The following is a 72,089-nucleotide window of genomic DNA, read 5'->3' as shown; positions in this document are numbered from 1 at the left end:
TTTTTGTTCATCACTTCAGGACTACTCCTCACCAGAGCATTCCTCATTGAATACATACTGCAATCTAAAATCAGTGGATTTCTTGGCACTTTAGAACCAATTACTGGATCAGATTTAATAATGTGCCAATGCTTGCAAATGAATGATCTCAGAGCATTGTCCTGGTTACTGTATGCAGTAATAAGTCTAGCTCCCCGGTTTTTGTGCTTTCTCACTCTTCTAGGAAAAAGGATGTAACCCTTTTCTTCTTGTTGACTAGATCTTGTGTGTGCGCTAGCAGTTCCCTGTTTTATGCTCTTTTGCTAACTCTAGCTATCAAGTCTCATGGTGTGGGTCTGTATGAAACTGGGTTGTTGGTTAACTGGCGTGTGAGCCCTAATCAAACAGCAAACACAATCCATGTCAGAGTGAAGTCACAAGCTAACCCCAAATTAACCAGTGCGCAAAACTCTGGCATCTTTGGACAGAGCTGTCAGGGCTCACCTGGAAGCGATGTGTAAAGTATTTGTGCAACACTTACAATAGCCCAGTCAAATCAAACACCATAAAATAATCCCACACCAGTTTAGAAAAATAGAGTCAAATGCAAGAAATAAAACAAGGCCAAGCCATTGAAAATCCAACCAGTAGAACCAAAGTTATGAATTTTAAAAGGTTTTAGTGAAATTAGCACCAAAAAGAAGAAAGTGCTAACTAGGGACATCTGGTCGCACTGCACCAGGTGAAAGTCACATTTTCTGGCTGCCTGCAATAGAGTGCAGGTCAGCAACAGGCACCAGGTTGAGTCTGCTAAAGTTTTAACTTTCCAAATGCATGTTTGTGATTGATGGGTCCTTGGGGAGTGGGAACAGTCTCACAGGAAGCTGTCAGCATAGCGTGAAGAGTAGGCCAGTGTTAGACCTGTCAGCCCTTTGGGTGGTCCCTCCTCATCATTATTTATTTTGTCCCACTTTTGCCTCAAACCCTGTTATAATTTTTCCTTTTTGGGAACCACCAGACTTTTTAGTGTTGATGCAGGGTCAGGGAGCCATTTTCCCTACCCCTGGAACTTCTGTCTGAGGGCCTGAGACACAAAATGGTGGCCACCTATTGTCACCTGTGACATCACCAGAACCTCCTGGAACATTCTAGAACCCTGTGACAGTGGGAGGCAGTTTAGAATGTTGGGAGGCCATCTCAGAGTGGCAGTTGGCATCTGACTAGAGAGGAGAAAGGACCAGTTCAGAAGGAGGTCGGAGTAAGGCAGCAGGGGTGGAAACCAGTGCTTGGAGTGGGGTCCAGAAACCCACCCTTGATGCTAGTCCCTACTGACCAAGCCCAGCCTAGAGCCCTGTGTGGGACCAAGACCAGAAAAACCATCTTAAGGACCTACATATTGTGAAGAGGCCTTAAAGAAGAAGACCAGCAAGCTCCTGACCTGTTTAGCGGTGTCCTCCTGGAGTCCTGACGTCGAGAAGCCTGGAGACCTGAGGCCTGAGGTGGAGAAGCGGCGCTGACAGAAAGCAGATGTCGTACCCGGAGCCGTCAGAGGTCGAGAGAGGGCGCCGACGGAGGTCGCGGAGAGGCACCGGAGGTCGAGTAAGGAGTCACCTGAGGCCTGAGGTGGAGAAGCGGTGCTGACAGAAAGCAGACGTCGTACCCGGAGCCGTCAGAGGTCGAGAGAGGGCGCCGACGGAGGTCGCGGAGAGGCACCGGAGGTCGAGTAAGGAGTCACCTGAGGTCGAGGTGAAGCGCGCCGGAGGTCGGGAGTGGAGATCGCACTCCGGAGTCGCCGGAGATCGAGGTGAAGCGCGCCGGAGGTCGGGAGTGGAGATCGCACTCCGGAGATGCCGGAATCTGAGGTGAAGTGCGCCGGAGGTCAGGAGTGGAGGTCGCACTCCGGAGACACCCGGAAGCGGGGAGGCCGTGACCCTGCGACGCCGGAAGGCGACATCGAGCCAGAGCAGCCCAGCAACACCGAGCCGAGGCCGCCCAGCGACATCGAGCCGAGGCCGCCCAGCGACATCGATCCGGAACAGCCCCGCGACACCGAACCGAGGCTGCCCAGCGACACCAAACCGAGGCCGCCCAGCGACATCGAACCGGAGCCGTCCAGCGACGTCGACCCGGCGCCGAGCGGAGCCGATCATCGTGAAAAGGGCAGTAAGTGGTAGAGGGGGCGCCTGAGGCCCCGTGGAGCCCTAAAAGACCATTCTAGAGGGGTGTTAGAACCAGCCTGGGAGTGCCAGGGGTGAACTGAGACTGGTGCGATGACCTCTGTGAGGGGTTGTGTATTATGGGAGAGCCAGATCCTTAGGTTACCCTTATTCTACCTCAGTTCAGGCCCAGCCTTGACCAATCTAAGTGGGACACCCCCCATGTCATCCAAATGACCACAAGCTGTACTTGGGCAAAGTGAACAAAAACTACCTCGTGACAGGGTTGTGAACTGTAATTGTCATTGATTGTGTTATTTAAGTTATTGAGGGTGCTTTATTTATTGTCTTCCACTGTATTTATTCCTGACTGTATTTATTTGCCATATGTATTTATTGCACCTATATTTATTCCGTGTTTATTTATGACCTGATCCTATTTATTGAAACCCCACTGTGGTATTATTTATTTGACCTGCTATTTTCAAGACAAGTCTTATGGTATTGTATGTATGTTTTGAAACCTGCAACTAAGAGAAAATAAGATAAAGACAAACTACTTTCTTTCATCATTTTTACGGTGTAGTGTCGTTTTTGGAACGGATGAACGCATGGTTATTGTAAGGGTGTGACGTATGCTTAACACGGTGCCTGACCCCCGACCGCTCGAGCCAAGCTACCACTGTGCTGGGAACCTGGTGACTGCTAACCCGGTTGCCCGGTTTCCAACAGCCAGGTATCACAAGTGGGCATTGTTGGAGCTTCACATTTGTAGCCCACTAGTGGTTCATGCTACAGCGCGAAGAGGCGACTGCTGGATCTGCGTATTGAATTACAGCATGAGCAGAAAGGGTTTGGTGCAAACAGGCTCATTTGCACTCGCTAAGAGCCAAAAGCTTCAATACTACTTCCTGAGCCACACCAAGTGTCCATGACCTGAGGTGCAACACTTAGAGGTCAGGACAACATAACACATGGGTCCAGGGGCTGGTTCAGGATGTTGGGCAGCCTTTCATGTCCCTGAGACTCAGATCAGGAGGCCATCAGACTAACCCTTGGAGACACTTTGATGTCCTTGGTTCAAGGGTAAGGCTACTGGTCACCCAGGCAAATGGCAGCAGGTACACACAGCAGGGCAGCAGTTGATTCAGAGCAGCAGTCCAGCAGAATGTCAGCCTTTCAGCAGCACAGCAATCCTTCTTTGTGGCATAGTATCCACCGGTCCAGAAGTGTACTGAAGAGTTTGTTTTTGATGTTCAGTATTTATACCCAGTTGTGCTATAAAAGTGGGGAGTAGTTTCGAGAGGCATGCCTTTGAAGTGCACAGGTGTCCTGCCTTCCTGACCAAGGCTCCAGATTAATCATAGGGGGTATGCCCCCTTAGTGTGGAGACATGACACAGCCTATTCAAGTGTGGCTGGGCCCAGCTCCTCCCTCATATCCGGCCATTAATGGCCCACCCAGTCACAACTAAGCTTCCTGTTGCGCATCAGTCAAGGAGGAATACACAAAGCCCAACTGGCATGTGAACAGAGACAGGCTACAGGCACTAACTGGTTAAGGCAGATAAATGCCAACTTTCTAAAAGTGGTATTTTCAAAATTGTAATCGAAAATCCAACTTCACCATACTTTAGGATCTTTCATTACAATTCCAAAGACACCAAATGCGATGGGATTTCCTGTAAAGTTTTGGAAATGGCAGATTATTAAAGGCAATAAGGTAACTCCAATATTAATCTATGTGAGAGGTGGCCCTTTTTTAGGAGTATAAAACAAATGTAAGAGTTTATCACTACCAGGATTTGTAAAACTCAAAAGTCCTACTTTTTACATATACTATACCCTGCCCTCTGGCCTCCTTAGGGTCTAACGTAGGGGGTGACTAATCTGTAATAAAAAAAAGGTTTGGGACAGGCAACCACTTTATTTTGCCATGTCAAAATGGGAGTTAAAGCTGTGCACACTGGCTCTAATGGCAGGCTTGAGACATGTTTATATGGCTACTTAAGTGGGTGGCAAAATCAGTGCTGCAGGTCCACTACTAGCATTTAATTTGCAGGTCCTGGGCACATGTAGTGCCACTTACGAGGGACCTGCAATTATATTTTATATGCCAATTCTGTATAAGCCATTTCCACCATGTTTTAAGGGGAGAGTGCGTTCACTTTAGCACTTGTCAGCAGTGATAAATTCCTAAGGCCACCCAAAAAATCATACAGCAAAAAGTGGATGATAAAGGCAAACATTTAGAGATGACCCTACAGAAAGTCCCAAGTCCAACAGGGTCCAAATTTTGAAGGCTACCTGGTGGAGTCCCAGAGGGAGTTCTTGTTCCCGAAGATGAATACTTCTGACTTGTCGGAGTTGATTTTCAGGAAATTCATCCACTTTGCTACATTGATTATGCATTTGACTTTGTTGGGTTTAGAGGTGGTGGACTGGTCAGACATTGATAATATTATTTGGGTATCATCAGCATAGGAAATGATGTGGATACCATGTACTCTGATGTGTAGATGAGCAGAGTCATATGAAAGTTGAACAGGTTTGGGCTGAGTGGTGAATCGTGGGAGGCTCCACAGACCAAGTTCTTGGTTTCCGATAAGTTCAGTGGTAGTGTGACTCTCTGTGTTCTGCCCTGGGAGCAAGGAGCATATCCAATTAAGGGCCTGTCCTTAGATGCCTTTGTCATGCAGTCCTCTGATGATTGTGGAGTGTGATACCGTTTAGAAAGCAGGTGAAAGGCCAAGCAGGATGAGGGTAGTGGTTTATCTATCATCCAGTATGGTGCAGATATTGTCCCTGGATGTGATGATTGCTGTTTCTGTGCTTGGTTACTTCAAAAACCTGACCAGGTGTTATTGAGTAGGTAGTGGAGTACAAGGTGGTCACTGATGTTGATTGTCTTCTCTATCACTTTTGCTGGGTACGATAGCAGGGAGGTGGGAGGGAAGTTAATTATCTTGCTGGGTTCTCTTTTTGAGGATAGCAGTGACTGCTGCATTTTAACAGTTTTTGGGGAAGGAGGTTGATTTGATGGAGGAGTTGATGTTGCATATGTAATGGGGCAAGGGTCAGTTGTGGCCCTGGAGTGCATTGTTTTCATGATTACTGTGGTGTCTTCCTCAGTGAGAGTATTCCAGTTGGTGAGATGAGTGTCTAGGTTGGCAGTGGGCAAGTTAGAGATGAATTATTTAGGGTTGGGTGGTTGTTCAAAGTTACAGTAGTTCTTATCAATATGATGGGTGACAGTGAGTCTGCACAGGTATTTGATCCATTGTTGGAAATTAGTGATTTCCTTATCTAGGTTGGCAGTGGTGTTGGGAGTGGCCATTTCATGTGCCAGACAGCTTCTGTTCCAGTTTTGGCTGGGCAAATTGATTCTGGTTGGTGCCTTGGCTTGAGGTGTAGATATTTAGAAGTTTATGATGGAGTGGTTGGTCCATGTGAGCGGTAAGGTGGAGTTCCATTTAATGTTGTTGTTGGTGGTGAATATTGGGTCCAGAGTGTGTCCTGGAATGTTTGTAGGATCAGTGGTGAGCTAAGAGTCTGATGTTGTACAGGTTTTAAAGAGGGTCTGTGGAGCAGGGGTATTTAGGTTCCTCTGGGTGGAAATTTAGGTCACTGAGCAGTATGAAGTCCTTGGATTTGATGGCGAGGAGAGCTATGTAGTTTGTGGTGAGGTTGCTGAAGTTGGTTTGCGGTCTGTATGCTAGGATACCATTCATAGTGAAGCTGCCATAAAGTTGGTGTCTTTGTAGATAAATGTGTGGCCGCCTCCAGGTTTGATAAGACAGTCTTTGTGTGCTATTTTACATCCTGCCAGGATGGCCATGGAGATATCTGGAGGCGACATTGCGTTCGGCTAGGTTTCCATCAGGAAGAGGAGGTTTGGTGTTCTGTTGCTGAAGAGGTCCCAGATTTTTATGTTGGAAAAGCCAATTAATTAACATAAAGTTAAATCAGTTTAGTAGTTAAATGTACAATGATAAATGTAAAACCTTGTGCAGAAAACATGTATCTAAAATGTGTTGATTAGCAGGAGGCAGTCATAAGTACCCTCATAGGCCATAGAAATGCTATGAAGCAAGTTTTCTTTAACCAGAAGTAAACCTAATATTGATGAAATATATACAACAGGAATTAGAAGCTTTACCTCAATTTGACATGCTGAGAAAAATGTTGTCATAACTGCAGAATATTCCGGTACAATAATTGTATTATTTTATATGCAACACTTTATTCTTAAATGTCATGAACTTCCTATTTTTATTATATTTCATATAAAGATTGAATAGACTAACTTGTGCATTTTGAACAATAATGCTTGATTCGTAATAAAAGGAATGCATAACCTAACAAAGAATTTTTCTGTTAGTTAATCGTTCATTGTTCTTGCAATGGAGCAAATTAAGATGTAGAAGGTCGATCTGTGTTTAAGGCTTATTGGAATCAAGTCTAATGTTTTCAGAATCTTACTATTGTCTGTAGTTAACCTTCTGATAAATAGTACAAGCTGCATGTATTGGGAGCGGAGGAGCAGAACCTGCTGATGGAAGAATGCTGCCACACTGTTGGTCCATGGAGGAAGACGCCTGCTTCAGTGATTTTGACATGATTTCTTGAATTTTATATTTGTACTTGTTCCTAGTGAACCTCAACGGCTTTCTCCCTTTTCCCTTCCCGAATTCTTGACGGTTGTAGCTACAGCTGCTGTTGTCCCCTTTTTTACTCACTTTGCTATTTGATTGGACAAATTGCTGCTGCAGTTGTATGCTGATTTTTTTCTGGATTTATTGAGGCTTGTCTGAGATTTATGAACTACTCTTTATGGGACGTTCTGTCTTTGAAGCTTTTCAATCCTCTGATCTTGCTCTTTTCTTTTAATTTGAATCTACAAAGGTACACAAAATCTAAAATTCCGATCCTGATGTTTAGAATAGAGAATTTATACCTTTATGGAACATGCTTAATGCAAATTAGCACTATGATGCATTATTCTAACCATTTCTTTGATGAGATTTCTGTAAAGTTATCTGATTTATGGACTAACTGAAAGACAGACAAAATAAAGAAAATAACTTTATTAATCTCTTAATAAGAAATAAAGGTTTTGGAAAATTCATTACAACTCTCATTGACTTAGCTAAAAACTGTTAATGATATTTAAGTTTGAGATGTCTGATTTGTTCCTTGACTCCTAAAACAACATACCAGAATAAATCACGAGAAAGAGGAAGCACCTATTAGGAAAAACACGGCTTAATCCTGCAGGCAATGGTAAATATGTGATAGTACTTTATTGATTTTCCTTAATTGGAATACTTTAGGGACGCTATCAGTTTTCTCGTACCAGAATAATGGTTATTGTTTGGAGCAAGGATCTATACATAACTGCCTAAGTTAGAATAATATACCCAAATTCTGAACACAATGCCCGGAGCTTGAGGAGCTGACAAGGTGCAGGTTTTGAAGAGAGTTGCTGATTTGGAGTTGTGAGTAATAATAGTCAGTCAGTCAAAAAAACTAAATTTGATTATCCCTAACCATAAAGTTTATTTCATAAATGGTTATATGCATTTTTTTCACTATATGAAATTTTCACTTTCCCAAATTTACCAACAATATTTGGTTTGGCGTTACCCTAAAATACTTGTCATTATATTTACATTTACATTCCTCCCTTATATAAAATCACTGATCCCCAATTTACTAAATTATTCACTATAGTTCACTAGAGTTCATAAAAAACTATCCATTTCCCAGGTTTAAGTTCCTCAGTTATTTAGCCATTACTTGAAAAAGGGTTACTGTTGCAGGTCCGTTTTTCAGAGGGGGTCACTTATCCACGAGTAGAATGTTACCCCTCTGCAAACCAATTTGATGGATGCACCTCCCATCCAGCTTATAACTACTAGCCTACAGGAACGGATGTTTAGTTCCCAGAAGACTGGTTAAAGAAGCATCTTCCTTAGGTCCATGACTATTGGGCATGTACACATCAAGTAACTTATAGATGCTGTTCTGTAGCCCCATAAACAGCAATCTGTGTCTTGCTTCTTGCCCTTCCATTTGGAAGCAGATCTTTTGAATCATGAGATCCTAGACGATACAATGTAAAACTCCTTTTTATTGCTGGATGGAAATGTACTGAGAAGAATCCTTGCGGCCTCAAGTAAGTGTCGGAATTTATCACAGTCCAAGCATGTCACTGTTTAACCAGGATGGTTTTATCTTCCAAAAGTGACAGTTTCTTTGCTGTGACATTCCTTAGCCTTGTGAATGCTTCTTTGTCCACCTTGCTGTCCTATGCCTCTTGGATTCCTAATTCAACTAATGCTTTCCCAAAATGGTCACCCCATGAATTTGATTGCTTTTGCTCCATATGTGCCTTGATCTCTACCCAAAATATGTTATTCAGCGATCCTCCTTCTGAGGCGTAGAGTTTCCAGCACAGTTTTGGGAAGGTATTGATTCTTTGGAATTTCAGATTTTGAAGTCCAAATTCCAGACAAACCTCTGTGGGAGAGGCTGCTTTGGGGAGACAGAACAATGTTTGACATACCTGAGTTTGTAGCTCGTTCATAATGTCTATTTCCTTAACATTTCATATATCCAGGCCATATTTCAGGGAGAGTAGGAGCTGTACCGCCATTACTGTCAACAAGTGGCTTGTGAAGGGCAACTCAATTTCTTTTTTAGTAGTTTGGAAGCAAAGATTAATGATTGAGCTTTAGTTTTATTGACTTTGTTTAGTCGGTTAACGGCATACGATTAATAATAGGTTGATGCGACGTCCATTGTAATTGTGTTATCTGGTGTTAAAGAGTTGAGAGAAATTGGTCTAATGTATGAACATTGTTTCTATGTGAAAATGTTAAAGGATTCAGACTTGGTGTAGTTTAATATCCTAGGATAATAAAAGATTAAGACAAGTGTAGAAGAAACTTGAAAGAGCACTCATCGATTGGTATTTGGTACTTCTTGTTTGAAGAGATTTTGTTGTGTAGAGTGTGAGGTACCATCACCTACACAAATTGAATTGGAAATACTAATACCCTGTTGTGGTTGTGTAATATTGATTGATGTTAGTAGAATCTAATTGCGCAAACAGGGGAAGCTGCATTGATTAGGGTGATTTCACACTGGTTGAGATTTCACCTACGAATTAGAATTTCTGTGTGTATGATAAAAGTAGGAAGGTGTAAAACCCTCAATATTCTGGTTGTTGAATTGCTATTGATTTCCTTTAGAAGAGCAAACAAGAGTTGATAAATCTTTTGTTTTGTTAAAGAGTTTTTGTGGGCTGTGTAAGTTTGAGAGAAATTGTAATGGAGGGTGAGCTTCTGGAATGAGCGAGATTATACATCTCAGAGTTTTGCACTGAGATTGGTTGGTTGGTGTGCTTTCATGATAGTATTGGTTGGTGACGTCAAGGTGCCACGCTGTGAAAGGTCAGAAATTTGGGAAAACATGACATTTTATAAATGATTTAAGAGTTTTGTGAGAGGAAATGTTATAGTTCAAATATGGAAAGGTGAATAGGCACCTCCTGAGGGTACGCCTGCTCATTTTATGTTAACTGAGGTGGAATTAGATATATATTTATGGCTCCATCAAAGGTGCAAGATTACTGAGCAAAAGGGTCCCTTGAGGTTTCCAAAATATGGGAGTTTTAAAATAAGAATTAAAAATTAAGGGAAAAATGATGTGAGATGAAGCAGCCACCGTCAACTACACAATTTGAAGCTTTAAATATCGAGATGGTTAAATACAATAGCAATGTACACCCTGATGCATGCACGCATACCAGGGAGAGTACCAATAAATGCAATATCGATGTACACTGTAATATATGCATGCAGTGTGATGGCAATACCAGTAAATCCAATGTTGATGTACACTGTAACTTATGCCGGCATAATGACGTCAAAATCAGTGAATAAAGCGTTGATGTACGATGAAACAACTGTTCATATAATAATGAGAATATTGGTAAATATAAAATCAATGACCACCATGTTACAGGTACACACACTCACAAACTTGTATCATTGCTATCAGATTTATCCGAGATGACCTCCTCATCAACCCCAAGGCAGAGATACATGGTCAGGCAGGCCCTGCGACACAAACCTAAGCCTACCGATTGACAGGTCACAAGCAGAGTTATACTTAGTCAAAAAAGAGATAGGTACCCGGGGAAATCCCTGATCCATCCCACAGATAGGCAATGGCGGCCCGTGCAGGTAGGAGCAGTGGGGTGGTGGGCACGGGAGGGCAGGGGTTGGTGACTAGAAGCCAACGTACATCGGGATAGTGAAGACAAAATAAAATTACTTACCTTGCGCTTGCTGCATCGCAGAGTCAAAGATGCGGCTAGCATATGGTAAGTTGTTTTTTCATTTATTTATTTATGTTCTGTACACTACCCCTTCATATGTTGACTTCTACCAACCCCGGCCCAACACGAACCGGGACTGCAGATAGGTGGTCACTCCACAAACAGGAGATTTTCCCCAATAAAACAAGTTTGGCTAAAGTCACGCATTCCCAAAATGCTACAAAGTTAGATGCCATATGTAGTTAGGACCACTCAGCTAATCAGGACATGACATACACACCTCACAAGGTGATTAATCGTTCACCACACTGAACATCTGCACACGCACACACTAGTCCACACTAGCTCTTCCAGAGGTTGAGAGCCATCTGTGTCCCCCCTACCAGATGTTTTTTCTTGTTATATTTGACTATGATGCTTTTCAAAGAATTTCAAAGTGTTTTATTGTACCCTCAAAATGTATATATGTGCAGCCTAAACTTCTGTACTCTGAGACTGTCTTCAGAAGTGCCTCTGTCAATACTCTCCTGGCCGCTGCATTTAATTAAACTAACGTGTTCCTGTTTTGCAAAATGCCTCTTGTCTTTTCATTTATATAAGCTAAAATCATATTTGAGCTGCATTTGTTTTGATGAGCCAGCAAGGAATGATTGGTTTATCCAATCCAACTGCTGTCAAAGGAAGGACCCCTGCTCAAACGGATTCCCATTAGCTCTGGGTGCAGCAAGTGGCAGAGTTCAGTGCTTTTCGCACTGATTTTCCTGCCGCTCCAGTAGAATTGTAACCCAAGCAGCAGCTCTCGCTTGCCAAATTACCGTTGGTGAGCACGAGCGAGGGTAAAACTACGCTGCACTACACAGAGTGGAGTTTTGTGTACTCTGCAAGCTCTGCGGAGTGCAGAAAACTCAACAAACTCCACAGAGTTCCCCGCCCAGGCCTAATTCAGAAATGCGCAACGAGATGGGTGAGCAGATGCCATAATTATTATTATTATTTTTTTTTTCTTTTATAGAGTTTTATATAGCACAAACTTGACCCGAATTGGGTATTAGAGTGCTTTACATAACACCAGTTGCATTACATGAGGCCACATTAATTTTTGTTATGCACAGGGAGATTCAGTAATTTGCCCAGAATCACAGTATGTTCAACGTCATTGCCGAGACTCGAACCAAGTTCCCCAGATTCGAGGTCGACCGCCCTAGCCGTTAGGCCAACTCCTCTCCTCTATAATTGATTAGAAATTCTTGTGAATCCATGGGGCTGAGATCCATCTCCAGAAAGCAGTCACAGACAAGAGACCACATCTGCTCCTGAGTCCCAGTATGTGATGTGTGGAAAATGAGTGCATAGATCACTTTTTCTTCTTCTCTAGTCATCACGCTACAGAAGGTGAAGGTAGCTACAGTTTTGTCACTTGGACCACTGGGCATGACGCAGAGGGTCTGCTTGTCACTGGTTGTGAGACAGGGACCGCTTTAACCACTGGGCTTGACAAAGATGGAACGCATAGGCTCTGGGTGTCATATACAGCCAGCATCTCAACCTTATTTTTTAGTCTCAAGGAGGTATCTTAGTGCTATTGTTTTCTTAACAGTGTTAGCATCTGAAAGAAGTAAGACGTGTTAATCGCTTGGATCACTGAGCGTCAGGCAGTTGGAATGCAAAATGCCTGGGTGTGATATAGGGTGTAATTCAGACATTAGAGAAACATTTGGACCTTGGTTAATAAGGTATAGCTTGTGTTTGGCCACATACTATTGAGATTCCTTACCTATGTGTGCTACACGAAGCATCGCTATCCTCGGGCTGGAGGCACTAGGAGGGGACTGAAGTTTTTCTGGACAAAGTAACCATGGTTTCTGTCAAATCTTTTCTCTTCTAGTCTCTTTTAGATTTTTCCATTTTCTGCATTATTGATATTGAGGTGCTATTGAAAGTTTGCAAATTGTGCTTCATGTTCAATGTTGTAATTTTATACATTTCATGAAGTAATATATATTCTTTCCATAAATCAGAATTCTATATTTGTTATTTTGCTACAAAAATTGACCACGTATTGTTCTGAACTAACCATTACACTTCATTGCAGGTTATTATTGCTTCATTGCATTTGTCATTGTCAAATTGTTAAAGGTCTGTTGATATCAATTAGATTTTTAGAGCTCGTAATCAGTAGATTGTTTCTCGTACAACTCCATCTACACTGTTTCCCCCACAATTAGAGTAGAATTTGTAATCATATAAAATCTCAAGATGATCAAAACTTTGTAAATTCTTTAAAATATGAGTACCCTAATCCATCATGGAGCCTCCACTCGACCATTTGCAAGCTAGGTTTCCCACAAAGGCCTGGAAATTAGGAAAACACTGGCACTAATGGCATCCCCATACCAAAACACACATTCACCTGGCCTGAGGAGGGAACATTCGATACCCACATACCAGAATACACCCAGACCAGACTCATGGAACAGAAGCAGGCCAGCCACGGGGTAGTTTCTATGTGCTCCAGAGACGTGAAGAGTGCTAAGTAACTCCTAGTGAAATCATAGCAAGAGAGGATGAGAAAAGGTTATCTCACCCTTTTTGCAGCCTACACTCGGAATGCATAAGGGAGGGGAGCCAGTTCAACCGGGCCTGGCCAAAAGTGGGGTAATTTATGTCAGAGTACATGACGATGGTGGAGGATTGCATCACATATGGAAAAGGTAACCCCGACTAGTATTTCCCCTGCATGCAGCAATGCCTCATAAAGTGAAAAGGAAGCAGGTAGAGAAGAGAAATGAAATGAGAGCAAATAGAAAGGAAGTGGAATGAGACCTGGTCGCCACTGAAACCCGTTCTGTGTAAAGAAATTGAGCAGTTCCTGATTAGCTTATGGGGGAAGGGGAAGAGGGGAATGGGAAAGACAGATCTTTCTTCAAAATGCCCTCACACACCCCAAGGGATGTCATGCTTCATCATATGGGCATTTTGCCCCTCGTCAGGCCGGCGCTGCAATGCCTGACGGGCTCCCAAAACCGGGGCTCTTTATCGGGGATCTTTTGAAGAAGCCGTAGGGTGCGTGTGGGTGTGAGGGCTGGGTAGTGCACTGAGTATAGGGTGAGTAAAATAGGTATAGAGCAATCCTACTGAAACCCTGCACAGTGAAAAGGCAGCACAGGTCAGAACAACTTTAGCCATGATGGCACAGAAGGCGATGACACCAATGGGGGCACTGCCATAGAGGTTCAAGAAGAAAACAGCATGTAGTAACAAGGGTTGAGGAAGTTGTACATAGAACCCTTCAAGCCCCCACTCTCTCATGTCCCATGCTGTCTGTGACACAGTGATTTGATGAAGAGTCCACAGTGACAATCCTGATAGACAACATGCCTTACAGTTTCTTGATTGACACCGGAGAAGCAGAGTACTATTCGAATGAAGGGATTGTACCCCTGTCCAGGAACACCTTCTGATTTGCCACTCTTTACCAGTGCCGTTCTCACACTTGTGGCTAACACCCCCGAGCTGCCGCGCTTTTGTATTCCACCGAGAAGGCCACTGTGATGCAGAAGCCTCATTGGAAGACCTGGTCTGCTTGGAGGCCATCGAGATATGGCCGGGGTATGGTGTACTGCTGTAGACAGACCAGGAATGTGCAATGTGGGCCTGCATCATCTTCACTGTGCCTGTCATCACTATATGTGAGATAACTGATGACCATCTGATCAGCGAATACCCATGGGTCTCGGAGATCATATTCGCTAACCCGATCCATCTTAGGGTAGAGGTATGGAGTGAGGCCCCATTACGCCTGGCAGTGCACACAAGGCAGGAACAATACTTGGCCATTGTACCACAACAACTGTGGGCCAAGAGGCCCTACGATGTAGGGGTCATTAATACTGCAGACCCAGTGACAATATCGTTGAGGGAGGGCACCCTTCTGTTGTGTGTGCATTAGTACCTGCTCTCCAAAGGAGCATATAATGGTATAGTCCCCACGATCCAGGTACTAGTAGACCAAGGCGTCCTCCACATAGGAGTCTCCCCTTGCAATACCGCGATCTGCCCAGTTCAGAAGATACAGGGAGGAAATGGGCACCCAGTTCAATACCCCCTAAATGACTTTGTGGTCCCAGAATTACCAGTGGTACCAGGCCCCTTTTGTCATATTAACTACAATACCGGCAGCAACCCACTTCTTCTCCATGATAAACATAAAGAATGTGTTCTTTCAAACAATCAATCAATCATGGCATTTGTAAAGCGCACAACATACCTGCAAGGGTCTCAAGGCGCTAGGGGGGGGAGCTGCTATTGTTCGAAGAGCCAGGTCTTGAGGAATCTTCTGAAGGTCAGAAGGTCTTCAGTCTGCCGCAGGTGAATGGGGAGGGTGTTCCATGTCTTGGCGGCGAGGTGGAAGAATGATCTGCTGCCGGCGGTCACTCTTCGGATACGGGGGGGACGGTGGCAAGGGTGCGGTCTGTGGAGCATAGCTGGTGGATGGGGGTGTGAAGGCTGAGTTGGCTGTTGAGGTACGTTGGACCGGTGTTGTGGAGTGCCTTGTGTGCGTGGGTGAGGAGTTTGAAGGTTATCCTCTTGTTGACAGGGAACCAGTGCAATTTTCTCAGGTGGGGTGTGATGTGGCTGCAGCGCGGGATGTCGAGGATCAGGCGTGCGGAGGTGTTCTGGATGCATTGAAGCCGTTTCAGGAGTTTGGCCAGGGCTCCTGCGTAGAGTGCGTTTCTGTAGTCCAGTCTACTGCTGACGAGGGCCTGGGTGACTGTCCTTCTTGTTTTGGTGGGGATCCACTTGAAGATCCTGCAAAGCATGCAGAGGGTGTTGAAGCAGGAAGAGGAGACGGCATTGACCTGCTTTGTCTTGGAAAGAGTGGAGTCGAGGATGACCCCTAGGTTGTGTGCGTGGTCGGTGGGTGTTGGGGGTGTTCCTAGTGCAGCCGGCCACCAGGAGTCGTCCCAGGCCGAGGGGGTTGATCCAAGGATGAGGACCTCCTTCTTGTCTGAGTTCAGCTTCAGTCGGCTGTTCCGCATCCAGTTGACGACAGCCTTCATTCCTTCGTGGAGGTTGGTTTTGGTGGTGTGGAGGTCCTTGGTGAGGGAGAGGATCAGCTGGGTGTCATCGGTGTAGGAGATGATGTTGAGGTCATGCCATTGTGCGATGTGGCCGAGTGGTGCCATGTAGACGTTGAACAACGTTGGGCTGAGGGTTGAGCCTTGGGGTATGCCGCAGATGATCTTGGTAGCTTCGGAGTGGAAGGGGGGAGGCGGATGCTCTGTGTTCTGCCAGAGAGGAAGGAGGAGGTCCAGTCCAGGGCCTTGTCTTGGATTCTGGCGTCGTAGAGGCATGTTCGTAGTGTGCGGTGGCAGAACGTGTTGAAGGCGGCTGACAGGTCCAGGAGGATGAGGGCCGCGGTTTCTCCATTGTCTAGCAGGGTCCTGATGTCATTGGTGGCAGCGATGAGGGCAGTTTCGGTGCTGTGGTTGCTGTGGAACCTTGACTGGGACGGGTCCAGGATGCTGTTCTCCTCGAGGAAGCTCGTCAGTTGTTTGTTGACGCCTTTTCGATGATCTTCGACGGGAACGGGAGCAGTGAGATGGGTTGGAAGTTCTTGAGGTCCTTGGGGTCTGCCTTGGGTTTCTTGAGTAAGGCGCTGATCTCTGCGTGCTTCCAGCTCTCCGGGAAGGTCACTGTCTCAAAGGAGATGTTTATGGTTTTCCGGAGATGGGGTGCGATGGTGCTGCTGGCTTTGTTGAAGATGTGGTGTGGGCAGGGGTCTTCCGGGGATCCGGAGTGGACGGTGTTCATGATGTTGATGGTGTTGTTGTTGTTGATGTTGGTCCAGGTGATCAGGCGATTGGTGCGGGTGGTGGTCATGGGAGCGGGGGTCTCAGTTGTTGCTGGGGTGGTAATGGCGTTTAGCTGTCGTGGATGTCTGCGATCTTGCAATGGAAGAAGGTGGCCAGCGAGTCGCACATGTCTTGTGAAGGTGGGATGTTGTTGGTGTTGGAGCTGGGGTTGGAGAGTTCATGATGTTGAAGAGCTCTTTGCTGTTGTGTGCGTTGTTGTCTAGGCGGTCTTTGAAGGAGGTCTTTTTGGTGGATCTGATGAGGTGGTGGTGTCTGCGGGTGGCGTTCTTGTGGGCTGTGTAGCTTTCCGGTGTTCGTTCACTGATCCAGTTTTTTTCGAGTTTTCAGCAGGTTTGCTTGGAGGCCTGGAGGTCTTCGGTGAACCAGCTGGCTTTTTTGCTAGTGTGGGTGTTGAAGGGTTTCTTAAGTGGGGTGAGGATGTTGGCGCAGTCGTTGATCCACTGTTTGAGGTTGCGAGCGGCGGTGTCGGGGTCAGTAGGATCGGCGAGAGGGCTCCGGGCGAGGGCGGTGGAAAGCTGGTCCTCTGTGACTCTGCTCCAGCAGCGGCACGGAATCTGTTGGGTGCTGTGGTGCATGGTGGGTTTCCAGAAGGTGAAGTGGATGCAGCATTATCGGTCCAGTGGCGCTCGGTGGTGTGGTTGAAGGAGACGTGGGAGCTTGCGGAGAAGATGGGTCAAGCGTGTGGCTGGCAGAGTGGGTGGGTGTAGTGACGAGTTGTTTGAGTCCGAGGTTGGTGAGGTTGTCGATCAGGGTGGAGGGGTTGGTGTCGTTGTTGTTCTCGAGACAGAAGTTCAGGTCCCCGAGGAGGATGTAGTCTGTGGAGGTGAGGGCGTGTGTGCTGACGAGGTCGGTGATGGAGTCGCTGAACTGTGCTCGTGGTCTGGGGGGGTCTGTAGATGAGGGTTTCTCTGAGGGTGGTGTTGGAATCGGTGTGGATCTGGAAGTGCAGGTGTTCGGCGGTGCTGAGGGTGTCGTCGGTGTTGGTTGAGACTTTTAGAGAGTTCCTGTGGACGATGGCGATTCCTCCTCCTACTCCATTGGTGCGGAACCTGCGGGTGATCTTATAGCCTCCTGGGATGGCTATGGCGATGTCGGGTGCCAAGTCGGGGTCAGCCAGGTCTCCTTCAGTAAGGCGACGTCTGGGGTGTTGGAGTCCAGTAGGTCCCAAAGTTCCACGGCGTGCTTGCGTGCGGAGCGGGTGTTGAGAAGGATTCATCTGAGGGGGTTGGGTTCTTTGGTAGGTGGGCTGGCTGATGCTGGTGAAGCTGCAGTTCCAGCAGGAGAAAGGTCCTTGGGTGCACTTCGGGGCGGCCAGGCAGCGGGTGCCTGACCGTCCGGAGTTGAGTGCGTGGAGGCTGCTGGTGTCATAGCAGAGGCAGGCGTTGTGGCGTTCGCGGGGGTCAGGGGTCCTGGCGCTGGGCATGGTCCAGGCGTCCTGGCGCTGGGTGGGGTCCAGCCACGGACGGATGTAGGCCGGCATATATGAGGAGGTGGGAGGGAGAAGCAGCTGGGAGGCGGGAGGCAGGGGCAGCGAATGGGCAGTCAGGGGGGGCGGGCCGCAGGGGATGCAGCAGCGGGAGCAGTGGAGGAACGACGAAAGGAACAGAAAGCAAAAACGGGCACAGAGTCACAGGGGCATCGTAAGGAACAGAAGGCAAGATGGGCTCAGAGTCACAGGGGCAACATAAGGAACAGAAAGCAAAAAGGGCACAGAGTCACAGGGGCAAGAAAAGGAACAGAGGGCAAGACGGGCACAGAGTCACAGGGGCAACGAAAGGAACAGAAAGCAAAAAGGGCACAGAGTCACAGGGGCAACGTAAGGAACAGAAAGCAACAAGGGCACAGGGGCAGCGAAGGAACAGAAGGCAAGATGGGCACAGAGTCAAAGGGACAACGAAAGGAACAGAAGGCAAAGAGGGCACAGAGTCACAGGGGCAACAAAAGGAACAGGAGGCAAAACGGGCAGAGAAACATGGGGACAGCGGGGGAACAGAAGAAAAGAAACACGCACAGACCAAGTACAGGCAGCGGGGGAAAACAGGTAACAGCAGTCACAGACACTGAGGAACAATAAATGCAGTACAATGAACAGAGAGAGATACTAACCTACGACCTACCACTGGCCACCAGGGATGAGGCGCAAGTGGTGGCCTGCGAGTGGTGGAGGGCCTCGAACTTCCACAGCAGCGGCAGCTCGGTCAGGGACATTTCTTTAGCATCCTGCTGCACCCAGACAACTAGTATCTTACAGCATTCACCTTCCATGGGGTCTGACTGCTAAACTGGAGCCTGCCACAAAAGTACTGTGAATCCCCCAGTATTTTCAACAGAATGCTGATAAAGGATCATGCTAACTTTTAGTCGAGCAGCAACCTCATACTGTATACTGATGACATCTTGGTTTGCAGTCCTTCCGAGGACCTATGTTGCCAAGAGACAATAGTCCTCCTAACCGCACTTGACACAGGGCGAGGCAAGGTAGAAAAGGGATATGTGCAATATGTGCAACAGGAGGTTTGCTATCTAGGTCAGTTCATCTCAGCAACTGGCCAGTGGATTATGCTGCAATGGTCAGCTTCTATTCTGGCCATGCCACGACCAAGGACAAAAAGGGGTATATAATGGTTTATAGGCCTGTGCATTTATGTCCAACAATGGGTCTTCAATTATAGCACACTTGTTGCCCCCTTGCTTGGGGCAATGAAGAAGGCAAAAACAGGCAGTGAGCAGCTAGTCTGGGCACCAGAGATGGCAAAAACCCCAGACAAACTAAAAACAGAAATATCTCTCTCCCTGTGTTAAATACACCCAATTATAGGAAGGAGTTCCTCCTGTTCAGCCACAGTGAAGGGTGAGTCATGACAACCATTGTCTTGTAGTTCCTATCACCCTATATACATGCTTGTGTCCAAACTAATTCCGGACACCACCACCGCGTATGTCAGCCTGTATGCCAGCTAGCTCACAGTACCACTAGAAACCCCTCTAACCAAGGAGAGAATAATTCTTGGCAACTATCGAACATGGCAACTCTGTCCCATCAGGGATCGTGGAAACAGTGTGCTACTTTTCGCTCAATCACTCGTGCTTACTTTGTCTCAGAGAGAGACAAACAGAATAAATGGTGGGAATGTTTTTCAATAAGCATTTATTGAACAAGCGTCATTCTTGTGTAAAATAAGTGTGCTGAAACAACCATTAAACAGAAATAAATTATTATAAGCACTAACAGAGTAAAAGGATGGTATATTCCTACCATAGTGCTAAAACGATAAATATAGGCAAGTATAAAAATTCATCTCAGTAATAAAAGCGTACTCCTACAATGCAACCCTAACTAGATGTACCTAAATGTACCTAGCATGTATGTAGGCATGGAAGCCAAGAATCCCTCAAGGATAAGGTCAACCCCATTACCTGAAGTGAGAGACTGTGGGACTCCATCTTGGTCTCGAGATGGAAACTTTGCGAGGGATGTCAGACCACTGCGTGCTGGAGTGTCTGCATGCAGGAACCTTAGCATCTCACCTCAGTGTGTCAGCATGGAAGTCCTTTACTCTTCTCCCTGGCTCAGCCAAGATATTGTGTATATATCCAAAGTAATACCCTCAGGGGATATACCTTGCTTTGTCATATTGAACTAGGATAATGGAAGGAATGACCCTTATACATAGTTTTTATGCAGAAGATGGTAGCCCTACTGTCCAGCTGTGATTCCAAGAATACTCATGCATAATGAATGAGGCTTACATTTTTCAGAGAAAACCCCAGGTCCCCTAGTCATTACTGTAACTTGCCAAATGGTCAGTCCTAAGTACCGGTATGTAGTGCAATATCAGGGGAATGTAGGTGAAAGGTGAATTCATTACCTGAACCTATATTGGGGTTCGTATAAGGAATATAACACTATACAAACCCAAAAGTACCCACTGGGAAACAACCACCTGCATATTACAGTGGACTCTTGGATTCAGTCATGCAAGGCCATTTTCCGTGTGAACAGGTCTCGGCTGATGCAGCCTTTGCTGTTTACAAGAGCACCTCCATTGTGATGGGGCACCACTGACACTGCATGCAGAGAATTCTGTATTCACAGCCATACAAAAATGAAATAGCACACTGACTGCACAGTGGGTGCCGAGGTATGAACTTATGCTCTCTAGACCATCCCTAAAAATAGTTCAGTGCCATCTGATAAACCTGCCACCTTCATTACACACAAGCTCAAGGAGGTTGAGGAGACCCATGACTGTGTGACTCACACCCCCAATGGGGTGAGCCAGGCTGAAGAAGACAAGAACCCCGATAGCAAGGTGCTGTTTATTGATGGGTCCTCCACAATAGACCAATAGACGGGTGTGGCATAAGGGGCAACTGTAGTGATGGCCCCTAGTCATGAAATTGCAGACAGACTATTGGTCACTGCCCAGCCGACTGTCCTCCCCCATTTGTCATCACAAGTGACAGAGCTACTAGTGTTAATTGAAGCCCTCACCCAGAGTTCAGGGAAGACGGTGACCATCTATTCCAGCTCCGCATACATCACCACAACTGTGCACTCAAGCATAGGAAGATGGAGGATACAAGGGTTCCAAAAATCAGATGACACCCCTGTCATGCACTGGAACCTCCTGGAGGTTCTGATAGAAATGCTAACTTTACCTAAGAGTGTGGCAGTGGTGAAGTGTACTGCCCATACCAGGTGCAAAGACTTTGTGTCCTGGGAAAATGCGTTAGCAGATCAGACGGTAAAAAAGCATCATATGGGAGGGTTTGCAATCTGCCCTTTCAGCAGATTGAAAGACCAGTCTATCACACAACCACAACACAGAGACAGCAAGTTTGTTTCTAAGGGAACTACAGGAGACAGCCTCAGCTGAAGCAAAGAAACAGTGGCTGGCCAGGGGCTATACACAGACTGCACATAACCTCATATATTGCAACACAACCTCCAGGAGATCCGTTATGACCCGCATTCTAGCTGACATAGCCTTACCTTAACTACATCTACCCATACACATGGCCAAAGATAACATATTAGCGGAGCTTCAAAGTGACTGGTTCATCCCCAACAGTGACAAGATAAACTATATTCTCTCAAACCCAAACTGAAGGGCATCTTGTTGGCTGTTCCCAGACCAAAAGGGCCATTCAAGGCCCTACATATCAATTTCATTGACATAATGGACCGATGCACTAACTATCGATACCTGATAGTTGTGGTCTGCCCATACTCCAGGTGGATCGAAGCCAGCCCTTGCGTACACTGTGACACCAAGGCAACAGGTGCATTACTTGTGGGGGATAAGATACAGATATGGGGAGTGCCTTACATCATCCAATTGGATAACAGTAGACATTTTATTTATTCTATGTTTGATCACATCTGCACCCTCCTGGATATCACTCATAAATTGGTCTCGGTATGACTCTCCAGCGGTCTTCTCAAGAACAAAATTAGTAAGATTTGCACAATTCTCAACAAAGTGGCTCTACTGCTTCTCGCAACCCTCTTTGTGTTAACAAACACACCCAGCAGTGGCCGTCACATCACACCTCACCAGATTGTGACAGGCAGACTGATGAGGACACCCATCCCAATAACCAGGCCAAATTAAGTGCTGAAGCAAGTACTTAGGTATTAGGGGATGAGCTGTGTGCTTACCTCTCTGAACTGAGAAGAACTGCCAAATTCTTGACCAAACAGGTCCACCACTAATGCACTCAAGGGCCAACGACCAAACTACCCAAACTAGCACCTCAGCCAGTGCAAGAAGTCTACATTCACAACTTTGAGTGGAAGTGGAAGCAGGCCTATCGAGTAATATTTTCAACACAGACCGCAGTCAAGGTAGAAGATAGAGAAGAAAGGGCGCAGCTCCATGACCACCTACCAAACAGTTAAGACCCCTCTGCTTCTCAATATTGCACAAAGCTCATGCAGGTCAAAAGGACACCACTACACTTTTTCACGAAGCAGCCCTCTGACAAAAATAATGTCCTCACCGTAGCAAGCAGAAGGGGAGCAAAAGTGTAAATACAAATAAACAAAACTTCAAATTCACCAGTCCCTAAAAGTCCTACCACCATTCTACAGCAACCTTCTAGATAGCTTCCATCTCCAGTAAAGCCATAGACTATACCCATTTAGTGGAAACCAGGAATTGTGTTAAAAACTGTCTAAAGATGTGCTTTCTCCAATCTATCATAGAACCCACAGCTCATACCCTACAGGTCAGTGATCTAACCGCATGTGCACATAGACACCCAGCCTTGCTGTGCCTATCTTAGTCTCTAGTTCCACGGATTGTGTATGACTGCCCGCTCGCTGCTCCACTCTCAGTCACCTCGTGGCTGGTACTGGATGCCTTTGGGGGGGTTGTTCATTACTACTTGCCTCACAGTACCCCGTAATATGCTAATGCTTCACTATTGTCAGTATTTTTGCTGCTACACAAGCACCTACTTATGGTTATGTGGATTTGCTCTGTATGCTCTGGAATTTCGATTGTGTCATGCCTGAGGGGGGTGGGGGGGTGCATTTGCTTTTCATGTACCTAATCTTTTTACATACTATTGTATTATTTTGATTGTCTTCTCTCCACTTTTGAAAATTAATAAACATAATTTTTGTTAAAAAGGTTCCTGACATGAAACGTCAGAGGTCTTCATGACCACAGAAAGGTGCACAAAATACTGGCCTATTTAAAGAGAAAGGAGCTTGACGTAGCCTTGCTGCAAGATGCGCACCTTCAACCGAGCTGTAGTATATTGGCGGGTAGTTGTCTGTTGGGTGTTTTTCATGGTGCTAGCTTTACCTCTCACTCTAGGGGTGTTATGACCTGGGTTAACCCCAGGGCGAAGCTCCGGATTGAATGTTGTGAAACAGACCCTTCTGGTCGATATGTCATAACCCACTGCTATAATAACGTTATGGATCTACTCGTAGTAAACTCCTATGGCCCGAATTATGATGACCCGCAGTTCTATCAATCCCTTCTCCAGGTTATCATGACACATTCCCCTCTACCGGTGGTGTGGGATGGGGACTTCAATTGTGTCTTAGACCCAATGCTCGACCGCTCTAAGGGACGAATGAGAACCCAGTCGGCGGCTGCCAGAGCGATTGTTGATATCTCTATACAACTGCAAATAGTGGACATGTGGAGAGCTCGCTCCGGTGCTAAGGGGGGATTTACACACTATTCGACACACCATGACATACATGCATGCATAGACTATTGGCTCATTTTGCAAGCTTTAATGCCCAGGGTACAGGACTGTGCATTGCTAGCTCGAACGTTCTCTGATCACTCACCTATTCTATTGACTCTTTCAATACCTCCGCGAGGCCCTCCTCCCTTCTTATGGTGGCTCCCTCCCTACTCGCTGTTAGACACAGTTTTTAAAGCAGAACTGAATGGTGCAATTTTGGAGTTTTTTTTAATTAATAATGGCACAGTAGAATATTTTGCCACCTTTTGTGAATCATTTAAAGCTTTCATTAGGGGCATAGCCATCAGTAAACATGCGGGGGTCCTTCACTCTATACGTGATAGACTAGCATTTTTAGAAACCCGTATAGCTACTTCGGAGGAAGAGCTAACACAGGGGTCTACTTCCCAATTGCGTGAACTACTAAAATCCGCGATAGACAAAAACAAATTCGAAGCAGACATTGAGGTCAAGCATATGGGCAAATAGGCTACAACTAGATTTTATGGCGAGGCAGACCGACCGGGCTCAATTCTAGCAGCAATGGCTAAACATCGGTTGAAATCCAGTGGCGTGTCCATTTTGATAGGTGCTGAGGGTTCAACTTGGACAGATCCGATTGATATCACCAAGTTTAGGAATTACTATCAAGAGCTATATAGCTCAAAAGTCTCCCCTAGCAATGTGGACATACTGCAATATCTGGAGTATATTGAGTTGCCCTGGTTACAAAACTGGCACAGGGAGTTTTCGATGCACCCTATAGAATTAGCAGAAATACGTTTAGCATTGAATTCGATGACAGAGCGTTCAGTGATCTGTTGATTCCCCATTTGGCCACCTTGTTTCAGGAGATGGGGGCGGACGGTGTCATGCCGCCGACCATGTGGGAGGCCCTGATTGTTACTCTATTGAAACTGGGCAAGGACCCCCAAAGGTGCTCCTCCTATCGCCCGCTATCGTTGCTGCATGTGGACACGAAGATCTTTGCCAAAATTCTAGCAAACCGACTATCCCCGCTAATGCCCCAGTTGATCGGTCCTGAACAGGCAGGGTTTATTCAGGGCCGATCACTCTTGCATAATCTTCGAATGGTGTTTGGAGTCCTTCAGCATACCCGTCAGGAGGTCCCAGCTGCAGCGGTCTCTTTAGAAGCTTTGAAGGCCTTTGATTCCATTGAATGGTCTTTTCTCTATGCTTTGCTACATCGGGTGGTGCCGGGCATACTCTGCCCCGCGCAGGGTATGGCTAAGACCCATGTGCAAGCTACTTGGTACCAGGAGTGGTGTGTTAGCAGCTAGAATTATCTGCACAAGTACCATTCCCTTTGTTTACATATCAGTGGCAAAGTTTCATGGGTGGTCTTGGGCTCTAAGGAGGAAAACGATTAGGGGTTGGCTTTCTTAAATATCTTATTTTGTATTATAATTATTATGAAAATATCGCATCTGAATTTTTAGATTATGAAGTTTATTTATTGTCCAATGTTTTAAAGTTTAAAAAAAAAAAAAAGCAAGGGTATGAACTTTTATGATTAATGTATGCATTGTGCTTTTATGACAATTGTCGAATAAAGCTTGCTTGATGATGATGATGATATTGGGTGGTGGTCGGCGATGTCTTTCTGCAGTTGGTGGCGGTACTTTATAACTCACCGATTGCTCGGTGAGTTATGCTCCGCGTTGGAGATATGGTTTCTGATCCTATTTTTATTTCGAGGGGCACTCGACAAGGGTGCCCCCTGTCCACGCTATTGTATGCTTTAGCTGCTGAGCCCTTGTTGAGAGCACTGCGGAAATATCATGGCCATAGAGGCCTTCGCTCCCCTGACTATAGTTTAGTAGTGTCGGCCGACGCGGACGATACGCTTTTGTATATTAGAAACCCGGAACTTCATCTCTTCCCTGTTATTTGTGAGGTGCTGCGATATGGTGCGCTATCGGCGTTGAAAATCAACTGGGATAAATCTTAGATTTTCCCGCTGACACCTAGCACGACTCCAACACAGTTGGATTATCCTTTGCAGTGGAATTCTGACCCGGTCCGCTACTTGGGCATCCAGGTTCATTCTGATGCAGACCTAGTGATCCGAGCAAATTATGGAAGATCAATTGGCCAGCTGAATGATGATGTCAATCGCTGGATTCGTCTCCCGCTCTCACTGGTGGGGAGGGTCTCATTGATGAAAATGGTGGTGTTGCGCCGCTTTCTCTTTCTTTTTGTTAATATTCCTATAGTAGTTCCTCTTCACATGTTTAAGGAGTTACGTATGTTGATGACTAGGCTAGCCTGGGTTGGTAAAATGCCGCAGATCTCGCTGGACACTCTCATGTTGCCATGTACTGCGGGAGGTTTGGGTGCACCAGATCTTGAACTTTATTACCGGGTTGCACAAGCTTCGCACGCTCATTCTTGGATTCATTGTCCCCAGAATCTCCTGCATCTCCCCATAGAGACTGTCACTGACGCACCTGAGCCATTACCTTGGTTCTTGACCAAAGCTCCGAGCAGGCATTGCGGTGTTCTGGACTCAGTGAATTCAGTGGTGCATGCTCGGCACGTCCTTCTTGGGATGTTCACTGGAGCTCAATTGTATTCGCCTCAAATGTGAATTGAGTGGTGTCATTGGTGCGCACTTAGCTCCGAATGAGGCACGCTTCGATCATTGCAAAGTCTAGGTATGTCGGCGATGGGTGATCTCTTTAAAAACAGCAGAACGGTAACCTGGGATGATGCAGTGGTGGATAAGGTGACGCCCTCTGCGTTAACACAGTTTCAGTTCTTCAGAACTAAACATGCTCTCTGGGCGGTACTGGAAGACGAGCTGGCCTTACCCATGGAAACCCCTCCCCTGTCTATCCTACTCCGTTCCCAGTCCCCTATTAAATTAGTCTCTAAACTATATGCTTCGGCCTTGCAGACCAAGATATTCCCATATTCTAAGGCTAGATTGGCCTGGCAGGCTGACATTGGGAAGCAACTCTCGGATGATATATGGTTTCATTGTTGCGAGGTCACTCGTAAGGTCTCTCTAAACGGCAGGCAACAGACTGGTGCATTTTAAGTATTTGAACAGGGTTTATTATACACCACAATGCCTACACAGATATGGGTTACGCAAATCTGATAGCTGTGCTCGCTGCGACATGCCGTGAGCTGGTTTCTTCCACCTGGCATGGCAATGCCCCCCGGTTGCTAATTTTTGGAGTCACATCTTTGCAATGTTAACTGAGATTGTGGGCATAACTATCACACCTGATCCGTTGCTAGCGCTGCTAGGCTACACAAAACCCTTGCAAAAAAAAGTAAGCAAACTGATCGGCAGTGGCCTACTTTTAGCCAAGCGTAGACTCGCAAGGAGATGGTTGTGAGGGCCTGTACCAATGGTGGCTGAATGGGAATAATATATGGTGTATTGTAATACTCAATCAGACACCTACAATGAACTGCTTCCGCCATGTTCCCGACCATTGAGTTTTTGGAGTCTCTTTGCACAATATCAGGAGTCGTGTCAGCGGGACACTGCAGAACAGGATGAATAATGTTTGTATATCTTTATTGCTTAGCACATATTTGCAGTACAGGTATTATAACATGATTGACAAATTGCTCCTTGAATGGAGGCACGCTTGCTTGTTTAGCTGTTGTGACCCCACTTGGGGTGAGATGTCTTATTGTCTGTTGTGTATTATACCCCACTGTGCCCGTTGCCCCCATTATAATTTTACAGCCTGACGCTAGATAGCGCATAACCTGCGTTTTTCCTACTGTTTGTGACTGCAATTTTTATTTATGTTATTTTTGTATTATTGCAAAACTTACAATTGAACTAATGAAAAAACAGTCATTATGATTACCATAATGCTAGTAGGATTTTATTCAACAGCTGAGGAAGATTTGAGAAATACAAACACAACAAAAAACACATATATCTGAATGATGAAGAGCAACTGAAAGCTTAATTTTCACCTACAGTAGGGATGATTACTCAACAAACATTTACTCAAGATTAGTATGGGAATACACACATGCCATGAGAGCTAAGGGCTGGTATGTCTGTGCTCATTTACCGTCATCAGCATCAGAAGAAGTTACATATTTTCACATGCCTTTGTCATCTGGAATTACATGAAGTATGCAGCTTCCACTTGAATATAGGCAAGAACACCGTGAACATTTTCGCTCTAACTATCACTTAATACTTTCTATAGTACCTTTAATAGAAAGCATACATTTACACTCACAAAGAAAAAAAATGGACACAGGCTGATAAAATTCTATTCCACATAGACGTATGTTTAAAGCCCCTTTGACCGGCTGCCAAAAAGCCTGTCTCATTAAATGTAGTTTGTTGCCAAAGCACGCTCTTGACATACATCAATCTCTGATAGACCATAACTGGGACCTTATGTTCCTGACGGAGACGTGGTTGCATGAAGACTCTAACCCAGATGTGACCATGGCTATTCCCCAGGGCTATGGTATAGTTTGTGCGAATAGGCAAAATAACCGACCGGGGGTGGGCTAGCGATTATCAATAAAGACACCTTGGAGATCTCCACATCCGGACAGCGATACGGCACCAGTGTTACTCCTCACCTCTTCTCATCCATAGGTCTTCCCACGGTTTTGGCTTACCCGCCTCTCCTGTGCCAAACACTGGATCATTTTCTATGACTCAATACAGCTGATGGATCTCTAGGATTGCCTGCGTCCACACTTTAGGTCTGCGCACCCAGAAAGGATTTTGGCCATCCCTATTCTCATCATACCTCACGTAACTACCCAGCCGGGTTGGAATTATCACCGGCTTGCCTCCCTGAAGAAGTAATGGGATAACTCCCTTATGTGACAAAACACGAGTCGGCTGGTTGCTTTTTCGTTGTTTCATTTATTAAAAACATTCAAAATCATCATTCTGGTGTGGACCACAGATTCTGTCTGAATACGAGACCTTTCATAACTAGATATTGATCCTAATTACGTGTGCCCTGGACATTGTCTCTCATTTGAACATGTGGGTTTCTGGACTCACATATCCATGGGGGTTTCAAGGGGTTTTTCCCCCGACATGGCAGCACCGTACATACACGTAGCATAGCTAATACGCGCATAATAAGCTTGAGCACCATTCTTCCTGTCAATACTAAAAAACCTCAAACCAATACAGTACATAATGCAATGCTTTCAACATATTTTCTTAACTCTTATATTAGTGCATTTTCCTAGGTTGTCTCAATGACTTTCTTCTTTTTCCCTTTTCAGAATCCTTTTTGCTTACTTTGTCATTTGTTTTGATGGATTGCCACTGCAATTGTATGCTGATTATTTATGATTTTTTTGATGCTCGGCTGAGTCTTGTGAACTGCTCTTCATGGGAAGTTATGCTGCTCTAATTTGGCTTTGAAGCTTTATGCTCCCTTGTCTCACTCTTTTCTTTGAATTTAAAATCTACATGGGTTCTTGAAATATAAGACTCTGATCCTGATATTTAGAATAGGGAATCTATTCCTTTATGGAAAGCGTGTAATGCAAATGAATGTTTTGATGCTTTATTCCAACCATTTCTTTGATGAGATTTCTGTAAATTTATTTGATTTATGGACTAACTGAAATAAAGACAAAATAAAGATAAGAACTTCAATAATCTCCTAATGAGAAATAAAGATTTTAGAAAATTCATCACAACTCCCATAATTGAATGAACTTAAAACTGTTAATGAAATGTAAGTTTGAGATGTCTGATTTACCGCTTGACTCCTAATACAACATTCCAAGACCCATCACCAGTAAGAGGAAGATTGTGCCGCAGAAAACTGGGCTTATCATTTCAGGTGATGGTGAATATGTGATAGTACTTTAATGAGTTTTCTTAATTGGAGAATTTTATGGCCCATTCTGTACTATCAATGACATGTTTGCTGAGTGAGCGTGTGTTGAGGATCATGTATGTGAGCATTTGCTGAGATTCTGGTGGAGTATTGTAAGGGGATAGTATGTGTGGGTTGAGCGGCTGTGTGAGTAAGGGGGTGTAGGTTGGACACTGCAAGTGAATCAAGAGTGGAGCAGAGCAGCAGCAGAGGATTATAAGTTGTTCTGGGTCAAGTGAAGAGAGGGTAGCTGCTGAGTAGCAGTGGAGACTGGATGGACGAGGGGTCCTGGCGTTGGGCGTAGTCCAGGTGCGGAAGAGTAGAGACAGGTTTGCCTTTGGTGTGTCAGCAGACTGTCTGCTTTACATAAATGCAGCAATCTGCCCTTAAGTAGGTCCTTGGAAGGAGAGAAACACGGGGGCATTGGGCAGGGCTGAAATGCTAGGGATGAAAACGTGGGAAAAAGCAAGAAGCGGCAAGAAGGCAGGTAAAATGTGGATAGATGGGAGAGGGAAAAATCATGGAAGAGAGGTTGGGGAGTCTTTGAGGGCCTGAAGAGGTAAGCAGGGAGAGAGAGGAGAAGAGAACCCGCGAAAGAGGAAATGGAGGTTGAAAACAGAAAAGGCGCACCATAGATAAAAAGGACCAAAAAGAGGCTCATGGGTGGAGGGGGAGGAGAAGAAGAAAACAAAGGCACAAGTATGGAAAAACGAGACTATAGAGCACAAGTATGGAAAAATAAAGAAAATAGTGCTTAATATGGGAAATGAGAAAAGGGAGTGGAAACATGGAAAAGAGCTTGAGAGAGAGGGCTGAGAGAGAAGTTCAAAGGTGAGGCAAGATGCAAAGAGAGCAGCCAGTGTGTAAAAAGTGTGAAATAAAAGGTCCGGAGGCCCAGAAACAGATGAAAAAGAGAGGCAACAAGAAAAGAGGCCCTAAGAGAGGGTGCACGGAAAGTGAGTGAGAGACAGAGAGAGAAGACGCTGCAGGAGAATGAGGCGGGGTCCTTCAAGGAGCAAGGCCATGTCCAGAAGAGCCTAGAATTGTGGGAGGACCAGTCCCAGGTAAGTGGAGGGGGAGCTGGGCTTAAGCAATATGTGCAATATGTATTATATCACTTGAAACAGGACGGACTTGGTTTTCTGTCAGGGTGGTGACAAAATACTAGGCCTGGGCCAAAATTCCGTTCCGCTCGTGGAAATTGCGATAATTTGTCATTTTTGCGTTCCGCGGAAAGTGCGAAAATGTCAAAATTTCCGCAATCCGCATTTTACTGGTAATTCTTTCTTGCTCGCGCTGTAAAAAAATACATTCTCGCGTGTGCGCGATCGCCTTACCTGAATCCCCGCGTTCACCGACAAGTTTTCTCGATCCGGTCGCGTTCTCCACAAGATATTGGATTGTTGGTAGCCATTTGCGCTGTCTCGCGACAGTTTGTGGCCGCATTAACGTCATTTGTCGCGCGATCACGTCATTTGTCGCGCGATGATGTCTTGTTTCTCGCGATCATGCACCGCGAGAGTATGAGAAGATTGAGATCTCGAACACGTCTTTCTCCACCGCGAGTGAGAGCGTGAGGAAGCGGGCACGTCATATCAAACGCAAGCGGGCGGGACAAGTGAAAACAAGATGGCCGCGCCCGTGAGCAACCTCATGGGTAAGTTGGCGAGCTGCGATCACGCAAAAAATACCACGAACAGGCGGGAAAAAAAATTCCGCGTCTTCGCGATATTTCCGGTGTGTTTGCGGAGATTTTCAACATTTTCGCGATAGTTTGCGAATGTGAATTTCGCAAATTCCGCCCACTCCTACAAAATACCCATGTGGAAAACTCGATGAGTTTGACGGATGGGAAATTTAATCACAAAAGTGACATAGGGCGTGATTTAGAAATATTACAAGTGCCACAGGGTATAGTGGACTTTTCCTGCAAATCATTGGGTTTCATTTAATATTATGGATTTGAAATGTAAAGCATTAGGGACTGAATTCCCAGTCACTCACAATAGAATGTATTATACTTTATATTTGTACATAATAAACATACATGTATATAGCTTACCTGGCTCTCTGCTAGCCCATATATATCTAGTTGTAGTTGTTAAGGACCCTCCTGCTAGGATGTACAACTCTTCTAGAGTGAAGTTGGGGTCCTGTTACCTGTAATTTCAGCCATGGTGAATTCAACAGAAGAAATGTTTGAGTAGAAATAGTGGAGATGTTGGGAGTCAAGTGACCTAAAGAGTATGCCAACATGATGGATGTTTTGTGAATGGACACTTACACAGCGGTCACCAGAATCAATGAATCACAGACCATTTAAGCAATGTGGGACCACAGCTGCCAAAAGGAAGCTGGAGTCTTCACTTGCTAGTTCTTGACCAGTGATGGATATATCAGGCATCGACCATATTTGTCCACAATAAAAAAATATCATTGTATGCACAGGTAGAAAATACAAGAGCAGTGCCCAAAAACTTGGTGGCATTCACTTTGCTGTTCAGGAGTTAAAGAATGGGACACAGAATCACTCCTTCCACAGACCCATCCTTGTCCTTGGAGTCCAAGAGGTCAGGAAGCGGTTCACTCTCCTCGTCCTCTTTTCCATCTGTCACCAACAGCATGGTGAGCTCAAACCTCCCAAAGTGGGGTTTTGGGTGATTGATGTGATGTACTGTGGGGGAGTTCTTGGGGGTCTTAAGGACCATCAGATAGGTAGCCTTACCCTTCTTCTTAATTACCTCATAGGGCCCAGCCTAACAGACCTGGAGGGTCCTGGGTTCCACAGGTTCCATAACCCACACCTTCTGCCCAGGCTGTAATTCCACAGTGGTACAATTTTGATCATACACGGGAAACAACTGTTACACTGCATGCATTACAACGCATGCTTTTACCCTGCATGCCATTGCAATAAAAATGGCTTGCTGTTGGGGGCAGAAGGTGTTGGATTTAACTCCAACACCTTCCCTACTGTTGCACAGACTGGAGTGGGAATAGTAAATTATACTGTTCCAACATCCAGCACACCCCCAACAGCAAGTCAGGGTAGAAAATTGTGTTGCAACGGCATGCGGGATAAAAGCATGCATTGTAACGTCATACAACCCATGCCACTCTTTTATCATAGTCTGCCTGGCTTTTCAAGTTGTCAGAAGCTTGCTTACACAAATTGGCCATCTGGCTTCTGAAGGCCATCATGTAGCTTACTACATCCCATGGAGTCTTCCTGGGAGATTGCCCCTACTCTTTTTTCGCCAGACTCAGGGGTACCCTAACAGGGTGCCTGTACAGAATCTCAAAGGTTCTGGAGCCCACTTCCTTCTGTGGCACCTCCCTGTAGGCTAACATCAGGCATGGTAAAAGGATTTCCTATTTAGTCCTCAGGGCCTCAGGTAGGTCTCTAATCGTGTTTTTCAGGGTCTTATTGAATCTCTCAACAAGCCCATTGGTTTGTGGGTTTCAAAGAGTGGAGAATGTGTAAGTTACTCCAAATTCCTTCCACTTTGACTGCATATAAGCAGACATGAAGTTTGTGCCCCTGTCAGTCACAACTTCCTTGGGGAAACCTACTAGGATAGAAATCCTCATCAAGGTCTTTGCCACTACATGTGCAGTCATGGTCCTCAGAGGGATTGTCACTGGGTACCAATTGGCATGATCTACCAGAATGAGGAAGAACATGTGGCCTGAAGCAGTTTGCCACTTACCAATACCGGTATGTTGCCCAATTCTTTTTTTGGGAAAAAGAAATTCGCCTGCAGCAGCTGTGTCCAGGAAGCAAGTTGTGAGCAGCACCCCAGCATCAGTGGACCCACCCCACCAACCTAGGCCCAAGCCCATGTCTATCATAGAGGCAGCCAGTCTAATCACGAGTTCAACGCTGATAAGCAGTGATGTTGGTTTTGACTTATCGTTATCGCACTGTAGTACCCAATGAATGCAGGAAACTCAGATAAGTGGGCAACAACTGCCACTACCACCCCCAATAGAAGTTGTTCCTCCTGAAGAAGGGACAGTTCAGGAGATTGAGCTTCCTGCAGAGGAAGAAGAAGAGAAAGCCAATCTTTCAGAAGATCTATTGTCTTCCAGATCTCCAGCAAGGAAAAGGAGGGTTAGCCCATCAACTTCTTCTGCAAGCCCCCCTTCTGATGATCTAGAAGCCACTTGGAAGTCACCTCAGTCTGAGAGTGAGACATGCCATGAGACAGGGCTAGGTAAAAGGAAGGTTACAGAAAGCCCTAGAGTCATAGAGGTAGATGTAGAAGAGGATGATGATGATTAGCCAGTCATCATGGACATTAGTCCCACTGCAGTGGAGACTGACATTGCCCCATCCCAAATTGCTGTGACGGATGTGGCACTGATACCACCACCACAGATGATATCACTAACACCACCTCCAGGTTCCATATTTCACCTGCAGCGACCGCCATCGACCGCAACCACCTCAGTGGAATTAGGTAGTGCAGAGAGGCAAACTTCACGCCCACCTACCAGTTCATCTGACATTGCAAGTGGTACCAGCAGCACCAGAAAGTTGACCTCTCCAGTTTGCAACTTCTTTTCAGTTAGCAGGAAGGAGGTGAACATTGCTATATGTTTCATTTGTGGACAAGGTGGCAGTTGGGGTAAGCTTGATACAAACTATGGTACCAGAGGCCAAACAACCCATCTGAGAAAACACCACTTGATCCAGTGGGAGGCGCACCTTAGCGGCCAAAAAACTGCACATGTAGTTGGTCAAGGGGATGAAGAAGAAGATCCGTTCACGGTGGAAGGTGAACAAGAGGGAGACTTTCTCTGTGTGACACAAAGAAGCCCTGTCCCCAAGAATGCAGTGGTACCACCCACATCATCATCAGCAACATCGCATTGGCACAAGAGTCAGGCTGAGAAACTAAGGGGTCCCAGGCAAGAGAGTACCGCAACGAAAAAATGTGCATTGAGCATAACATCTGACATCAAGAAGTCACCTGCATCAGTGGCAACAGAAGACAAAAAAATCCAGGCTACCATTCTCAGCATGTTTAGGTCAGAGAGGCAGTACGAATGCGACCACCCATTGGCACGTTTGTACACCGCGAAGCTGGCTAAACTGTTTGCACTGGACCTCCTTCCTTTTTGTTTTGAAGAAGGGGGGTGTCTTGAATTTGTGGCAGCCATCTGCCCGAAATTAAAGGATCCCAGCCGCTCCTATTCCACCAGAGTTGCTGTTCCAGCACTACATCATGACGTGCTGGAATAGCTTGGACAAGCTTTGAAGCAGAGTGCTGTTCATACTGTCCACATGACAACAGGCATGTGAACCCGTTGCCAAGCCACTGATTACATGTGCATCACTGCACACTGGATCCCTTTGTGGGGGTTAGAGAAAAGATATTTGAATGTGTTGACACTGCTGAGATTTTTAATGCCTCTCGGAAACTTGCAACTGTGAAGTAAAAGAGTAACCCCCTCACAAAACATTTACATCATATGTAAACTATAAATAATGTATTCCCCTAACAAATACCCTAATAAAAAAAAACACAACACCTGACCCATCCCTCTCCCGAACCCCAACCAATGTCCATCATAAGAGTCCAATGTTCATAAACCTCAACATTTCCCCAATACCCAATTCCCACCCACACAAAAAAATATTAATAAAGGGGCAAGGTGCCGGAGTTCTAGCTGCGGGCTTGCTTGATCTTGTTACTCTCTAGGGCGTTTATCTGTTCCACTAGGTGTGCCATCCAGAGAAGCATGCGGCGTTTAAATGCCTTGCAATCGCATGCAAAGTGGTGGGCAGCAGTGTTCAAATAAGAAGTACGTCAGGCGGCTGCCAGACCACAGCAGTGTACCACTGGAGGCACTGTGGGTGCCTGGCTGGGGCCCGGGGCATTGGAGGAGGCTGCAGCTGTTGCCACCTCCTCCGTCCAAACCACCAGCCGCCGATATTCTGGACAGATGGGCTCCAGCTTCCGTTGCCTAACTCCTTCCTGTTTGGTTGTTTCAGTTTGGGAAGGAGTAGCTATATCAAGAAAGAAAAAAGACAATTGTAACCAATAATCTTAGCAAAACAGTAACACAAAATGAATTATACACATAAAATTATAGTGGCACAGTAGCACTTGTAAGCAGAGTACATAACATTTATGGCATCCTCTCACTTCCTTTGCGTCTAACATTTGTGGGAGTTTCAGGCATTACTAGGCACTATAGAGTAGACAAGACTTCTTCTTCTCTCTCTCTTGTTTAGCTAAATTAACCTTGTAGGCATGCCAGCTCAGTCTGCTTGCGCCCTAGGCAAACATACTTGTGTCGCAAACTCCCGTTATTTTGATTTATTAATGTCTGCAGGTGGGGCAGCTGTAGTCTACAACTACACAATTATCTTATTTTTCTATTATGGCCATACTCTGTTACATCAATGGCAACTGCTCAATTTCACTTTCGCCCCGACTTCTACAACAAGGATGATGATATCTGATCTTAATGAATATATATGGGACAACATGAGGTACTATTGATTGATTGTCTAACCATGCAGCCGATAGGCCACCCATGGCTGACATGGTCTAAATGACATAGGTAGGGAGTGGGCCTCGGAGTCGGAGGGAGGCAATTGATAATGGGTGAATATGGGTACATACATACACAATATACATGTTGTGCTTGCAAACTACTGTGAGTCAATAGACTATTCTGATATATAACCTTGAATCAAATACCTTGAAAGAAAACAGTCATTGTTGCTCTTCCCAGCGATTTTTCCATTTATCATTGCATTGCTCTTCTAGCATTATATATTTTTTATTCTGATCTTATTCTTATCTTCACCCTTTGCATTGCTACTCTTGCACAGTTTAATTTTCTTTTACATTCTCTTCATCCAGTGACAGTCTCCACCAATGCTATGACTGAATACCATCTAGGCATCCATCCATTCAAAGTAAACATGGCTATCATTTTTCTTAATCTCTCAACAAAACTTTCACCAACAACACACATTTGTAATTTTTTTTAAACCACCACCCATGCGTCCTTGCTTGACTTTGAGTTTGACCAATCAAATCGCTAGGAGGATTCCTATCACCCAAACAGTTTCACCCACCCACCATGGCAGGCATCCTTTCTATCACCTTTCACTCATCCTTCAACTACCCATGTGTCCGATTCTATCAGCCGCATATGCATCCCAGCCCCCTTCCTTCACCCACGCATCCTTCTCTGCCAGTCATATATTAAATGTCACCCGCCCTTCCTCCTTCCCTCCTTCTTTCTCTTTTTGTTCTACCCAACATCAAGGTCATCTGACTCTTAGTCTTCATCATAAAACTTTCCCAGCTGAGTTGAAGTCGGATAGGCCATTAGTTACTCAACTCCCACCGCTAATGCTATTGCTGATGCTAAGTAGCGCTCTCTGTTCCTCTTAACTAAGGACTGGTCGTGTATTCTCCCACCCTCAATGTATCTAACCCCCAGACATAACCAGCAACCTGGACACCCCCTCCAACACTCACTGCAGAAAATTATCTACCAGAAGGTCCACACCTGCCCCCACCCTTACGTACAAGCTCTCTGTAACTAATCCAGATGATGCCCACTGCAAACCTAGTGACGAAGGTCCCATCCTTAGACTATCATCGACTAAATACTAAGCTGACACTCTCCCCTTCCAAAGGCAGACCCTCCGCATCTCACTCAGACTGTCTTCTATCCTTGCCCCAGCGACACAGATCACCCCTATAGCACTGTGATTTCTGGTCGCTCATACACAGGTCTTATTCCGGTTTTCCCCACCCTCAGTGAGGGATGCATCTCTAACACTTTCTCACAGATTCTGAACCGAATGGAGCGTAAATACAACTCTCTTGCTGCCGACTTAGCGCATCTTAAACAGAATCTCTCAAACTAAGCCATCCCTGCCCGCTCTCACACTCACGAGAGTCAGAAATTGCCTCCTCATACAGGTTTGCCGACTTTCTTGCAATCCTCTCCGTGGTCCACCATTCCCCTATGCTGGCTGGCCCACAGGCCCCACCGCTCACACTGCCCGTTATCCCCACTGGATTGCGGATGCTATCAGTGAATCTTACCTTCTCAAGACCTAGATCATGGTCCATAATCCTCCCTCTACAATCCCTATAATAGTGGGCGTAAATAGAACCCCTGTCATTTCTACCACGCCCAGACCCCCTGCTCAATACTCAACCATTCACACTCTAACATCTGCTAAGGATAATCACCGCCCTCTATCTTGCCTGCTCGTCAACTGTAGATCGGCAGCACAACATGCTACAGATATCGCTGAAACCATTTTCAGTGAGGGAATTGATATCACTTTCCTCACAGAATCATGGCTCAATGACCATTCTACTGCCATACTGGACCTACTTACACCTCCTGGTTACTCCATCATTAGACAAGAGAGACCTGAAAGAACAGCTGGAGGTCTAGCCATAATCCACAAAGCTGAATTTCAACTTTCCATTTTAAAGAATTCAGAATACTCAACTTTTGAATACCTCGGCGTTTAACTTAAAGGTAAAGTCTCCCCACCTATCAAACTTCACACCATCTACCACCTGCCTGGTGAGCGCACCCTCTTCGCTGAAGAGTTATCTGATTTACTTAATCAATTCTCCCTTACTGACATGAAGGACGTGTTTTTGGGCGATTTTAACATTCATTGGTGGAACAATGCAGAAGACTCCACAGTCAAGCACCTCATGAACCTTCTTGAAGTAAATGACCTTAAACAACTCTGCAATGAACCAAACAACATCAAAGGCACTACTTTAGACACAATTATCACTAGAAACAAACTGGTCTCCCTCAGTGTCATCATACCCATTGACTGGTCTGACTACCATCTCATACTGTTCAACATCGATACCATCATCAAACCTCACTCAGACTTAGCGAACAAATCTAAGCAGTGGACTAGAAACCTCAAACAAGTCCCATCTACAGATCTTGAATATATGATTCGTGAACATCTTCAACGTCTCCCTCAGACTCAAAACGTAAATGGTCTCACTGCCCACTTCAACACGATGATAACGGAAGATCTCGACCAAGTTGTAATGCTCAAATTAAAACTAAGATCAATCCAATCAAAATCATGTTTTAACTCCGATCTTAACAACGAAAGAAGACAGCTCAGACTAGCATCTTTTTTCGCATCCAACTCAACCATGCAAAGAATAGGCCCAGGGAGCACTTTAACAATGTCAAGTACAAACCACGTTTTCCTCTACCTACGAAATAACAGCCTCTAAAGAACGATGTGAAGAAATTGCCAGCTTCTTCACGTACAAAATCTCTAAATTTTAGCAATCCTTCCTTCAAGTCACAACCCTACCTACCCTGCCAACTACTTTCACTGACACACCTCCCTCTACGGCAGGCCTGCCACCCAAACTTATCAATAATCAAATAATCCCAAATGGAACAAACAACAACTTTTTTAACACCCAATTGAAAAACAAGGCCAATTGGTTGGTCTTCAAACCCATGACTGAACTAGAATATTATTGCGAGACTAAAGCCTACTTCACACACCAAATATCCCCTCCCTGCAAAAATGGTACATAATCTAAACCACATCATCACCCCGTGTTGGGCAAAAATAAACAATACTTCTCTCGCCTCTGGTTGTGTACCGGATTCCCTCCAACTAGGTCAAATCACGACTTTTCTCAAAAACCCAAAGGCAGACCCTAACGATCTCAACAACCTCAGACCTACCTCTAACCTCCCGTTCCTAGCCAAAACTATGGAAAAATGCGTCTTACAACAACTAAACAGGCATATAGGTGAATCCCACCTACTTGACTCCTTTCAATCAGGGTTCAGGAAAGGCTTCAGCACAGAAATAGACATGCTCAATATTGCAGATGACATCCACAGATCCTTAGAAGATGGAGATGCTTGCCTACTTATCCTACTTGACCTATCAGCAGCTTTTGATACAGTCAATCACCCAGCCTTACAGGAGTCACTGAAGATCTGCTCCAGTATCAATTGCGATAGTTTTAAAATGGTTCATATCCTACCTAAAACACCAAAAACAACAAATCAAAATCAAGTCTTGCCTTGCGAAACCCACACCTATCACTCTTGTTGTCCCCCAGGGCTCAATCCTCTCCCCTTCACTTTTCAACCTCTTCATTGAACCCTTTACTATCATCTTGAAACAAGCAGGGATAAAATACCACCTCTATGCAGATGACACACAGCTCTACTACAAAATCAAATCACTTAGTGGCATCCTACATCTCAACATCACACTAAATAAGATACAATCTTGGTTTAACTCTAACCATCTAAAATTAAACCCCAGCAAAACAGAAGTTATTCTGTTCTCACCCAAAAGGAAACACCTTCAAATCCAAGACTGGATCAGCAACCTGAAGGCCCTGAATTGTTCGCTTACTCTATCCAACTCAGCTAAATCCTTAGGTTTCCCCCTGGAGAAAAACTCAGCCAAAGGAGCGCTTTACACACTAAAACACTTCAAAAAAATTAAACCATTCATTCATAGCATGATTTCTAATAGGTTGTCCAATCCCTAGTCCTCTCCAAACTTGACTACAAGAATGCTATCCTCACAGGGACCCCGAAAACCCACCTCGGACCCCTCAGATCAGTACTAAACATGGCAGCATGGCTCATAACAGACATTAAATGGTATGAACACATCACATCAGCCCTCAAGTCCCTAAACTGGCTTCCCGTCAAAGGATGATGCATGTTCAAGACTGCCTGCATCACCCACAAAGCCCTCCACTCACATTCCCCAGACTATTTAAATAGCAAACTCACAAAAGCAGGAAGAACCAGACTGCTGAGAAGCTCCACCACACTTCTTCTTGTTCCTCCCAAAATAAAAAGGAAAACAACCCAGACCTGCTCTTTCTCAGGTAATGCTCCCAGCATTTGGAACTCCCTCCCGAGGGACCTACGATGCAACCCCTCCTTCCCTGGCTTCAAAAGAGACCTGAAATGCCATCTTCTCAACAAATACTGAAACTTACGAGCAAACCTAACTTGGTTCAAATAGGCTCTCTTGCTCATTCAGTCTCAGTTTATCAGTTCGCTGTTTTCTTTCTTTGTGTTTGCCTCTATTGTTTCAGATGTCTTTCTCTTTATGGACTCTAAATATTTAGAATTGACCTCATTTTCAGTAATCCACCCTCAGAGCCAAAGGTTACACACTAAAACACCTCAGAAAAATTAAACCATTCAGTCACTAGGATGATTTCAAAATGGGTTGTTCAATCCCTGGTCCTCTCTAAACTTGACTACGAAAATGCTATCCTCACAGGGACCCCGAAAACTCACCTCACTCCCCTCAGATCAGTACTAAACATGGCAGCATGGCTCATAACAGACATTAAATGGTATGAAAACATCACGTCTGCCCTCAAGTCCCTGAACTGGATTCCCATCAAAGGATGATGCATGTACAAGACTGCCTGCATCACCCACAAAGTACTCCACCCACATTCCCCGGACTATTTAAATAGCAAACTCACAAAAGCAAGAAGAACCAGACCACTGAGATGCTCCACCACAAATCTTCTCATTCCTCCCAAAATAAAAAGGAAAACAACCCAGGCCCGGTCTTTCTCAGGTAATGCTCGCAGCATTTGGAACTCCCTCCCGAGGGAAATACATGCAACCGCTCCTTCCATGGCTTCAATAGAGACCTGAAATGCCATCTTCTCAACAAATACTGGAACTTATGAGTAAACGTAACTTGGATCAAATAGGCTCTCTTGCTGAGTTCAGTCTCAGTTGATCAGTTGGCTGTTTTCTTACTTTGTGTTTGCCTCTATTATCTTGTATGTCTTTCTCTTTATGCACTCTAAATTTTTAGAATTGACCTAAATTTCAGTAATCCACCCTCATGGCCAAAGGTTTTTCTGTGTATAGAATTTTGTTTACTCCTCCCTCATGGCCTGTTTTTCCTGTGTATATAGTTTATGTATACTTGAACCGATGATTGTTGCACATCATATGCTCAGTGAATGTTTATTGCCTTGCTCTCGATTCTGTAAAGTGGTCTGATAATTTCTGGTATAGCTAGCAATAAATAAAACCTTTAAACAAATAAAAAAGTAAAGGGAATCTTCTTCAATCATTGTTCACAACAACTTAGTCTCTCTCAACAGTACAGTGTACACCCTTGCAGCGAGTGTGTATTGTCAATAAGTGAGGAATATAACTTACCACCACCTACCACTGCTGCTGGCTCACCCACCCCTGCAGCTGCTGCATCTGCTCCCTCCTGCCCCGGCACTGATGGTCAGTACGCCTAGAAAAAAAATATATTTTTTAGATGCCATGTACGCCTCTCCCTATTTATTTATTTTCACTAGCATGATTGAAAATACAATACATACATACACCACACATCACATCGCATCGGGTACTAGAGTAGAGTAGAGAGTAGTATGTCCTATCCTATCAAAATAGTAAAATATCTGGTTGGGCACTTTGTTGGTGATCATTTTCGAAAAGCCCCAGCAGACACCGTTGTCTTCTTGCCCCTGGATGCTGATCATGTAAGACATAATAAAGTGACAAAAATTGATTGGTGTGAAACAAATAATAAATATTTTTAAGACGCTCTAAAAAGATTTTTTGACAGGAACCGACAATTGCAATAAAATTGACCTATTCTAATCTGATCGACTAGTAGTATCCGGGAGACCCCAGAGTTTCATCAAGTGGTAATGGATCTTTCTCTGCAGTGGAAAATGTTGACCTGCTGCCCCATTCCGTATTGTCTACCACATCACAGTAAGAGCTGCCCACTTTAGTTAGTGTGGCAGAACTGTTACTGTATTCTGGGCAGAGAAAATAAACACTAGCTCTAACGAAAGGTAAAAAGCACTCTGTCTGTCTGGGCCATTAATTTTTGTTTTACTGAAGCAAACTCGAGCTTAAAGGTTTGCTTCAGTAAAACAAAGCATTTTACAAAGCAGGGAATAACATTATGGTACCTTCTTGTCAAACTGCTATGCTAACATTGTAACTGATGCACTGATTGATGCATTGAAAAGACTGCAATCCTTGCGAGGATGGTGGAACCTTCAATTTAATGGGTAGCTTACTGTGAGGAGTTGTGGCCGGAGCTTCTGCTGATCTGGTGTACTGCTGGGCTACCTGCCTATGTAGAAAAGGTTTATTTATAAGCTTCAGGCCTTCTTTTTATTTTTCCAATAATGTGAGGTAAACATATACAATAATAGTCCTGCTCCTGATCTTATAATGTGCCAGCACTATGATCCTGAATTCCCTTTTATAAGAGTACGGGGCAGCAATTGTGAAATTTCTGAAGTAATGCCGCTGCACTTTATTATTTCCAGTGGAAAGAAAGGGCTGCTTTCGAAACTCTACCTGCCCAAAAAGGCAGCTCTTTTGCAAAATGTGCACCAATGCAGAGGAACAGAAAAATATTATATTCTTGTTCTTTGTCCAGTGCAGAACACTTTTCCAGAGTAACTAAGTCATCTAAAATAGGTTAAGTAAGTCCTTGCTCCAACCACCGTTTGCTATGAAAACAAGAATCCAAAGGTCGTTATGTGTGCCAAAAAGTAGAGGTGGGCAGATTTGGTGGAATTTCATTCCATGGAATTCTGCTGAGCTACATGAAAATTTCACTATATTCCACAGAATTCTGCAAAAGAGCAAAGTAGGCAGAGCAATGTGCAGTGCATACCCCTTGGTGCCCTTACACAAGCATGCAAGGGCATCGAGGGGTATCCACTACAGTGCATGCATACCACTCAGTGCCCTTACATAAGTATGTAGGAGCACCAAGGAGCATACCCTACTGTAAAGTGGTTACAAAAGGACTGAAAGAGGGTGTAGTTTGTCTATTTTATAGTGTTTTTAAACACAGAGCGACTGCTTCCTCTTTCAGCCCTGTTAAACAAAAAACTATTGCAGATGAATTCCACCGGTGGTGTGTCAGAATTTTATCAGTAATTCCACATAACAAGAGTAAAGTGTAATTCTAAATTCCTTCAATTCCAAAGGTAGAATAAAAAATCCACCCACCCGTACCAAAACATTAGTGCGTGTCATCCTGTTGTGGTAGTGAGACGTCCGGTGTTTTTTTTTGTACTGCTCTGTTTTTGTGCTGCATTATTGCAATGTCATTTCATTGTGTTGTACTGCGATTATTGTGTTACGTTTTGCTTTAGTGTGTTGTTATGTTACTTTGTGTATGTCACTCTGCTGTGCTCAATAAAATGCAGAACACACCTAGACATTTTCTGTGACACGCAGCTATTTACCTCTGTCAGCAGTGGCAAACTAGCACTTCAGCAGCACTCCAACTACCTGAGACACCGGGCAGGCCAAAACGGTGGCCAAAACTGTGTCTTAACTTAAATCCACCACACTTTCTTATATTCCACCGCCCCAGTGGTTTGTAGGGAAAACAGAGGAGTCCTGCTTTGGCCATCTAAGCCAAATGAGCATTAATTTATGATGAACGTGCTACCTCACTTTCCACTACCGAATTCTACTTCAGGGATCGTACAAAAATGCAAAGTTCTAAAAATTATCCCGTAGAGGTTTTTTTCAGACATCACGCCTAGCAATAACAAAGTTGTAGATAAGATATGGCAGTTTTTTCGTGCCCTTTAACCTAACCTTATATCTTTTATCCGCCCTCAGATTAATCCTTTCTGTGTTTCACAATCTAGTTCTCTTTTTTTATTTACAAGAACGTCCATCTAAATTTGCCCTTTGTTTCTATTTTCTGTTTCATAACCTTTCCACTACCGAATTCTACTTCAGGGATCGTACAAAAATGCAAAGTTCTAAAAATTATCCCGTAGAGGTTTTTTTCAGACATCACGCCTAGCAATAACAAAGTTGTGGATAAGATATGGCAGTTTTTTCGTGCCCTTTAACCTAACCTTATATCTTTTATCCGCCCTCAGATTAATCCTTTCTGTGTTTCACAATCTAGCTCTCTTTTTTTATTTACAAGAACGTCCATCTAAATTTGCCCTTTGTTTCTATTTGATGTTTCATAAATGATTAAATCGTAGCCCACTCTATGACACAATGCATTCATCCCTGATATCTGTTGAAGCATATTATTGGCTTTGCAGTGCAACTTTTGAATTGCAATGGAAGACGGACATTTCTTCAATAAATTATAGTTCATGGCCAACACTGGGGGACTTTTTATGACCTGGAGTACTAACGTAGCAAATTGTGTTATCAGTAGCACATCCCTTGCCCGTTGCAGTAATTGTTTTGCCTAGGAACCAACATATTGCACAAGAGTTCAATTCTTGTTGCCATGAAATCCATCAGTTTTTGCTGACAATTTGTCATTCACAACTCCCTTTGGTAAAATGCCAGGGAACCTTTGATGCGCCAATGTTCGTGAGGACATCATAGGTGAAAGAAATCATTAATGTGTTTTGTTTTTAAATTCTTTCAATGCGTCTCTCTCTAGTTCTTAAGCCACAGAAAGATTTCAGGGAAAAATAAAATACATTTCAAATATAAAGTGAAGATTTCCTTATCACCACATGAATGTAGTAAGATTATTTGATGCTCATTTAAAATAATATTCCCATAATTGGAGTCAAACTATTTTACATTCACGAGAGCAGAAGAGAGCGTACAGATTTTAAAGTCACATTAAATGCATATTTTTCATTTATTAAAATAGCGGTGTGTGTATGTGTGCCTATTCCTCCGGTTTGCAACCCACTCTGAATTGTGAACATGAAAATGAAAACTGTCTAGCACAAACCTATGAAAATTATAAGTCCTGATCTACAATAAATACGTCCATATCTCTGATTTTCCAATAAAGCGCCTGTTGAATTCTGAAATTGGGCTTCATCGCTTTTTTTGTTTCAAGTACTTATCCTACGAGATGCTCCGTTCCCCCGTGTCTTAAGTGGCCCTGCAGGGTTGGAGGCTCTTGTTACAGAGGAGTTTGAGGAACATGACCCCTTGTTTCCATGCCCATAAAGGATTTTCCAGGCATTTTGAAGTGTGGAAGCTGAGCAAGGGTAGCGAGAGTGGTATTGACTGTCTCTCGCTGATTTTGGATCCTGGCGCTTCAATAAGACACTAATGCATTGTGTCAACAGTGCAAACGATGATATGGCAGCCTTAACAGAATGCATATTCCACGTGCATGAAACAAAAAGAATGTTGGAGACTTTGAGCACGTGGTCACTTTATATCAACAGCTATTTGCACTTTGAACATTAAGATCGACAAATGCAGTGATTTGATGGAATTATTCAATATGAAAGTAAGCATTACAGTTTGAACATAACATTTTCGACGTCATAGTGCATTATCGGCATTGTATGAATTCATGACTACAAGGTCACATGAGAGCTTGTATTTATAGCACAAGGCCTCTTTCAGGAACAGTGCTACCCACCAGTGAGCAAGACATGGGTGAAAGTTGAAACACGTTAGGATGATTGCATGTTACCAATCTCTGATTTTCCAACAAAGTGCCTGTTGGAGTCTGAACTTTGGCTTCAGAGCTTTTTTTAGTTTCAAGTACTTATGCTAGGGAATGTTCCGTTCCTGTATGTTGGAAGCCGCCCCGCAGAGTAGGGGACTCCTATCCCCGAGGAGTTTGTGGACTAAATATTACCTACTGGCGCCTGTCAGTAGGTAGTTATAGTTAGGACCTAGCTTGCTGATAACTTTGGTGCCGTTTGAGGAATATACATGAAATTTTCAAAACTAGCATGCACCTTAGTAAAGCTTCTTTGTGGAAAAGTTTCAGGGTGATCCATATAGCAGGGGCCGATAAAAAAGGGAGTCCCAAAATGCATTTTCCTTATCCAATTTCCCATGAGGATTTTGAACATGACTACAGCCCGAACAACTGAACGGAATTTGAAAGAAAGCTAGCTCTTGGTTCGGAAAGCAAACTTTTTGTGATTTGGTATAAAGGGCAAATAAATATAGACATCTAGGGATGTTAACCCTCTGCCGATCTGACAGATCTCATGCTGAGATCTGATTGACTGCCAACACTTCAACGAGGAAGTGTTGACAGCCATCTTGGTACTCAGACTCATATGATTCTCAAGACAAAAGGTGAAAAAAAAGAAGGCCCTGGGTATGAATACCCTGACCCTGTCGGCCTTGTGGTGGGCCTGGTGGTGGGGTACCAAAAGTGCCCAGCCGGGAACCAAAAACACTTTTCTTTACAATTTTGCAATGAAATCGCAGTGGATCTGCAAATTCCTAGTAAAACAGGAAAAAATATGCGCAGAATAGAGAGGTAAGGCACAAATCACCCATGTATTTCATTAAACACCATTGCTGCTGAAACGAGGCACTCAAAAAGCAGATAGGTTGTGGGAAGCAAATAGAGAGACAAACGAAGGTGTTGCCCAATGCACGGGCACTCTTGCCACTAGGGAGAGGAGCAAGGCCATTTCTGTTGTTGTCTGGACCTGGGTAGAGCTTAGTGTAAGAGCTGTAATAGCAGAATAAGCCCTGGACACTGGCAGTGAATGTATCCGTGTATTTGAAATAATAAGCCAGCATGATGGTCCTGGCCATGATCGCCATCTGGAAATAAAGCTTGATTGTAACAGGGAATGGTAAACTCATTTAAAAGAAACATCTGCTACATTTCCCAGGGCAGTGTGGGTTGTGGAGTATGGACCACTCGGCTGGTGTCCATGCACCGGGTGCTGCCCTCCACACATAGCCTGTCACAGAATTACTGCTCAGGGCTTCCACCACATAACATTCAGGGACTCGTGGTGCTCACGGGTGCCTCAAACGATATTAAACTAGGCTCTTCCCAACACTGCCAGTCTATCATCCCATTCCCACTGCCATTCTTGTAAATTTGACAGAAGTGCTGTGTAGATTTATTCTCAAAAATCCCCAACCTCCGACTCTTTCCCCTCTCTCGGTTATCTGTGATCAGATATTTCCTAGTATCTGCAATATCGCCTCCCCTTGAACAACACTGCTGTACATCCAGTTTAATTTTTGTCATGTCTTCACATTCTCTTGCTATCCCCAGCCTTGTGTATAAAATAGGAGAAAAGGTAATAAAGTGAGTGTTTACTTTTGAGCGAGGCAAGTGTGTGGAGGCAGTGGGACACACAGGGAACAGTATTGACAGCAAACGAACAGGACATTGTTTCCCAGGGCAGCCCTTTATGGTAATAACATCATGAAATGTTCTCCCTGGACTGCAGGAGCTCCAGGAACATTTGAAGGAATCCAGATTAAAAAGTCATAATTCCCATGAGCACTGCATCCAGATCCAGCAGGGTGCAAAACGGCAAAGGCACAAATTAAGGCCAAGCAGTCCCAGATACATGCAAAATAGGGATGAAAAATACTTAAAGCTGTTCTTAAGGCAGCATTTACTCACTCCATGTAGCTCTGGCACCAAATCATTCTGCATATGTTCTCATGACTGCTCCGCCTGCAGTTACAGTCTTTGAACTCTGAGAGGGGTGAGAGAAAATCTTGCATAACTTAGACTTTTGTGAAATATTGTGACCAATTTTGGAACTCGCTGATGAACACTTTAGTAGTCAATCAATGTCATATACTGTGCTGGATGTATGTTACGAGTTCTGACTTAATGTGTTCTGCAGTATGATACATCTTGGTGTGTCCTTGTGGAGAGTGCAATTGTGAGCCCATGCACACTCAATATTACACACACTCTGTCACATGGATGAGCACTTCAGGAGTGAAGAGGTAACATATGGAACCTAATGATTGTACAGTGTGACATATATAGGCTATCGCATGCACCTTGCTCTATGTGTGCAAAGATGCCTGAAGAATCACCTAACTCAAATGCTATTGTTATCTAAGGGAGAGTGAAATGTGAAGTTCAATCACATTTTTCCAAGGAAACATGCTGGCCCAAACTCAGAATGGGAGTCCACATGTAAAAGGGGAAACTTTAATTAGGATGGACAACGTGATCCGCACTGCATTTTGACGAAGTGTGAGTATGAGAAAAACCAAAGATTACTGGGACATTATAGTGATAAAATTTGCTGAAAAAAACAAATGTTACAGGGACATTATAGTTAGGAAATAGAACTTAATAAAAACATGGACATTCTTTATAGAAACCAAAGGTTACAGGCGCGTTATAGTTAGTTTTGGATTTTACACACGCAAAACCATAACAATTCAGCAGTTATAGTTATCTGATGTTACTTTAACATATGCCCTAAGGGAACTATAACCCGTGCCCTCGTCATGCACTGATAATTCCCCCACATATTACGTCACTCTTGACATCTATGCCAAAATTTATAACATCAATGTGTTCTGCTGTATGATACATCTTGGTGTGTCCTTGTGGAGAGTGCAATTTTGAGTCCATGCACACTCAATATTACACACACACTTATTTTCTCACACATGCTGTCACATGGAAAAAACAATTCAGGCGTGAAGAGGTAGCAGAAGGAACTTAAAGATTGTACTCTGTGACATATATAGGTTATCTCATACACCCTGCTCTATGTGTGCAAAGATGCCAGGGAAATCACCTTACTCGAATGCTATTGTTATCTAAGGGAGACTGAAATTTGAAGTTCAATCACAGTTTTCCAAGGCAACATGCTGGCCCAATATCAGAATGGGAGTCCACATGTAAAAAAGGGAGACTTTAATTAGGATGAACAATGTGATCTGCACTGCATTTTGTAGGGAGTGTGAGTATGAGAAAACCAAATGTAACAGGGACATTATAGTGAGGCAATGGAATTTTAAATACCGTAGAAATTCACCGAAAAAAACAAAGGTTACAGGGACATTATAGTTAGAAAATAGAACTTAATAGAAACTTGGAATTTCTTTAAAGAAACCAAAGGTTACAGCTGTGTTATAGTTAGTTTCAGATTTTACATACACAAAACCATCAAAATTCAGCAGTTATAGTTATCTGACGTTACTTTAACTTGTGCCCTAAGGTAACTATAACTCACACCCTCGCCATGCACTGCTAGTTGCCCCACATATTATGTCACTCATTACATCTTCTACGGCAACATTTATAACATCATTGCAAAATTTGCAGTTCAAAAATTGATGAAAAGCTGTACATGGTGGGGTGCGAGCTATAGTTACTTCAGGTAATTATATTTATAAATGGTGCCGTGTGTGTAAAATCTGAACCTAACTATAACGTCCCTGTAACCTTTGTTTTATGTGTGTGTGTTTGTATATATATATATATCTATATATATATATATATATGTCAGCTCTAGTTGCACCTTTCAAATCGGGAATTCACTCGCGGGTGGGTGCCCTCAATGTGGCGATGCACTCCACAAAAAATCAAAGCTCCAACTTCCTCCTGTCGCAAAGGAAATAGGCACTCACGGGGGACGCTTAGAAGATGTTTTTATTCCGATGTAACAAACAGACGCGTTTCGGCGGATTGCCTTCCTCGGTGTTTGCTCACATACCGGGAGGTCGCCATTTTAAGTGCATGCAAAAGTCGTCATGGCGATACATCAGTCATAGAAAGCGGACTAGCACTTTAGCAAATAAACGTCCGCCATTGCTAAATCTGCAATAATACCTTGTTCAAATAGTAAATACATATCAAATCACAACCTAGGTTGAAAAATAAATTTGAAAACAAGTTATGAACATATTTGCACGCACTATGGCTATTTAACAAAATTGCGCCATGTATTGGCTACGGCATCCAGGTAACATCGCTGCAAGCGGATTAACAAATTGCTCTAGAAAACCCGTCATAAATAGACAGACAAGGCTACAGTTGTGAATCATTGCTTAGATTAAATTCATACTGCATGACGGTACCTTACAACTTGAATGCCCTGGGTCTCAATTCCAATTGGAAAATAAACATAAGGATCACCCCCGCTTCTATCTAATGCGTGGCTTGATGTCTAACATAATTTAGCCATGTATTGGCTTACAGTGCTACCTCTACACTGAATAATTGTAAGTATATCCAGTTGTTATCAAATTATCTAACTTCTCATTCCGCCGTGTATCGGCTATTGTGTACCATCCTAAATACTTACACAACTCGTAAAATACAACTGTTAAAAACCTTCTCATAATCAGATAACAATTAACAATTGTCAAGTTCGTTGGTTGGAGACAACTCTACTTTCAATATGACAAATAGTACAGATCCTACAGTTGAAACTCTACATTATTACTTTGTTACTATTCTCATGTACCCAAGTGTGATGCCAGGTCCTCCCCACTATTTAAGCCTTTCGGAAATTTGGTTTGACAGTCTACTATGTACCGTGATTCTAATCTTCGTAACTTTCTCAATCTGTCTCCTCCTCTGACATTATCTGGTACAAGATCCAAACCATAGAATCGTAGTAGATTCCGATTGCTAGAATGTTTCTCGGCGTAGTGCCTTGCTACAGGATATGCCGTATCTTTATTAGCAATTGCCCTTTGATGTTCCAGTACCCTGATCTTCAATGGGTGTATGGTACTTCCTATGTACCATAAATTACAGGGACATATTAAACAGTACACCACATAGGGGGTGCTGCAGGTAATACATTTCTTGATAGTTCTAGTTGTCTGTGTGCCTGGTAAGTCAAACGAGAGAACTCGTCTACTATTAGAACACGCTTTGCACTTTCCACAGGGAAAGAAACCTTTCATATCCTTAAGGGTTCTAGCCCCAAGAGATGCTTCCTCAAGATGACTGTGTACTAATCGATCTCTAAGAGATCTGGCCTTTCTGAATGTGACTTGTGGATATGCTGGAATATCATCATTTAATACCGGATCAGTTTTCAAAATGTGCCAGTTTTTTCTCAGTATGCGTTTTAATTGATTCGCTTCTGCTGAGTAGGTGGTTATCAACCTGAATTTCCCTTGATGGGTATTCTCTGACTCATTAACTGACTTCTTTTTGCTGACCAACAGGTTCTTTCTAGGAATGCCTTTCACCCTATTCAGTGTATTATACAATAATGTGGGATTGTATCCCCTTAAGGTGAACCTCTGTATGCATTCTTGTGCTGACACTTTGAAATCACACGGACGTGTGCTATTGCGTTTGAGACGCAATAGTTCCCCATATGGGATGCTTTGAATCAGTTGTGGCGGATGGTTGCTTGTGGCAAACAGGGTAGAGTTGCCTGCGGTCTCTTTACGATGTAGTGTGGTGTGTAACTGTTCTTCTATTACAAATACTTTTAGGTCTAGATAGTCCACTGCCACTGGACTAACTACACCTGAGAATTGCAAATTAAGATGATTGTCATTCAGATTCCTGATGAAGCCATTAGCAGATTCAATGCTGCCCTGCCACACTATAAATAAATCGTCTATATAACGATACCATTCAACTACTCTCCCTGTTAAATTTCCATATTTATACGTTTTTGGCACCTGCTCCTCCCACCAGCCTACGAAAAGATTTGCATAACTGGGGGCGAAGCAGGTGCCCATCGCTATTTATAGTGTGGCAGGGCAGCATTGAATCTGCTAATGGCTTCATCAGGAATCTGAATGACAATCATCTTAATTTGCAATTCTCAGGTGTAGTTAGTCCAGTGGCAGTGGACTATCTAGACCTAAAAGTATTTGTAATAGAAGAACAGTTACACACCACACTACATCGTAAAGAGACCGCAGGCAACTCTACCCTGTTTGCCACAAGCAACCATCCGCCACAACTGATTTAAAGCATCCCATATGGGGAACTATTGCGTCTCAAACGCAATAGCACACGTCCGTGTGATTTCAAAGTGTCAGCACAAGAATGCATACAGAGGTTCACCTTAAGGGGATACAATCCCACATTATTGTATAATACACTGAATAAGGTGAAAGGCATTCCTAGAAAGAACCTGTTGGTCAGCAAAAAGAAGTCAGTTAATGAGTCAGAGAATACCCATCAAGGGAAATTCAGGTTGATAACCACCTACTCAGCAGAAGCGAATCAATTAAAACGCATACTGAGAAAAAACTGGCACATTTTGAAAACTGATCTGGTATTAAATGATGATATTCCAGCATATCCACAAGTCACATTCAGAAAGGCCAGATCTCTTAGAGATCGATTAGTACACAGTCATCTTGAGGAAGCATCTCTTGGGGCTAGAACCCTTAAGGATATGAAAGGTTTCTTTCCCTGTGGAAAGTGCAAAGCGTGTTCTAATAGTAGACGAGTTCTCTCGTTTGACTTACCAGGCACACAGACAACTAGAACTATCAAGAAATGTATTACCTGCAGCACCCCCTATGTGGTGTACTGTTTAATATGTCCCTGTAATTTATGGTACATAGGAAGTACCATACACCCATTGAAGATCAGGGTACTGGAACATCAAAGGGCAATTGCTAATAAAGATACGGCATATCCTGTAGCAAGGCACTACGCCGAGAAACATTCTAGCAATCGGAATCTACTAAGATTCTATGGTTTGGATCTTCTACCACATAATGTCAGAGGAGGAGACAGATTGAGAAAGTTACGAAGATTAGAATCACGGTACATAGTAGACTGTCAAACCAAATTTCCGAAAGGCTTAAATAGTGGGGAGGAACTGGCATGACACTTGGGTACATGAGAATAGTAACAAAGTAATAATGTAGAGTTTCAACTGTAGGATCTGTACTATTTGTCATATTGAAAGTAGAGTTGTCTCCAACCAACGAACTTGACAATTGTTAATTGTTATCTGATTATGAGAAGGTTTTTAACAGTTGTATTTTACGAGTTGTGTAAGTATTTAGGATGGTACACAATAGCCGATACACAGCAGAATGAGAAGTTAGATAATTTGATAACAACTGGATATACTTACAATTATTCAGTGTAGAGGTAGCACTGTAAGCCAATACATGGCTAAATTATGTTAGACATCAAGCCACGCATTAGATAGAAGCGGGGGTGATCCTTATGTTTATTTTCCAATTGGAATTGAGACCCAGGGCATTCAAGTTGTAAGGTACCGTCATGCAGTATGAATTTAATCTAAGCAATGATTCACAACTGTAGCCTTGTCTGTCTATTTATGACGGGTTTTCTAGAGCAATTTGTTAATCCGCTTGCAGCGATGTTACCTGGATGCCGTAGCCAATACATGGCGCAATTTTGTTAAATAGCCATAGTGCGTGCAAATATGTTCATATCTTGTTTTCAAATTTATTTTTCAACCTAGGTTGTGATTTGATATGTATTTACTATTTGAACAAGGTATTATTGCAGATTTAGCAATGGCGGACGTTTATTTGCTAAAGTGCTAGTCCGCTTTCTATGACTGATGTATCGCGATGACGACTTTTGCATGCACTTAAAATGGCGACCTCCCGGTATGTGAGCAAACACCGAGGAAGGCAATCCGCCGAACCGCGTCTGTTTGTTACATCGGAATAAAAACATCTTCTAAGCGTCCCCCGTGAGTGCCTATTTCCTTTGCGACAGGAGGAAGTTGGAGCTTTGATATATATATAAATATATAGATATAGTAATCTAATCCTGCTGGCGGTGAACAGACAGGCGCTCACTCCATGATATGATGGAAAATAAATTTTAATCCAAACAATAACCTAGACGCGTTTCGACGGTGTACCGCCTTGGTCACTACATCAGGTTCAATCAAAAGTACAAGGCTATATGCACCTAGTTTCCACACGGTTGTCACAGCAACCACCAACCTGATGATAGACATAGAGAGTTCCTATGTCTATTCAAACATGACAGGGCATATTATTGGTTTATGGTGCAAACAAGTAAAAGCAAATAATTACAATTGTTGTTAATGTATACAAATATTAGTAGCACAACAATGCACGATTAAAAGGTGATATAATGGTGATAAGTGACTTTCAAGAATTAAAAAAATCACACATGACATCATACCTCACCCCATGTGTGGACATGGAAGAGTTAGCTAGGTCCGAATAATCTGTGGTGAGTGCTAATGTAAACGGAGAGTGTCTGCTAGAGTATGCTAACAGGTACGTGTATTGTAAATAGACACGTAGAGCTGCCGTCGTCTATGTGAAAATCAATGCGCATGTGTAAGGCGGGCATGTTGGAAGACGTAGGATAAATGTGGCAGCATTGGATTTTGCACGGTAACCTGTTAGAACAACTTTGGTGCCCCTGTGGGCTGAGTGTATTGAAAATGCAGCAATCTAATGAGCCCTGAGTACAACGCGTCAATTGGGGTGTCATTCACAGGTGGACTAGGGGAGTGTACATACAGGTGCGTTTGTCGTTAATAATCATAATAACGCTGGTCCTAGTTGCCCCTGCAAGTGCGCCGATTTGGGGACTTGGTTGGAAGCGACGGCCTCATATGCTGATGGTGAAGCTCTGAAGAACTGTGTTTGCTAATGGCATGCTGTTCCCTGCTCACACATATCTATAAGTAAGCACCTGGGCATGAAAGAAATCATACGGAGAAGTGCGGCAACAGTAAATATGCACAGTAGTAATGAAACCCAACTGTGGTTATATAAATATATAGTTAGGACCTATTTTCCATGGGAAATCCGCAACATTCTATTTGGAATAATGTTGGCGCCGATTGAGGAATCTTTGCGAAATTTTCCAAACTTTTGGCCAGCTCCGGTCCGCTCCTATCCTGAAAATTCCATGGTGATTCATTAAGCGGGGGCCGAGAAAAAAGGGGGGTCCCAAAAAACGTTTTCCCCATGCATTTTCCCATAGGACGTTTTGACGTAGCTACATCCCGAACTGCTGAACGGAATTACACCAAATGTGGCAAAGAGGTAGTCCTCAGTTCATACTCGTGCCTTTTGCTTAAATGGTGTAAATCCATTCAGTAGTTCCTGAGAAAATTAGAGGTAAAAGTACACATATATCTATGGCCTCGGAGGATCCATTCCGCGCACCCTCCCCGCACCCTCCCCGCACCCTTTCGAGCATGAGCTGTATTCTAATTTGGCTGTCAACAATCCAAATCAGGAAGTGTTGGCAGTCAACTGAGGCACAAGAAACCTAAAAAACAAACACAAAAAACACAAAAAGGGGGCAGAGTAGAAACACCCTGACCCCCTAGGCCTGCTCAGAGGGTCCCACAAGGACCCCCAGAGCCGAAAAAAGCATTTAAAGAAAAGAAATCTGCGAGATTCGCGCACCCAGCGCGAATTTCGGCCGAAAATAAAAAAAAAAGAAGCGCGGGGCTCCAGTGCTTCTTTGGTAATTGGCCCCGGGGGGGCCAAATCCCGGGGGCAGAATAAAAATAAAAGTGTGGGGGGGTCTCAATCCCCCCCACACTGCCCCGGGGACCGCCACACCCCGGGGCTCCAGGATAGTATATGCAGGGGGCTCACAGCCCCCCCGCAGCCCCGGGGACCCCCACCCCCCGGAGCTTCTTGAAAATGGGTGGGGGGCTCATGGCCCCCCCGCAGCCCCGGGGACCACCACCCCCCAGGGCTTGAAATAATTTGGGATGGGGCAACTTGTCAGTGTGGGAGGGGGGCCACGCGGCCCCCCTCCTGGAGCCTTGAATAGGCCCTGGGGACCGCCACCCCCCAAGGCCGGCTCCTGCAGTGTCCCGGGGTGTCCACCCCCAGGACACTGTAGTTTGCAATGACAGGGCGGGAGCCTCGTGGCTCCCGCCCTGTCATTGCAAACTTCTTTGCTTCATTGAAGCGAGAGCAGGGAAACCTGCTCTCGCTTCAATGAAGCAAAGCTGATTGCTTTTCCACATGGGGAGCACCATGTTAGCGGCTCCCCATGTGGAAAAGCAATGCTGGCTCCCGCAGGACTCAGGGAACCGGCTGGGACCCAAAAAATCGTCTGTATGACTTAAACACATTCTTTCAACTGTTTACAGGAGATTGGCCAGTGCTGGGTCCAGGATCCACCACTGAGTAAGAAAAAGTAACAATAACACTAATTACCTGCTAAGTGAATTTTCTGCCTTAGAATAACATTGGTGATTCTATGTGAAAAATGTTCTAAGTATCAACTTTTAAAATACAATAATATTCCTTAAAAATCACTACTGTAACCAAAAGGCTTTTACTCAACTGTTTACAGGAGATGTCCAAGGACTGAATATAGGATCCATTTTTGTGGTTAGAAAAGTAATCCATAAAGTAACTAATTGCATTTGACTAGAAATTCACATTGAGCTCAATGTTGCATTGTGTTTGAAATTGTGATGCCCATTGCAACAACTGTAACTACTGTACTTAAAAGTCTATTGCCTATTTGCAAAGTATTTAAACTAAAGTAATTCATTCTGAGAAAGTATATTTTGTATTGTAATGTATAATGTAATTAAAAAAATAAAATATCTAAAAATAAACAGTTTACAAAATGTAGTAAATCAGAATCAAAATAATCAGTATAACAATTAATACATTAAAAATTGTCATTTACAAAAACTTTGAAATTCACTGAAAAAACCATAGGTTTCGGGCCTGATATAGTTAGGAATTAGCATTTTAAAAAACCTTTGAAATTCACTGAAAAAACCATAGGTTTCAGGCCTGATATAGTTAGGGATTAGCATTTAAAAAACCTTAGAAATTCACTGAAAAAATAATAGGTTTTAGGGGTGTTATAGCTAGCTGGACATTTCACTCGAACAAAACCATTGAAATTCCTCCGATATAGTTAGTTGTACTAACTACATCTCGCGCGCCCGCAAACCACTGCTGATGATGTCACATATTACTAGGGGTGGGCGGAATTTGCGAAAGCGACTTTCGCAAATTATCGCGAAAATGTTTAAAATCTCCGCAAACACGCGGAAATATCGCAAAGATGCGGAAGTTTTTTTCCCGCCCGTTCGCGGTATTTTCTGCGTGTTCGCGGCTCGCCAACTTACCCATGCGGTTGCTTGCGGGCGCGGCCATCTTGTTTTCACTCTTCTCGTGGTGCATGATCACGAGAAGAAAGACGTGATCGCGCAACGCATGACGTTACTGCGGGCGCGAACTGTCGCGAGACAGCGCAAATGGCTACCAACAATCCAACATCTCGTGGAGAACGCGACCGGATCGGGAAAACTTGTCGGCGAACGCGGGGATTCAGGTAAGGCGATTGCGCGCACGCGAGACTGTATTATTTTATAGCGCGAGCAAGAACCAAATTATCGCTAAGCTGCAGAATGCGGAAATTTTGACATTTTCGCGCTCTCCACGGAACGCGAAAATGTCAAATTATCGCAATTTCCGCGAGCGGAACGGAAATTTAGCCCAGGCCTACATATTACATCATTCATGACATGGTCAGTGACATCACTGATGACATCTCAAATTACATCACTGATGACATCTTTGATGACATCATCCACGTGACAATCAGATACACCTCATAATACACTAGTATAACCTTTCATCACTCACTGTAAAATACAGAGTGCCAGATTTAAAACCATTGACACAGCAATAAAAGTTTCTAAACACCCACTCAGTGATTCCTAGATCTATACACACATGTAATCACTTACCTATAGATTTACTCATACATGCTGTCAATGATCAATGGAACACTATCAAATATACTTATACTTATACACCTATATCGACATTACACACCAGCACACATCCTAATCACTTATGAAGTCATCCTACTCACTTATGCAAACAATGGATCATGCTTACTTTTACTTAGCTATACACCTATAAAAACACCACTTCATCTATTCAAATCGATAATAACTCATACTTGGTGTGTTATAAAAACACTATTACAAGTATACAGTTATCCATACAGTCACCCATACAATCATTGAGTCTTATGTATACTTATTTTTTATATACAACAACTGACACATACACTGGCTTTTATTTTTCTAGTTTGTTGGACATGTACCATTGAGACATATATTTGCTCATCGCCACACCCATAATGATATTCACTCACCCAAACAACTGTTACAACATGTAGTTTTAACTTCATATACCTACTAAATCAACTATTCACACATCTTTGGGCAGTCACACACCCCCCACTGAACCACACACACATTCACTCTCCCATGCAAATACTCAGTTAACAAATCAATAAATAATATAGACTTTCACGTAGCTAGTAACCAACTAGTGCAGCAGTTTACACAACAACTGACAAAGTGATACAGATATTCACACAGTTTAGTCACTATCCAATATATTTAGTGAGACACTATAAATTAGTCAAGTAAACAGTCAATCACAATGCTTCTAAATCCTCCATCCAGATAGTTATATTTATATATCCACTCATTCTTCAATGCAAATTGCTATATATATAATACATATTTAAATAACGATCCAAACCACATTCACTGGATGATGTCATCAGTGATGTCATCAGTGATGTCATTTGAGATGTCATCAGTGATGTCACTGACCATGTCATGAATGATGTAATATGTGACATCATCAGCAGTGGATTGCGGGTGCGTGAGATGTAGTCAGTACAGCTAACTATATCGGAGGAATTTCAATGGTTTTGTTCGAGTGAAATGTCCACCTAGCTATAACACCCCTAAAACCTTTTGTTTTTTCAGTGAATTTCTAAAGTTTTTTAAATGCTAATTCCTAACTATATCAGACCTGAAACCTATGGTTTTTTCAGTGAATATATATATATACATATATATATATATATAAAAACGCTCCAAAGGTGCTTTTCCGCCATAGCCTCTGAGGAAGAAGTCATGGACTTCAAAATGCATCAGGCATGGACGGCGGGACAGCTGTGAAAGGGACCGCTTTGCCGGTGTTGTCCGTACCTATTAAAAGGCTTCAGCACAGCACTGCTGTTTGAGTGCTTCTTGCCTGTGGGCAACTTTGGAGCATTGATATTGAGCGGCAGCCCAGCCGCTGAGAGTGCACCACCCCGAGATCTGTGGGGCCACGGGGGTTGGTATATACCGATCCTCACACGTGGAGCAGTAGCGCAGGATTGAGGGTATGCTTGCAAGCAGTGGCCCATCCGAGGGCTGGAAATAGACCAACAGTTTACAGCGCTGTGATATGAAAGACTCTGGCACTTCAACTTCCATAACCCCATGTACAGTTGTGATTGAGCAGCCCATGCAGGGCGTGCAATCAAGGATATTTAAGGAGGAGCCGTGACCAGACTGTGCCTTATTTTACCGCTGGAGCCTCTGAGGAAGAAGTCATGGGCTTCGAAACGCGTCAGGCATGGACGGCAGGACAGCTGTGAAAGGGACTGCTTTGCCGGTGTTGTCTGTACCTAATGAAAGGCTTCAGCGCAGTACTGCTGTTTCAGTGCTTCTTGACTGTGGGCACCTTTGGAGCATTGATATATATATATTTATATACACATATATAGAGAGAGAGAATTTGTCACTCCCTATCGTTCTTAAAGTTAACTTGTTTGAATGTTGTTTGCTAAGTAATCTATGCCAGTCATGTTTTATAATAGAAGCGGAATTTATTTAAGCTATTATATCGGGAAAGGATTCTGATGAATTGATATTACCAAACTTTTTGTCATTGAGATTCACTAAAGGAATTACTCATCCCTACTCATATAGTACTACACGCCCAATAGGGTATCATATAGCAACTGCATTCGAATTGTAAAGGCACTAATTAATGAGTGAATCACTCAAAATAGCCAACTAAATAAAAAAAAATGAAAATGAAATTGCAAATGAAACAGAACTAGTGTGCCAACAACATATTAACTCAGTATGAAACAAGCATCATTCATATTATGTGAAACTTTGCAAAAAAATATTAATGAAAATGCATTAAAAATCAAACAGTGTCCATAGCGACGTCATTGATAATATCAATGTTCAGTTGTGCCCAAAATGTGTTGGCTGCAGAGCCTGGGATAACATCCTGCATCTGCAAACCGCAGTCTGCATTGTGTTGAGATGAGGAAAAAAGGCACAGCACTAGGCCACCAGTTGTTTTGACCGAGTTCACTGCCACAACTCCCCATGCTTCCAACCCCTGGAGTGCATGGTCTTCAGGTGCGCACATTGAAGTTTGAGCATAGGGTCTGGCTTTTGACCAGGCTTTGCACACAGTTTTTTGCACATGCAACCCCTGCTGCTTTTGGCTGTCCTTTTGCAATTCACTGCATGGCCTTAAATCAGGACCAGGCCTGGCAGTTGCCTCTGTGTCACAGACACTGTTGTGTATGGTCTTTAGTCATAGGTTTTAGGTTTATTTCACAGGACAAGCCTACAGCCCTGCTCTGTGCTGCCCCCAGCTGTGCACAGCCTTTGATCGGACACAGCAGCCTTTGAGCACAGAGTGATAGCCCCAGGGCCCACAGTTGTCAATTTGTCATGAATAGTTACACTAAAGTTGTTTTTTAATTTAGAATTAGAAAATAGAAAATATTAAGTGTTTTTGGGACACCTACTTCCAAATTCGAAAAGCCATAGGCCCATATTCTGATTTTCGAATCTTTCAAGAAAATCAGGGTTTTCCTACCCCTGTAGGACACTCTTCGACATTCTCCTGGGGCTGGGGCTAGGGCTGAAGGGATGCTCCTCCAGTAGACTTATTCCTCTTCCTATATTTTTAGTTAAACACTGTATTAACTCAGTAGACAATTCAGAGGACTGGAGGATATTGATCAGGATTCAGGACATAGCTAAGGTTAAATTGACAAAGTATACAAACGTCCTTGTCAGATAGACCTATCAAAACCTGCTCAACATTAATTCTAAACTCACATATCTCAAAAACTACTTGATGAATTTCAACAAAACCAATCCAAAGCATTATTTTGCAATACGTTCATGCAAATCTTTATCATATTTAAATCAGCAGTTTTTGTTGTGGTTGCAAGCAAATTTTTCCACCAGCATTTAAATGGAAAATGAAGCATATTTCTACCCATAACATCACCCATGAAGAGTCTGGCACAAAAGTCTGCTTAACAACATTTTGCCAAATGCACCAAACAAATTCCAAATTGTGTGCAAATTCATCAAATTTCACCAAGTTAATAAACAAATTAAAAGAGTAATTTGTTAGATAAACTTGACGTGCAAATTAGTACTCCATTATCCTGTATGATCCACGTGATATTGACAAAACTAAACCTGCCCAGATATATTTTGGTTTGCTATTGTGGTGCTGAAATTGATATTTCACAGAGACCCATGAGCTATTTTCCATATTTCAAGGGCCGCTACCAAATATGGGTTGTACACCACTGTACATTTGTCAATTAATGCACCATACGTGTGTGTAATTTTGTCTCACTGAGTCACACTAACTGTCAGATTTGGTACAATGGTTTTACGTGCTAACTGTCAATCTCTGCAATAATACCTGATGCTGCACAGCTGGGGCAAGAGACTCTTGGCTGGTTATACCTAATCTCATGGGCACACATGTGTGCACCCATGTGGGCTGAGAGAGTGGAAATCTGTGCACAGGTGCATGAGAGAGATGGGGTATTTAATAAATTGTTTATGGCATGTGTAAGCCCTATAATGTAATTATAGATTTAAAAGGAAATGTTCCCAATTCTGTTTCACTATAGTGAGAGTCTGTAGTGCTTCAAGAAAGTCAGTAGTGCTTCACTGTACATACACTTCGGAACAAACCTGCACCAAAGTAACACCTTATCATTGGCTACAACCAGGGCAGCAGGCACGGTTCCAGGAATTTTTTATTTGTGTGGGCCAAGGGTGCATTTGGGTGGGCCACTGCAAGCCCGATTTGTCACTTATATGTCTAGCCAGGCCTGCTTCAGGGCCCTCCTTTATCTCTTCTTAGTCTTACAAGGCCCAGTAAAACGCACTCTTTTCCAAACCTCTTTCTAAATGTTTTTTTCCATGTAATGTTCCTTTGATGGGCAGAGGAGGTTTCTGAGGTGGGAGTATCAGGCAAGTAACACTTCTCAGGCTCCCTCTGTGCGAGCCTTCAGGGAGAATCCCTCTTCATTACTACCTCCACCTGACCCAGGACTCTGCAACGCACTCCCTTACAGGCTTGATTATCCACTACTCCTCTCCAGTGCACCTTATCTCACAGCTGACCTTGGGCCTAGCCCCATATCAGCTACCATCAGGCTCCACTTTCATTTTTCTCGGTAAAAACATTAGTAAAATCACCTTCAAACTTAAAAGATTGAATATAGCAGTAAATATAATTAGCACGCACTTTAAAGTGTGTTCCACAGTAGCCCTTATGACCCGACTGCTAATTAAATAAACAAAAACAGAAAGGCCGTGACAGGGCCGACTTTAGCGCTGATGCGAAAGTCTTTTTTGGCACAGCACCAATAACCTCTTTCTCTGTAAAAACCTTTACTACCACCTTCCACCAGTGCCCCTCATCCCTCCAAGGCCCCCCTATTGACCTCCTTCTCGGATTCCCTCACTGCCACATGCCACAAGTGCCCCTCATCTCCCCACAGCCCCTCCCCCTCTTGACCTCCTCCTCGGATTCCCTCACTGCCACCCTCCACCGGTGCCCCTCATCTCTCCGGAGCTCCTCCCACTCATGACCTCCTCCTCAGACTCCCTCACTCCCACCCTCCACCAGTGCTCCTCATCTTTCCCTAGCTCCCCCCTCCACCCCATGACCTCTTCCTTGGATTCCCTCACTGCCACTCATCAACAGTGTCCCTCATCGTTCCATAGCCCCTCCCCCTATTGACCTCCTCCTCAGATTTCCTCACTGCCACCCTCCAACAATGCCCCTCATCTTTGCGTAGCCCCTCTCTCATATGCATTTCATTTGTTCTATAGCGCTACTCATATCAGTGTAGTATGTGTCAGTACTTTACACCACGCACACAATATACAGAGACAACGAATCATACAAGTACGTAAATCAGTTTACAGGGAATGTCACATAAGCCAATGAGGATTACAGGGTGTATGAATCACATGTCATCCATACTGGTGGGCAGTATATTTTGAGAGGGTTTGGTCTGGAGAAGCACTAACTCAGGATTTAAAGAGTACACCAGTGGTTGAGGGTTGGCTTTACTGATAAAAATGTATATCTGCCCAAACATACTCATTTTAGCAACATTAGAATAATGAAAAACTGAGGAAGTTCTAACTATGGGCCAGATGTATGAAGCCCTTTTCCTGTTCGCAAACGGGCTGATTCTCAGAATCGGCCCGTTTACGAATGGGAAAAAGCCTTTTGGGATGTATCACCCCAAAAGGCCCTCACAAAATAGGGAATTGCAAAATTTGTGATTTTTTACTTTGCGAATGCATTTAAGGAATCGCAAATTGCGATTCCTTAAATGCAATGCAGGAAGCACCCAAGTTGTGCGATTTCTCCGTAAGAAATCGAAAATGATCACCAACTTCATGTTAGTGGCAAATTGCGATTTCTTTGAAAAATGCACTTTTATGCATTTTTCTAAGTGCCATGTGGGGCGCATGTATGTGCACCATATGTGCACGCATATATATTTCAGGGGTGCTACAAGGTTTGACACCCTTGCACTCTTGAAATTGCACTCGCAATTTGCGAGTACCTAATGGGTACTAGCAAATTGCGCATGTCTTCCCATTGAAGGCCCATAAGAATGAATGGGAAGGTATTCCTTAATCGCCAATCGCAATTTGTGATTCGCAATTAAGGAATATCAAGGAATCGCAATTATTATTGCGATTCCTACATACATAGAATTTTGCGAGTCCTTAACAGCGATTCGCTAAAAATCGCTATTAAGGACTCGCAAACTGCTAAAATGATACATCTGCCCCTATATCACAAAACAAAAAAAAAACAAGGGCTATATTATCAAGGAATGGCGATAACATTTTTGCCGCTTTAACGGCAGGAAACTGCAGCTAAAGTGGCGATAATGGGCTTGATAATATGCCCTTGTGAATTCCCATAGAAGCCCAGGCTCACACCAGAACCTGGGCTTCTATGAGAATTCAGAAGGGCATACTATCAAGACCATTATCGCCGCTTTAGTGGCAGTTTCCTTAAGCCATCTCCCAGGGCCTTATAGCCCTCCCTGGGTAATTGAAAAGCAAGGGTGGGTATCACATGTGGTGGGGCTTGTGCCAGTCCCCTGGGGCTGCACCTCCCCCCGGGGGGGTTGGGTGGGATTGAAAAGCACTGAGCCCCAGGGGACTGGCACAAGCCCCACCACATGTGGTACCCACCCTGGCTTTTCAATTACCCAGGGAGGGCTTTAAGGACAAGCGCCTCATGTTCCCTATCTGCATTCTCTGATAGCCCCTGGGGAAGGCCGGCACCCAGGGGGCGCTGCGGGCCACTGCACACTCCCAGGGAGGAGAGAGAGAGGCCTGGGAGCATTGTGATGGGCCTCCCCACTCCCCGCGCTTGTGTCCTGGGAAGAGCACACCGGGAGAAGGGAGGAAGTTCGGGAGCTCCCCAGCACAGAGAGCTATATTGGTCTGGCGGGGACCCAACTGGGTTACACCGGCTTGGCCTCATGCACAGCCCCTTTCACTCACAAGGCCTGGGTGCCCCTCAGGAGGAAGAGTGTCTCAGGATAAAGAGAAAAATAGGAACCCTCTGAGAGTACATTGAACAAGAAGAAGTATAAAACAGCCCATGTCTGTTTAAAAAGGAGCGCTGCGGGCCGTCGCCTCAGTTGGGTGAAGGGTCGCCCCACACGCACCCGCTCGGCAAACACAATTGCCTAATGACCAAAGTGGGGCCCCAGGAGGTGAAGAGGCCCCCCTATCAATTTAACATGCTTCTAGCGCTGCCGGGAGAGTCGCAGCTCTCACTGGAGTCTTATCGACGTTTTTGACTTGTGAACCTAATTCTCTCAGGTCACAGGAAATGGGTAATTTTGCTTCTGTTTCAAGTACGGCAAGATCTGCGGCTTTTCATATCATGGCTCAAGGTGCAATGACCTCTGATGTTACGGCCCGACTGCTTTGTAGCAGGTGTAAGTGTAGAAGAACAACTCTGCTCCGAACAATACTGAACAATGACATGTTCATTGCCAACAGCATTATTAATAGATTTGACAGATGGTACCAGTCTGAAATAATTAAATATTGTTGAAATTGTGCTCTGATTCTGCCGTAGCTGTTTTGGTGGTATCACCCTGACAAATTACATTTTTAATCAACCAGCTATATTATGTTAAGCAGGTGGTGGGTTGTGCTTTTAGAATTCAGGGCTTGCTGGTGCACAGATTGTCAGGGACACCTCTAGCACAGAGCGTACAGGGTACATTTAAGGTGGTACCAGATCTTTGGGAACTGTCTTTAGTGAGCAACCCCTGTAAGTTGTGAGGCTCTTTAACAAGTGGCAGCATAGGCCTTTCTGCCTGTTCTGAGCAGTATTTAGCAGTGTGTGTAACAGAGTGAGTTTCATTTTGATAAGGAAAAGCACTGTGATTTATTAAATGTTGTTTGTTGAATTGTCTAAAAGCTGAGTCTCTAGCCTAGAGCACCTCCACTGAGCAAGGCTTGGCCAGCTCTGCCTCTCTACCCCTGAGAGTCAGTGCTAACAATGATTACATGGCTCCCAGTAAAGAGCTCCAGAGAACACCACGACGCCTTTGCCCAAAAACAGCAGTCGTTAAAGCCGGGACCCCATACCCCATGTCTTCCTTGGGGCCTTGCGACCCACATTCCTAACAGTATGGTATCGCATTGTTTTGAATAGTTTTGAGTATTTATGCAGCTCAGTATACATTATATCCTGAATAGAATAATGAAGCGCTCAATATATTTATTTGCACAACTATAGCTTACCACCTGATTGGTCAATTGGAAAATTATAGGATAGAATTTCCTTTAACTTTCATTTTCTTACATTCGTATGCGAGAAAACCTGTAACAGAGAATGCACACTAGTTTGTAAAGTAATTTACGATGAGGCAATACATCAAATATTTCTCATGCTATCCCCCATCCGAAAAAAAAGCCAAATTCAAAGGTTATAGATAAGCAGCAAATTGTTAGTGACCTATTTAATGAGACAGAAACTGAAACGTTTGACTTATACCAGCGATGGCAGGACTCACAAAATACAAAGCGATTGCACTGCTCTGAATCGGTAAAAAAAACATCTTTAACTTGCTGGCTGATGTGAAAAAATGATGCTTTCTACCGCTTTCATGCAGACTAATAGCATTGCCACTTTTGAGGAAGTGGATTCAGTGTAATCAGCCATTATAACATATGGGATGGGAGCAGCAATGTACAGAGCAGAACCACCGATGATTTGCAATTACACGCTATAATAGTTACCAGGTAATAATTACAGTACGTGGCTCGAAGATTATAGACTGGTTCTGGATTTACAATTCAAACTCTCGATGTAATTTAGTCTGATGTATGGCTCTCAGATCCCGGGGCAATGCTCCATTTCACAATACACAGCCTCCCTTGTTATCATTGGTGGGAATGGGAAACAATTACCGGGGAGCTCCGCCTCCCCATCACTCACGCCACGGAATGCCGTGCTCTGTACTTTCTCAATTTGGTACCCAGGTTACGGCGAGCACTGAATGATGCTGGTTGTGCTTGACGATCATGCATGAAATGAAACCTATCACTCTAATGGCGACCTGTTAGGAAAAGAGAGAAGGGATTAACAGTTTCGTCTTCCTAACAAAGCTGTTATTTTTTTTTCTTTACAGTGTGCTAAGTTTTTACTTTTTCTATCCAAGAAGCTTTCTTTTTTGTAAATCTGAGGTAATATTGGTCCAAAGTAAACACGAGTAGAGAAGCTACACCAGGGTTTTACTTGTTCTCTTTGCAGTATATAGTTTATATACACACAGATTAAAACATAAAGTAGCGTTTACATTTTTTAAACGACAAAAACAGAAACAATGTAAAAGGCTCTCTATGCCGACATTCATACATAGACTGCATTGATAGTTTAAAAATTGGTGATTCTCTACAACAGCTTAAACAACTGTATATGACCACTGGTTATTTATTGATGACATCATTTATTTAGTGGAGTCTAGACCCCAGGGAGCTTCTGAGCTCTACAGAGCAAGAAGCTGGAGGAAGTGGTCTGCGCAGGAAAATCGAAAAAGAGAAGAGATAAAACGGGCAATATTTCTGTGCTTTTATAAAAAATGCAAGTGTGGAAATTAAATCCGATTGTGATGAATAACATTAACCTTCGGGAATACAAAGCTAGTTCTGTACACGAAGCAGTTCTGCTGACTGCAAAAACTCTGTCCCAAAAGTCAATTAATAGGACGAGACGCTAAAGCTGGTACTCTGGGGGCGCTTAGAACGAAAAAACATGAAATAAATATAAATCTCAGACCTATAGCAAAACAGACTTTCAGGGAAATATGGACAATAAGACTGCCGCACAGGAGAAAGGGAACACAAGGCTGACGAGAGAGCACAAGAGAATGTACAATGAGAAGCAATGGGTCAACATTGTTGATATCTGTAGTGCGGAGGATTTCCAGAAAATGTGGGACTTTTTAAAAAGTCTGAATGAGGACATATTTGATAAATGCTCAATGGGTGCATGATATAGCAAGATTATAAGTAGGCCTGGGAATAAAATTCCACTCTGCTCGCAGAGTTTTGCCCACACCACTTAGAGCACGGAGTTCCCAAAAACTCTGGGTAGTGGAGCAAAGCAGAGTTTTTCCCTTTGTGCAGCTCGCCAAAGTTAAGTTGGCAAGTGTGACTGAGGACAATCGTATGCTAGACCACCTCCTGGTGAGATTTCTCAACACGGGCGGTTGCGGTCGATCACGGCAGGTCACTAACGAAATGTTGAGAAACCTGCCACTCGCTTTGAGGAACTTGCCGCTCAAGTAGAACATCTATTTGAATGGTAGAAAGAAGTAGCGCCTTCTTGCCCTGTGCGTAGTGACGTTCACACCGATTTTACAGCATGGGTCAAATTTCAGGAACAAAAACGCAGTGTGAGCAGTGTGACTAACCTTACTCTGCTGCTTGAGGAACACCACAGTGCATAGCAGAGTTTTTTCAGCACTTTGCGGCGTTCCAAGTAGCAGAACTCTTTGACTGAACTCCACACAGGCCTAATTATAAGGTAGTTATTATAGTGATGGTGCCACCACATCGGGGTTACTTCCTTTGAAGTATCTATCTCAAAGCAAGAATCTGTACAGTTGCTCAAGTCAAGCAGATCAGTGTGGAGAAACTTGTGTAAAAAGATGCCTATGGCTGTTTTCAAATACTAAATACTAAGCAACTAACACATTTATTCTGAAAGGCCCCACTGCCCAGATATTATTTTTGATTCCTATGTTGGTTTTAATGGGATTGACAGTAGTGTCCTTGGGAGAAATGTTGCTGCCTGGGGTATTGTATCTCTCTTGCTGAGAGTCATAGAAAGTCCATTAAAAGGAACCTGGTTCCAGTTAAATTTAGGAATAACTCGGCAATGTCTGAAAAATGTTGATCAATCAGGGCCTGAATCTCGTAACCCTGCTTTTGAATGCTTTTGAATCTTAATACAGTGATTTAAGCAAGCTTCAACTAAGATAAGTAGTTTCCACCTAAATTAGGTGTGTATGTCATTGGTGTTTACTATGAATTAGATGATATGTTGTTTCTAGTTTTTCTATACATTTGCAAAGCTCAGTTATATACATCACTATTTCAATTTGCAAAACTAGCTAATGCCAGACCCATCAAACCAATCATGTTTTTTAGTGAAAAAAAACATGGGGGCCGCATTTTTAAAGACGTCCAGAAACCTATGAGTAAGTGGAACTATGAATGGAGGAACTGGGGGGCCATAAATGTACTCATGATTGGTTAGAAGAAAACAGCCATACTGACATTTGGCTTTTGTCTATTGTATGATAAAGCAGAAGCCCTCACATTATAGCCCATTTTTCATGAGTCAGGCCAGAGATAACACCAGCTTTCTCTCACAACTAAGGGCCCGATTACGAGTTTGGCAGAGTGGTGCTGGGTCCTCCCTACTACTGCATCACCAAACCTGAGGCTGACTGCCAGATTAGGAGTTTCCTCCTGTATGGAAGGCTTTTTGTTGGCATTCCCATGGTAGTGCCTCTAAATACGGGCACTGCAATGGGAACGCCAAAAACAGTTTCTGCACGGCATGGACAGAAAAGTCCATGCCGTGCAGAAAATGATGTGCATGCACATACGGGGCACATGTGGTGCTCCCCTGTGTGCATTCGCAGGGCACAGAGGCACCAGGAACAGGGCCCCCTTTTTCTCTACTCCGCCAGGGTTGTCATGGAGGAAGAACCGCTATGAAAACCCTGCCAGAGAGAAAACTCTTAATATGCTTGGCGGGCCCGCTGCGGTCCCGCCAATCATATGGTTGCATCTACACTGCTGGAACACCGCCAGGGAGCGGTGGTTGTCTGGCCGCTGTGGCAGGGTTCCAGCGGTCTCACCGCCCATGTTGTAATAGAGTGGTGGTCGAGACCACTACCGGTGTGCCACGCAAGTCTGGCAGTTGGTGGACCACCAGACTCGTAATCAGCCCCTTAGAGATATTTACAGAAGGGCTCTCACAATAACTGTACCTTGCACAAAGCAACTCCTATTTCTTCTCCTCCTAACATGACTTTATGATAGTAAATATAATTGGGATTAGAACTATGTAAACAACCTATGGAAGCAATGGATTTCTATGTAAGACTTAGTCATAGACCAGGCACAGCTTGCTCTGGTTCCCTGGAGGCCTTACCTATGGGAAGTAGCAGTGGAAGTCTTGGAAAGGAGTTTAAATCCCTGGCCTACATTGGGTATTAGTACTTACTACCTCTTAGGTCCAAGAAATAGTGAGACCAGTCTCTTATAAATTTGAGGGATTGTGAGTAATATCACAAAGAGGGTTTAATAGAGTTTGATTAGAAAAAGATCTCTAAATACCTGATTACCAGTTATATAACTGGTTGACCAGGAGCATGCATTTTCAAGTCAATATCAAAATCATCTGAGATTCTTGTTTTACCCAGTCACAGAATATAAAGGAGTGAGTTCACCAATCAGCTTGGTACTGTCGATGTTGGAGGGTATATTATGATAATTTAGTCCATACTGTCAGTCTATATTAGGATTTTGCAAATGAGCCAAGGCCTTTCTATAATTCACATTTTATTGCTCACGGTGTCAGCATATGCCAGTGATTGTTACTGGGGAAAATAGGATATACTGCAGAATATAATGAACAAAAATATGCAAGGAGCACGAACTCTGTCTACCCAGACTTGACTTTCTTCCAGGAATTATGAGGTTTATACACTTAGCACAATAGTCGCTTCAATGGAAGTTAATCATATATGGAATCTGCCCTTGTATATATATATATATATTGTATCTTTTCATCTTGGAACCGGCTGCTGTGGATGGTGTGCTGCTCGAGAGCTAACATGATGTTGGGACGCCATTGTACGCCGAAAAAGCTAATTACTTAATTGGCCTTCCTCCCGGTGTAGGCGTACCGTTCTGCAGCAGCTCAAAGCATTTCGTCCAGTGGAATTAGTGACACTGTATCCTTAAAAGTGGGATGGGGTCGTGTCATCTCCTTGATGGGAGTGGCGGCAGTAACATTCAGGAGGACCCCAGGCGAGAAAAACTCTTTGTGGAACTGGCACTGAGGAAAGCTTAATGAAGCTGAAACGCGTCTGCATTTATGTTTCACAGCCCCATGGACTTTGCTGTTTGATTTGGTGAGAATTAAAACAACAAAGTGAATCACCCTTGCTGTGTCGGACCTTTTCTATTGTGAGGGGGTTATTGGCTTCAATATATATATATATATATATATATATATTATCTACTGGCGGTCGCCAGTAGATAGTTATAGTTAGGACCGTGTTTCCATAGGAAATCCGCAACATTCTATTTGGAATAACTTTGGCGCCGGTTGACAAATCCTCGCAAAATTTTCAAAATAGGTGGGGCGCTCCGCTCCGCTCCTACCCTGAAAGTCTCGGGGTGATTCGTCAAGAGGGGGCCGAGAAAAAGGGGGGTCCCAAAACGCGTTTTCCCCATGCATTTTTCCATAGGAACTTTAGTCGAAGGTACAGCCCGAACGGCTGAACAGAATTACTTGAAATTTGGCAGAGAGGTAGTCCTCAGGTCAATCTGTTCAGTAGTTCCTGAGAAAATCAAAAGTAAAATCATATATATATGTGGGCGGAGCCTAAACACACATCTCATCCTGAGATCTGATTGGCTGTCAGCACTTCATCCAAGAAGTGTTGGCAGCCATCTTGGGACCAATACACATGATAGCACCTCATTAAAAAGCATTGCAGTTAATAGAAGGTTTTAAGACTATAGTTACATTATAAATCATTTGTTGATTGTACCATACTCATTTTAGGAATTGTGGTATGTTCCAAGGTGATTTCACCATGTGAAAAAAGCCTTCTGCTGGGATATCATGATTGAGAAAAATATTTTCTCATGCTTTTCCCAGAGAGGTTTGGAAGGTGATCTATAAGCTAAACTGAGAGCTTATTTTCTGTAAATTCACATTATCTTTCTCAGTCATGTGAGAATGAAGTCTGACATTCTCAGTAAAACATGTACATCCAACAAGGGCAGAGACTGTCAGCTGATTCCTTTGTGTTCTACTGCAGCTTCCCAGAGTGTTCCAAAGAACAACTAGAGCGCTAACAGTCCTACTTATGATAAACGTATGGCACACCTGAAGCCATCTTGCTTGGATTAAAGTGGTAACTCTTAAAACATTTAATTTAAAAAGGAACAAAATGAGGGGGTTCATTTTTC

Source organism: Triturus cristatus, chromosome 10 (genome assembly GCF_964204655.1).
Source record: "Triturus cristatus chromosome 10, aTriCri1.1, whole genome shotgun sequence".
Classification (NCBI taxonomy): domain Eukaryota; kingdom Metazoa; phylum Chordata; class Amphibia; order Caudata; family Salamandridae; genus Triturus; species Triturus cristatus.
Note: the sequence above shows the minus strand (reverse complement) of the source record.